The sequence below is a fragment of the Onychostruthus taczanowskii genome, unplaced genomic scaffold (genome assembly GCF_017590055.1).
Source record: "Onychostruthus taczanowskii isolate IOZ18803 unplaced genomic scaffold, ASM1759005v1 scaffold34, whole genome shotgun sequence".
Classification (NCBI taxonomy): Eukaryota; Metazoa; Chordata; class Aves; order Passeriformes; family Passeridae; genus Onychostruthus; species Onychostruthus taczanowskii.
The window spans coordinates 276400-344680 of record NW_024500794.1 but is presented as its reverse complement, the minus strand read 5'-3'; the positions used below and the strand labels follow the sequence as shown (position 1 = coordinate 344680).

Genomic DNA, 68281 nt, shown 5'->3' with positions numbered 1-68281 from the left:
CCTAGATACTCAAGAGTTCCTAGAAAATCTTTTGCATCATTGCCGGGCCTCATTTTAGCAAGGATGCTTGTGTTTTCCAGGAACTCTCTCAGCACCACGGTCACCTGGGGCTTCGTTTCCTCCAGCCTTGCAGGCAGAGTGAGCATCTGTCGCAGAAGCCTTGGCTCTGTCTGGGGAGCAGCTGCCACCTGAGAAATCACTCTTTGCTCGTTCCCTGTCTCCTTTTTCTGGACTGGAGCCCTCCAGGCCTGCCAGCTGACAGCCCTTCGCTTCCCCCAGATCAGCTCCCATCCTCTGCACATCCTTGCTGTGGCAAGTATGGCCAGCTGCCCTTTTGGGTCAGCAAGAAGGCAGGTACTGCACACACACTACACGTACAAAAAACTTCAGGAAGTAGAGAATAAATTTGAGAAATGCTACTTGCCCCCCCAAAACTTCTGGAGATAGGAGCCCAGCACAAAGCCTGGCTGCACAGAAGGCTGAGCAGCCTGTCTAGAGCAGGATTTGTGGCTGTCCTTCATATTGAACTTCCTATAAGTCACTCTTTAGAAAATACGTACCCAGCAGCAAACACTGTAAGAAAATTTGTTTTAAAAATTAGCAGTTTCTAAAGCACTAATGTTTTAATGCAGTGAGAAAGGTGAGCTGGAAATGGCAGCAGTGTGGATAACAGGGCAGTGGTGTACAGAGGGAGCCCCTCTGGCCATTCTTTGCTTCTGTGCTTGAAACTTATGCAATCACCATGTATTAAAATTTCCAAAATTTTCAGCCCTGGCACTTGTGCACTGTACATCTCTGTAGCCACGCTGGCAATCCTGGTCTGAATTCCCTTAATATGGAGCCTGGGATGGGGCTGAAGCTCATGGCAGCCTCCTAGCATCCTTCACCTTAGACACAGAAGCCTGTATGGTAGAAACAGGATGACTGCAACTGCACAAAAGGGCAAACAGCCTGATGCTGCCAAAAATCACAGGAGCCCTCCCCAGATGTGGTTGTGCCAAACCTGCTGGGCTAGCTGAACGTGCTGCTGGAGATGGCTTTCCCCCGCTGCAGGGACTCTGCAGTGGGTCAGGACCTGCTCTCTCAGTGAGCACTGGTGTGCTCTTCCCAAAGCACTGGCGTGCTCTTCCCAAAGCACTGATGCCCCACGGCTGCATTTTTATGAGCTGACATTTGTCAGAAAGTTGCTGCCTGGGGTGTTGTTGCAGAGTAGAGTGCCTGGTGAAATCTTTACCCCAGAACGTCCTAATCACATGTAATCTCCTTCTGTCCTTGAAAGAGGTGCACTGAAAGAAGCCGGTATCCCATGGGCAGAAACACTTTGCCTTTCATCCCAGAGCTGGCAGCCAAAATCCCCAGCCTGCCTGGCCCTGAGGGACTGGCTCACCCTCCGTGCTCACCCCCTCTGGTCCCAGGTAACGCTCCCACTGATCATCACAGAACACTTTCTGCTTGATGCAGTGAATGCAGACAGAGAGCTGACAGTCCCTCTGGCAGCTGCCAGCTCAGAAGGTGCACAAGTAAGGTTGCCTGGGCATGTACTTTAGCTCTAAATGCCCTGTTTTTCCACAAGTTTGCGTTTTGATGAACATAATGTTCTGGGAATGAATGAGCTATCACCAAGCAACATTAACTCTGTGTTAACAAAGGGTTTTGACATTGAATTGAAGCCTGAGGACAGTGCTGGCACAAGAATGAGTTATCACAGTCTGGGCCATGGGTACAGAGGATGGAAATTAGAAGGAGCTTCCCACCTGCCAGTGCAAGGATCTGGAACAGCCTTTCAACAGCAGCAGCGAGGCCAGGAGACAACTTGTTGTGGGACTGGAAGTCTCTGAGCAAGAGGATGCAATGGAGCTGCCTGCCACAGGCCAGGAGATCTCTGCCAGTCCTCTCTTATGCAATTGCAGGACTTTTTCGTCATGACTCTGCCCTCAAAGCAGCTCAAGCCAAGCTGGGTGCCTGGGGCTCGCCTGGAAGTGGGGCTGTACGGGGCTGTGGGATGGTGTCCTGGGGATACTGCAGAGTGCTGTAGGGCTGTAATTACCCAGGGAGTGAGGATGTGCATCCTCCTGCCTCCAGCGTGCAGAGAGCTAAGCACAGAAATTGGAGGGAACAGTATGTGACAGGCAGGCCCAAGACCAATTGCTTCAGGTGATGGCTGGGTGTCTTGCAGATCTGAGGGGATTTCTGATGAGCAGCAGAGGACTCCTCCACACTGCAGCACAGGGGAGAGGGAGCCAGGCACTCAGGGGCTTAGTGCCCAGCCAGGTACTGATTATGGGCCAGGGTCCATCCATCACCCTTCTCCCAGAGTGTGCAGTCAACTCAATGAGACCACCTGGGCACAGGATGGGAAAAGGGGACAAGAGAAGGGGATGCCCCAGGAGCATCTGTCAGGGGGAAAGATGACAGCAGCTCTGCCAGGGCTGGGTGCTGCAGTGAACCAGCTGCACCTGCCTGGGAGCACCGCCTGCCTCGCTCCTCTCTGCTGCCAGCCCTGGACACCAGCAGCCCTGGGACGTGGCCCACAGCTCCAGCCACCCCTGCCTCCCGGCACCCACCTGCACTCAAGGGCCCAGCACAGAAATCCTTGCATGAAACACTTCACTGCCAGATTACAGCGGCTTGTATGAGCCAGGGATAAAACGGGAGTTATGGGAAACTCAGTGGTTGACTGTCTCTTTTCTCTTCTTTAACAGATGATTAAGGCCTTGCCAGAGTGAGGTCTACATCATTCCTCAGCGAGGAAGGTTAGGGGTTTCAAGCCTAGCTGCTGACTCATAACCAAGAAGAGGAGAAAAGGGAAAATTAGCATGAAGAATGTTGCTGAAATGGCTTGAATGTTGTTCAGAGATTAGCGTAGAAAATATATTGCTGCCTGTGTTACGGCTGGTGTGTTTAGTAGATGTTCTTAATGGAATCTGATCTTTTTAAAAACATGGAACACCTGTGTGTAGAGCATTTGCCTTATATCTGCAGATCCACTGCCAGAAGGGGCAGATTGTTAACAGTCGTCTCCAGAAAGCATCTTTAATTCCTGACGTTGTAACACCAGTGCTTTGTTCTAAGCCTAGATGCCTTTGGATACCTTGGTGAGTTGTTGAACCACTGGATGGCATGTCCTTGTCCAGAGTCTAGCCTGGCTCTGCAGGGATTAAAATTTGGTCCCCATGAGTGCATGTCTGCAGACCCTTCTGGGACATGAGTTTGGTGCTCCAGCTTCCCCATTAAATATTCAGTTTCTGGCTGCACTAACTGGCAAACTCAGCAGAGGCCTGGAACATGACCTTCATCTAAGCTGTGTCACCTCCAGTGCACGTCGCTTCTGGATCAAGGCTGAGGCAGGCGGGGGAGGCTCAGGCTGCTGCTCCTGAGATAACTGGAAGGATCAGGGGAGCTGGGTGAGTGCTCAGTCTAAACAATGGCTTCAGAGTCAGGGCTGTGATCATACTCAAATTAATTTCAAATATGCACAGTAACACAAGAAGCAATTTGCATAAGACGTCACATGGAGTTGCATACAATTTCGCATATTTAAACAAAGTACAATAAAGCACAGCTCGGGCGGGTGTGTGAAATCATTTGTGCAGTGAACCGTGCACACAAACGACGTACAATTATCACCAAAGAAGAAAACAAATGGCAGCAACCACCCAGGAGGCAAAGTGAGCTCAGAAGTTGTGAAACACCAGCTTCTTCCTTTATCCACCATCCCGATGGATGCTTGGAGTTAGGTTATCATGCACTTCTTTTCTAGCAGGCCCTTCTGGTGCAGAGGATGGTGCTCCCTGGTTCACACCACTATTCACCCCTTCCTTCCCATTTGCATCCTTGGCTTCAGCTTTGCTAAGCACTTTCTTCATGCACCATTCTTTCTGGCCTTTCCAGTGCATAGATTTCCAGGTGTGAGGGACTCTTCCCCTCACCAGGCACTGCTCCAGGACCTGCTCCAGGTGGTACTGACCTTGCCCTTTAGTGGCCAAAAGACTGGCTCTGGGAGCACAAGGGCAGACTCTGACAGCCTCATTTTTGGTGGTCTCAGTGCTCTGGTTGTTCAGAGCATAATCCCTGTGGCTTAGTTCTTGGTACCTCTGTAGGTCACATGGAGTGGACTCCATCTCAGCTCCTGGAAAATGATGGCCAGACAATTAACATAGATAAGGAAGCAAGAAAAGGGAACAGCATTCCTTAGGTGGGAATGTATCGTCCTTTGGAGCAAACATCAGAGGGCTGAGACCTTTAAACCTGCAAAAGGGACTTTCAGCCCCAACCTACATTTTGTGACAGTCCTGCATCTCTCACACATGGGTTTGGTCAGCACTGTAGCAGTGAGGCTGAGCTCTGAGGGCTGACCCATGAGCATGTGCTTTCCCTTCCCTTCCCTCCCCAGGAGGCAGGGGAGGATTCAACTGCTGCTCCTGAAACAGCTGGAAGGATCAGGAGAGCTGGATAAGTGCTCAGGCTAAATTGGGACTTCAGTGTTGGCAGCACCCTGGTCCCCATGAGATCCCAGAGCCCTGCTTCACCCACATTGTCTTCATTTACCCAGCGCTTCCAATGCCCCCAGCTCTCAATTTCTATTCTGATCCTTGCCTTTGACCCTACTTCTCCTTCCAGCCCCATCATTAAATCCTAGCCACAATTTCCGTTTCTGCCCACTCTCTCCTCACCCTGCCTTTTCCTGTCCTCCTTCATATCCCTGCTCCCTCATACCTCTCTTTAGGCCTTTGCTTGACAGCCTCAGCTCCCTATATTTTAGTTAGGCAATTGTTCCTCTCTGCAGGACTGCCTGAGTATGAACAAAGAACTGTCACCAAAACCCTGGAAGAGGCAGTGTTATGCTTAGTCACCCTTTTGTCCCAGCTCTCCTCTAACTTGCAGGTACCAGGGGAAAATCTGTCTCTTCCCCATATCCTGCACTCAGAATTACTGCACTGCATAGGGAGCTACAAGTAAGCTGGCCAATGTGGGTAGATACAAGAAACCCACATTTATCCAGGACAGTATTTTTGGTCTTCAGTTTTGTCATGGAGACCCTGATGCTGGATATAAGAGAAATCTCATTATAAAGGAACCTGCTAGGGTTCCTGCTGTGTATCCAGCCAACGCAGGCTCCACAGAGTGTTGGATCTCATCTGTGTGATGTTTGTGTGATTTCTGTAATATGTCACATAAGAAAAGAATTGGCAAAGCCGAAAAGTGGCATGGGAGAGAAACCACTTTGGGCTTAGATAACTCATCCTGGTATTGCCAAATGTGTCTGAATCCACATAATAAGACTGGCACAAACATCCACTGTAGGTGTATCATTCATGTTTTGGTTAATGAACTCATTCAGGCAAAACTGTGTCCTAACCTGGCTAGATTGCCTCCCCTGACACTAGCAGAGGACACCCACCACTGACAGCCCCTTGGTTTGGGAAGAGCTCTGAAAGCTTCTGCAGTCTGTGTCACTTTACCAAGGCTTAGGGAGCACCTGAGAGAATCACGATGCCTGTGATTCTGGTGCATCCTTTCATAGGCAAACTAACAAGGAAACCAACTGGCTCCCTAGCCAGGCCAGGCTGTAACTCAGATTTGACCAGTGCATGCTGTAGGCATCACACCATGCTCCTCTGGTAGAAAACAAGTCACCCCAGGCTTGTTTACTTGCTTGTTTGTTGAACCCTTGTGGTATGTCCAGCTGTCGACAAAGTCTGAGCTTCAAACTAGACTGGCTGCCCTAGAGCATCTGCTCTCCTGCCACTGGAGCGCTAACTAGGAGCGCAGAGAAGCAGGACAGGGCCCTGGAGCAGGAACTGGCATTTGCTTCCCTGCCAGATCCCTCGTGAGGATTGATCTGAGGCTGAAGATGGTTTTGCTTGCATTCTGGTCACTCCCAGAGAAAGCTGGGCTTTGGATCAATGTGGAATGCGTCACTGAATGGCCTATTATTCACTGAGTGCAATGTGCACTCGGAGACACAGCAGCCCTCAATAAAGATTCAATTCTGCCTCTAAGGATCAAAGCAGGAATGAACCAAGGGAACTACTCAACTCTTTTACATGATGCTGAAATGAGAGCTTGCTTGTTTCAGGGCGACTCTTTATGGCAGTTTCAAGTTGTGCATTTCTCCTAATTAAATGGCCATCCACACAGCCAGGTCCCTTTAGTAGATGCAGAGCTACCTGTGATTGAAGCTCTCCATTCCCCCTGCCCAAAGGCTTACACTTGAGTTAGCACAGCTTGTCCACGCTGCCATGCCCACTCCACACCCTCCTGGAGGAGCACAAGGATGCCCACAGCCCCACAGGTGTTTTCCCACCACTCCCCTCATGCCCACACAATGTTGGGATGGCTCTCTCACAAGGTGCATTGCAAAGGAACACTAAGGAATGACATCCAGCAGCACAGGCCTGGAGAGGAGGGCAGAGCCAGAGCACATGGGGTCCTAACTTCCAGCCACAACTCTGGGGAAGGTCCTCGAGCAGGGGAGGTAAGCAAGTGTTGTTGGTTGCTGCCACATCCCTGCAATACAGACTCTTCCAGCTGACAGTTGTCTGATTTTTTTTTCCCATAATGGGATAATTTATAGCAGGTTATAGAAGGCATTCAGCTGGAGGGAATCCCAGACTTTGGAGATGGTTTCAAAATGTTTTTCTGAACTACTCTCTTTCCCAGGAAATCATAGCAGTCAGCAACACCTCATGCTTGGTTTTTGGCAACTCATTAGGGTGATTTTTATGTGTCTTGAAGTCATTGTACAGGTTTTGTATGTTCTTTGATTAAAATACTGCATTCATTCCTCCCATCTCTGCTGTCCTCATTCAGCATGTAACTCCCAGTGCTAGCTCCCTGCTGGAGAACAGGATGTGGGGGAGATGCTAGGGAAGGAGGTAAGGCTGCAGAGAGGAAAGGAATGGAAATACTGGAAAGGGAGTCAGAGCTGGGACCAAACTGGAAGGGTGGGAAGTCATGGTGGAGGAGTCCATGGACAGGTGGATAGGAGTGATGTAGTGGGGAGAGGTGATGGGAGGGGACCAGACCAGGGAGTCAGTGTTTCAGGAAGCCAGAAGAATATGGGGCAGCTTGAGTCAGAGAGTGAGTCCTGGTGAAAAAGGGAATGTTTGGCTGAGTGCCTGCAGCCCCAGCCTGTGCAGAGAGGGCACCAGAGGAAAAGCATCTGATGACAGAGAGAAGTCAGCAGGAAGGACTGAAGCTCCGGCTGGAAGCAGATGAGGTTTGTGCAAAACATCTCACTGCACCAATGAGTACATGAGTGCAATTTCAGCACGATCAGAACCTATCCCCACCTCTGTCGAGTCTCTCCAGCTTGCCCAGCCCCAAAGCTGTTGACTGGAGAGGATCTTTCACCAGAAGCAACAGGGTGAAAAGCTCTGCCCTCCCACACTCAGCACAGGGGCAGAAGAGGGGCTGTGTGTGCCTGCACCCCAGGACAGCCACCGCAGGAGTGTGTCTGCTCTCTGATGGGCCTGGGGCCACCACCAACCCATAGAGATCCCGTCCAGGGCACAGGGTGCCATATGGAGGGGCCTGGCCGTGCAGCAGGAAGGGTCTTTCCAGTGGGTAGAAACCCCAGAGTCCGAGGCCAGTTCTCATCTGCGAAGCCTGCTCCTTCCTCCAACAGTAAAGCAGAGGATCAAGGACACCTCCAGTGCCCAAAGGACTCAGAGAGGACCGAGGGAGCAGGGGCTGGGAACCATCCCCATCCTCAGCAGTCTTCAGCCATTGCCAGGGAGCAGCCCTTTGGAGTGGCCGTCAAGCCTGGTGTGCCCCAGCCCCGATTGCCGCTGGGCTTGCGGAGTGGAGGAGTTGCAGGAGACAAGGATGCTTAATTACAGAGCAGCCCTGGAAACCAGCAACAGCAGCAGCACAGTGGCCAGGAGGGGAGGCAGCAGGGCTGTAAATAGAAATTGCGGAGGCAGCCGCGGGGAACAGAGTGAGGGAGGCTTCTGCGCCTGCAGCGCTGCATGTCCCTCCCTTCCCCTCGGCTTCTGTCACCTCTCCCGGACACCCTGGCTCCCAGCGGGACAAGCAGCCCTGGGCATGCCTGGGAGGCAGCAGCTCCAGAGGCAGGACAGCTGCTTTGGGTGGAGATGTGCGTGAAGAAGGGCTCCTCCTCCGCCAGGCACCACCTCCCATGGAAGTGCATGAGAGCGGTCAAAGCGCCCCTTCAGTCGGCAAATAGACCGAGGCAAGATGGACACGGGACATCTACACCCTCTACACCCAAGAAGAGAATGTGGGATGCCAGCAGTCTGAGCCCCCATCCCGATGGGGTCTGCCCGGGGTGCACCACTCGTCCCACCCTGACTTTTCCAGTGTGGCACCTTCCACGGATGCAAGGGGTCTGCTTTCAATATTTTGCAAAGTTTTATTTAAAAATGTTGAAACTAACATCCCACAAGATTCGAATATTTCACCACAAGGAGAAGAGAAATCCTACAAAAATATATATCACAGCGCACAAGGGCAGGGGAAGGGGAAGAGCGAGACTGAGCAGGGGAGCAGGGAGGATGGAAGGATGGAAGCCATGGCAGAACGAGACCGAGTGGCAAAGGGAGAACAAGAGAGGAGTAGGGAAAGAGAAACAGTAGGATGGGAGAGAGAACCAGGAGGGAGACTGTGGTACAGGACAAGAGTGGGAAGAGGGAAAACAGTGGGAGAGGGAAAACAACAGGAAAAGAGGAGTAGAGAGCCAGCAGGTGGTGAAGGAAGGGGACCTCTCTCTATGGTCCTGCCAGGTAGGGCCAGGACAACAGTGGGACATTAGCAGGGATGCAGCTGGGGAGCTGGAGTTTGACCCAGGACTTTTGTGCTGCAGGTCTCAGCTCTAAGGTTGTGCCACAGATGTGGTTTGTCAGAGTGAAAAACAAAACAGTTTAATTCAGAACAGTCTCAAGGTGGTCCTGTTTGAGAACTTGCAGGGAATGAACAAACCACTCCTTTCCAAGCATTTTTCTTCATCAGGAAGTGGAGTGGGAAATGAAGGGACCAGATTTGCAAGGGCACTTGGGTGCCATTGAGGAAGAGGTAGATAGCCCTCTCTGAATTTTGGGATATTTGGCTGGATGTTAGCCCCGGGAAACTGGACTGGAGGAGAGGTGTGGAAACACACACCGGAGGTCTGCTCCCTGCCTACCAATTGCAACCAAGCAGATGGGAAAGCCCAAGCAGGATTTGGCCTGTGGTCATGCCACTCTCTTGGGTAAAGAGAAGGAGACTCCAGTTCCTGCTTTGAAGCAGGAACTTCCCTCCTTTCCACCGTACTCACAGAGAGACCACCCTTGTGTTCAAAAAGTCAGGGTTCTCTAGGAGCTCAGCAGAGACACAGTCACTTCATCTCACCTTGACCCATTTAATAGCATAGAAATGTTGGGCAAAATTATCCCAAGGTTATGAACACTTCCAGTTGGTTTCCCTGCACACTTTTCTCTCTAATGGAAAGAAAAAATTTTCTGTTTCTAATGGAAAGAAAAAAAATAAATCTTTCTCCTCCATTCATCTAGAAGACAGGGGAACCTGATGGGCTGTAACTAAGAAGGTGCTGTCCTCTGCCCTGGCTTAATGCTGTCAGCCCTTCCATGTGCACATCCTACAAAATATTACCCTGGGCCAGGGTAAAGACCTCAGGCATGCTCTGGCTCCAGTCTGTGTAGGGGAAGATGGTTTATAAGGCTCCAGTCATGGAGAAAACAGATCCAGTGAGATTTTTTATTAACTGGAAGAAGCTTGTGTGTCCACATGTGTTCTGAGTGTTTTGTTCCAGGGACAAAGCATAGCAATGAATGTTTGGGCAGAACAATGAAGTTGTTTCCCTGTATCTAACCTGTTTTGTGTGAGAAATTGAATGACTATCATAAAAATGTATTTGGCTAGGAAAATTGTTCTTAGAAAAGATGTTCATTATACCCAAGCCTCTGTTGTAAGAGTTTTCTCTACACAGCTTCACCAGCTTTCCCCTTACCACAGTATCCATGAAAGGTTTCTCTCCTTGGAGATACTTTTACCAAAACCAGAGACATAATAGGGGGAGGAAAAAACCCCAAACCGCCGAAATCTGTTCTGTTTGCAGAATTTACAAAAGCCTTCCCAGGAGAGTGCAGGGCTTCCCCACATCAGGTGTTGGAAAATATTTTCACCGTGCCTCCTGTGGTCCCCTGCCACTTTCTTACAAACCTTCTCTCCATGCAGCATGTGGAAAGAGAAACTCCAAGGACAGCCATTGAAGTGGAAGAGTCTAAACTCTGGCCTTGTTTCAACAAATGCTGTTGATCAAAGAACAATCTAATTAATCCGGTCTGGAAAGTTACTCCAACCAGTCCAAGGTATTGCAAATTGCCAGCAATCAGCAGTGCAGCCTCCTGCAGATGTCCTTCCCCAGCAGGGACGTGCCAGGGAGAGGGGGAACAGGGGCAGCAATGAATGGGGCAGCAAGCAGGAACTGCCACCTGGTCCTTCCATGTTCGTCTGCAGCTTAAAAGTCCACCAAGGCCTTGCATGGATCCCGAATAAGAACAGGCTCAGTAACAGATCGATCTACGGTAAAGCACTAATATCCCCTGCTGTAAGCACAGAATCAGCCTGTGCTTAGACTAGAGATCTCCAGAGTCCTTTTCCACCTACATCTTTCAGCCACTCTGTGCTTTTAATAAGCCAGTAATTTTATTTGACCTGTCATTTTCTCCAAATCTCTACTGTTTTTGGGAAGCTTATTGTAATTTACACTCTGATTTAAATGCCCTTCACAGTGAGTCAGATGGGACCCGAGAACACCTAATGGTTCAGCTGGGTAAACGGGCAGACCAGGCCTCTTATGAAATTCCCTGTGCTTTGTCCTCTAAAGAACAGGCTTTTTATGCAGAGATAAAGGATGAAAGGCCGCTTCCCTCTCTCCAAGATTACTTTTGTCAGAGACCTTGTACGGTGCATTAGGGCCTTCAGACTGTGGGGGATTTTTCTGCCTCTGGCCACATCAGTCCAGCAGCTAAAGGTGTTTGTACACTGCAGGGGCAACCTTATCTAAATGTGCATCATTTCACCTCAGTGGTTGTCAGTGTGGGGTAATTTAATTAATTTGAAGTTGTCCATAAAAGCTATTGTCAGTAAGCTGAAATTTGCCATCTCGCATGTCCTCAAAGTGACACCCAAACTTCCATGCCTAGGAAGAGGTGGAGGTGGAGATGCATGGATCTTGCTCACGGAGGTGACAGTGTGGCTGCCAGACCCACAGGCCACCACAGCCCTGAAGGACATGCGCAGGCAACCAATTTGGACAGATTACTTGTGCCATTGCTTTCAGTTTCTAACCAGCTGGGGAACTGAATGAAGCTTCATCTGGGAGCCCAGATACCCCTCTCTCATGCCCTTGGTGAGCACTGCCTTGTGGGTTTCCAGTCACCTTGCACTCCAGGAAAGACCTACCAGCGGTACATGGCAACCCTTCCAGTGTTCCCAAGATCAACTCTAAACTGCTCTTGGTCATCCCACATGCAGAGTCTGGTGCCTTGTTGCAAGTTCCTCATGCCCAGCAATGTCTGCATTCCAGGCTTTAGCTGTGTGCAGGACACTTGCTAAGAAACATGGTGAGCAGAGTGCTTCACCTCGGATTTTCTGGAAAGCATCATCACAGACTGGTGTTACTCAGAAAAGCCTTGCTGAAGGAGGCTGAAGGGGTGGAGAGGGACAGCAAGGAGGTTTCCAAAGATCAAAACATTTGGAAAGCTAAAGGAATAATTTCCAACTTTAACTGGCAAGAGAAGTGGCATGGGGGTGGGAACTGAGGGGAAAAAACTGTGGACGGAGAGAGGAAGAAAGATACAAGCTGAAGAGAAAAAACCCCAAAGGACTGTTAGGCAGAAAGAAACTGGAAAAATGTGAATATCTTCCATCTAAGGGGAAGATAACGTTTTCTTCAAGGAAATGGATTGTTGAGAGGGCCCAGGTGCTCTGTGAGCCTCTTCTGCCCAAACTTCACCCACCATTGGGACTCTCAGGAGGGCCAAGGTCTCAGGAACAGACGAAGTTGCCACCATCTGAGTCACCTGGCGGGCAATCCTGCAGCCACTGAACTCCAGACGTTCACTGCAAAGCACACGACATGGGAAGGGACACACGGAGGGTGAGGGCCCACGGGGACAGGGGTACGCCTTTCCACCTTGCCTACCCCCGATGTCAGGCATGCACTGGTGAGAGAGTCATGGAGATCCAAGTGTGTCTGTGCACATATGCTAGAAGAGGGGCTGGGGAGGTCAAGATTTCACACCACCACCAGCTGTCTTCCCTCCCACCATTCTGCTCTCTCGTCACCCTGTCCTGCGTGGGCAGGGCGGGTCCCCAGCCTTCCCCCAGCAGGAGGCTAAGGAGGCCCAGCTCGTCCATTTGCCCAGGCACATCCCAGTGGGGTTAGTTAATAAAGGTGGTGGTGGTGGGCCGTGGCACAAGGAGGTTGCTTTTTTTCCTGGGGTAGCAGAGGCGGGGAGAGTCCGCGCTCGCCAGTGGTGACAGGAGGGTGGGGGAGCCAGCTCAGCCTCTCCTGCGAGTGTCACAGATTCACCAGTGGGATTCTGGGGAAAGAGGGAATTGGAAATTAGCCAGCGTTTAAACTGCCCAAGCCCTCCACTCCCACTCACCAACACCACCTTTGCCCTGCCTCGGTGTGCCTGTCCCCCAGTCCCCTGCCAGCCCCTCTTGCCCTAGCTCACTGGCCACTCACCGGTTGAGCTGGAATGCTGCGTTCTTCCCGTGGCCACCCAGTTTCTCTGCACCCTCCTGGCCCTGCCTGGACTCCTCCGCCTCAGGTGTGGGGGTCAGGGGGTCGCCGTAGGGCCCCAGGATGCTGACGGTGGTGGGGGAGAGGTCTGTGAGGGGCTGCTGGCTCTCTTGCTGCCTCCCACTGCTCTGCTGCCCCGAGTGACGCCGGCGTTTCTGATTTCGGTCCCAGCTTTGGAGAGAGCAAGGGGTGAGGTAAAGAGACAAGCCCAGCCCTTGATGACAGAGAGGTTTGGGAGATGGAACCCACTACACTCAGCATTAGAACCCAGCGTGGCCGAGTGCCAAACCTTGCAAGGAATTGCAGCACAAGATCTGCAACCCTGGGACAAATGGGTCCCAAGCCCACAGTCTTCCTGTAGACACCGGCCCAGAGAGCCTTCACTGGCCCAAACCCCACTCACCAGAACTTGAATATGATTCCAGTGGCAACCAGGACAATGATTATGGAGATGGTGATGGTGACGTACAGCTGGGGGTCCACACCTGCGAGACAGAGGAGTGCGGCTTGTGATGGCCACTCCCTCCGGTCCCCAGAGAGCACAGGGCAAGGGGAGATCCCTGAACTCCCAGAGTTCTGCAGAAGGAGCTGCTCCTGCAGGGGATGGGGGGTGAAAGAAGCAGAGTGCAGATTTACCTTCTCCCCGGGGCCCGAACAAGAAGGGCCGCAGGGTGGCTGGGGTCTCACGCAGGTTGAGCCCCGCGTTGTGCAGCAGCGAGTGGGAGTTGGGCTGCGCCGTCGCCATCCCGTGCGGCGAGACAAAGGTGTATCCCAGCGGCGGGAAGCCCGGGTTGGCTGAGTTTGTGTCCCCTCCATCCTCATCCGACACCGTGGGACCCCACACGATGGCCCAGGGGTACTGGGAGGAGGGCATGCCATCCTCGAAGCCCGAGGGCGTGGCGGGCCGGGCCCCCGCGGCCTGGCGCCTCAGCCGCACCACGTGCCGCAGCTCTGCTCCCCGCACGGGCAGGGCACGCTGGCGCGGCGCGGCCGAGCGGGAATCCGAGCGGGAATCCCGCTCCGGCTGTGAGGTCCTTTCCCAGATGCAAATGGACCGTGGGGCCGAGGGGCTCCGGCGGGTGCAAAGAGGCCGAGGAGCTGCAGGGCCCCGCGAGCGAAGAGACCATGTGCCAGGAGGAGGGACGGCCAAGACGACGAGCAGGAGATGCCACAGCTGCAGGGAGTGGATGCGGGAGAGGAGTGGAGGCATCCTGCTGTGGGGTGGGGGGAACAAGAAGAGAGCCTGATCTAAATGTTCCTCCTTTGAAAGGCCAAGCAGCCGGGAGCAGCCCACCACCCACACTCCTGTTTTCTTTGCGCCTCACCTGCCAGTGTGGGAAGCTGTGAACCTACCAGGCACTGGGCTCCATCTCAGATGCAACAGTGTCTTTGCTCAGTCAGGATCTTGTCTCATCTTCTTCACTGGGAACCAAAAGGGAGGGGTGTCAGTGCCCCCTCACGCAGTGGTGACGGCTCTCTCCTTGCAGGCAGCGTGTGCCACCCCAGGTGAGCTCCCGGCCCCGGCTGGCAGGATAAGGGGAGCCCATGCACACACGTGCACCCTCTCCTGCTCCCATGCCCCCCATGCACGGAGGTGCATCGTCCCCACCCCCATGCCAAGTCCCCCCAGAAACACATGCCTTAGCATATGCTCACAAAAGCAAGGAGCGATCTCTGGAGCACACGTGCCCAGGCACATGTGCAGCTTCCTCAGGGACTCTCCCGTCTTAGGGCCGAGAGGGGGATTCAGCATCTTTGTTTGCTTATCGCTGGAACAAGTTGGAATCTTAATTCCTGTGTTTATTTATAGTGTGGAGTGTGTAATCCATTTATTAAAAAAGAGCCTCTTCATTGTGTGCCAGAGCGAGGGAGCGAAAGGGGAAACATGAGAGTGGTAAAGCAAGACGACTGAGAAAGAGTGAATCAGCGAGAAAAAGTCCAGCCTCACTAAAGAATTTAAGAGAAAAAATATGCCTATCAAATATTTAGTATTTACTTTCCTCTTAGCTAACATGAAATTACCTTCCCACACTCTTAATGTCCTCTGCACTGTCCCATCCCTCCATTTCTCCTCTATTCCTCCCTTTTCTCTCCCACCTCCCATGGCTGAGCAACAAAAGCACACAGTGAGGTCAGGTCCTCTCAGCGGGATTTCTGCCCTGGATGCTCAGCACCCTCCAGCATCAGCCCGGTGGCAGCGTGCCTGCCCTTCCTGCTGCCTGCCCCTTCCCTTGGCCGGCCCTTCCCGGGGAGCTCTTATGTGCCTGACCCCAGATTCTCTCCGCAATCGCATGCACAGGACAAAGAAAAAAAAAAAATCATGCGAGATGTTCAGCCTGCTCCTTCATCGTGAAGAGGAAGGCATGAATGCCGACAGCCCACGGTCATGCCCTCCTGTGGCTGCCGGGATGGAGAAACAGGCATGCTTGGCTGAGGGAGTCAATGCGGAGGCCAACCCTGTCCCTCCAGCCCTGAGCCAGCCGTGCTGCACCTCCCGGCTTCCAGGGGGTTACTGCCATCCGCCCCTGCTCACCCCATGCCCTGAACAAAAACTGCAGCCCCTCCTGCATGGGAGGCTTCGTCTTCCTGAGGGGAGAACCCAGGGCTTGCTGTGATGTGCACCTGAGAAGAGGGGCCAGGAGGAAGGGCACCCAAGACTAAGTAGCTGTCTAGCTCCTGCTGCATTAACCGGGGATATTTTTAGTTTCCTTCTGTTAAATATTTAAACAAAGTTCACAGAAAAAAAAAAAAAGAATTGTTGGCTAATATGCCCTGCCCCTCCCTCTGGGGCAAGATCAGTCTCTGGAGGGATCCTGAGATGAAGATGAGGAGAAAAGAGCAGCTATTCTCAGCATTTCTTTGTTCTTTGCTCCTGAACCTCTAAGCCTTGGAGAGGACTCAGTATTAAAATGCAGCTCTGCAGAGAGGCAGCAGAATGGAGCAAGTTTCTTCTGAACCCAGATACTGGCGAGATCTTGGCCATCTGGATTATGATCACGATGCCGTGGAAGATCATGTCTGGCAACAGAAATCCATGACAGAATTTATTTTGGACCTTGAAAGGGAGGGAATTCCAAGCATGGAGGACCTCCTTGTGTGAATCCCCAGGCTGGAAGGCACACAAGTTGCACGAGAGGTTTGAAGGTGGCTTGGAATGCCTGGGGCCATGCCTGGGACTCACCACAGGACAGCAGTTCCCTGGGATGAAGAGCCTGCTCTGCTTGTGGCCCAGCTCAAGTCTTTGGGGGCAGGGGCTGTTTTGCATCGGGAAGCAGGAGATGTGGGGCTGGACAGTGCCATCCCAGCAGGGATGACCTTCTCCAGGTGCAGGCAGACCTCAGTGCCAGTCCCGCAGGGAAGTGTGGCACAGTAGTGGTGCACATGTAACCTCTGGCACTCCTCCTGACAGCGACGGCTCTACCCTCAGAAATGTGCCTGGGGGTAGGAATTCTGGGGTCCCTGTGCTCTCCTCGCTTGTTGGGAGATCTCATAATGGAGACATCGCCATTCTTCTAAGCTGAGATTGAGAGCTCCAGCAATGACACCCAGTCTATGGACTTCCAGGGTTGAAAACTTGGGAATAAGACACCCTACAGAGCCAAATCCTGGACGGCTTTCACACACGGTTGTCTAAATGTCAGGCCTATGGAGCAGATAACGTATGGAATGAGCTGAGGAGGGGTGAGCCCCAGCACTGACCGCCTCATGTGCACGTGATGCCGAGTAGGGGACAGCCCACACATGGGGGTGCAAGCCTCAGACTGGAGACACTGCTGTGCATGGGTTCTGCTGCCTGGAGTGAAGAGCTGGTGATTCCCGATGCCCCCACCCCAAAGGTGTCTCCAGATGAGTGCAGGAATGCTGCAAAGTTGGTTGGTCTTCGTCCACACATTCTGATTTGCTGATGAGATCGTGGCCAAAGACTAGGAGTGTGTCCTGCACTGGCACACCCAGGACTGATTGTGGAGGAGCTGGGAGCAGGACAGAGGTGTCTCCCATGGCATGGAGGGTGTGGGAGCAAAGGAATGTTTCAGGTGAAAACACCAAGCAATTCAGGCTGTATTCCAGCGTGCTTGGAGCATTTATGTTTGAAATGGAGCATGGATGTCCCCGTGGATTATTGACTAAACAGCAGACAAAGCATGTCTGGGGCATTCTGCGGTCAGCCACCGGCAGCAGGATTGTGTCCTGGGCACCGACCCTGCTGTGTTGGAGGGCAAGAGTAGCACATGCCCTTTGTTCAGCTCTGGATGCAGCTCCCAGTGTGGATCCTGAATAAACTGCTAGACCTTCAGAGCAGAGGACGGGATGCCAATGCTCTCACTACCTGTGAGTGTAAATCCCACCTTATACCATTCAAGAAGCCTTTGTGTGCCGGAGCAGAGATTTCTGCACGCTACCTCATGGCAAGGCTCTTGCTTTCATATGTGTTTCCCAGGTCTAATGGCAATAAAACTGGACAGGGCTGCTCCCAGAGTCTGAACAGGAAACCTGTATACTTTCACTCTAGGTACAGAGCCTTCATCTCAGCGTTCTGGCCCTGTGATGCACAGATGACAGAGTGTGAATGACAAAGCTATTTCCCCGGGGCACTTCACTGAGCTCAGTTTGTGAATCTTGGTGCTTGAAAGCAGTGAGTAAGAATTACACTGTTCTTTGCTGCTGCATATGGACCCCACCATCACTCCAGACTGGGGCTAATCTGTTAGGAGCTGCTCTCATGCATTTGCAGGATGGAAGCATGAATCCTGCTGCTGTTCCCCACACCCATCTGTGCTTCCTCCCTCTTTGTAAGTCTCCTGCAGCATGGACCTGCCGCTGCTGGGACATGAGAGAGCAGATCACAATAGCCATGCCCCAAAGCATACATAGCAGTTCAGTAAATTCCCAGAGGGGCTGGGAATTTACATCCTACCTAATGGCTAGGAGCAGAGCCTGCTGCACTCCTGCTCAAACCAGGGAGCTCGGAATAAACCCTGAATGTGACACCCTGGGCTCTGGAGTTCAGATACTACTGTGCCCCAGGAAAGCCCTAGGATTCGCTTACTCCTTCTCTGTGTTCAGGATTCTCGTGTACCTTAGTGCCATAGATAAATCCTATCCAAATAAAAAAGGCATCACAGGAATAAAAGAACCAAGGTGCCAGCCGTGTGCTGTAGCTCCCTCACATCAAGTGCAATCTGTAACCTTCTGTTACAAAATGCTGAAGTTTGACAAATTCAAATGAGGAACAATACTATTAATAAAGAGGGTCACACTCCAGCACAATTCACCTAGGCAGGTGGTGTGTTCCCTACTGCCTGCAGCCTTTGCCTGGCTGTATTCCTAAAAGAGATGCTACAGTTCAATCAGAAGTTATGGGCTTGGCGCAGGAAATTAAATTGGTGAAATTCTCTGGCCTGTGCTCTGCTGTAGGTCAGTCTCGATGATCAAAATGGTCCCTCTGGCCTTAAAATCTGAGAATCTCACAGCTTTCTCAATGCCTAGCCGAGATCAGCTCTGACTGGAGAGCAGTTGGATGAAGCCAAGCGCACACAAGCCGCGTTAGTGAGGAGCGGGTAGAGGCTCTTTCCATCCGGGGATGGGAAAAGAGTTGCACCCGATTCTGTCTGGCTCAACTGGCAGATGATGATCTATCTGTATTTTTGTAACATCTAGAGCTTGACTGCTGTGATACTGTGCCTCTAGGAATGAAGCTGTCTGCTCTCAGAGTGCTCCAGCTAGTTCAGAATGCAGCAGTCTGTTTGCTCGGCAACTCAAGCTGCTGGGAATGCATCACCGTGCCCCTCTGCACCCCACATCGCCTCGCCTTTGAGCACAGAGTCCGGTTCAAGGTCTCCAAACCAGCATTCAAAGCCCAGCATGGGACAGGCCCCAGTGACCTAAGCAATCAATCACCTCTCCTTATGCAGCGATGACCTCACATGACGGATATATTCCACTGGAACAATGAAATTGCCAACCAGTTTGGGGAGAGGGGGAAGGGATGGAAGAAGGGTAAAGAGGCTCATGACCCTGAAAAATGGAACATTCACAAGAGCTGGGCCAAGATTATGAAACTTACTGCTGGCTGAAATAACGCTCACCATTAGCAACCCCGCAGCACCGAGAGCTTCATGCAAATCCTTGCTTCGCCCAGCTCCCCCACTGCAACGATTCCACTCAAAATAGTGATGAAAAAATCAAAACAAACCTGAGGAGGACCCAGCCCTCCTTACAGAGAAGGAATGCTAGGTTGGCTGTCATTTTTTAATCTCCCGGCCAGCACTAAGGGCTGTGGTGACAGCTACTGATACGAGATTGTGATCTGGGACCACGGAACCTAGCAGCTCTCTCCAAGCACTGAGCAGAGCGAGTTCAGGCACTGGCAGCAAGACCCCCCAACACTGCGTGATGCCCTGGGCATCACCACACCTGTATTTTTCTCAGTGGCCACGAACACCTCGGAGTTCATGGTCCAAGAGGCAGAGATGCAGTCATTACTGGTGTGGCAGCAGGAGGCACGAACCCCGGTGTTGGTGAAAAGAGGTTATGTATATGCTCTGCTGTATTTGGCTGGGTGGGGACAGGGAAGGGGAGGAATCCCAGAGCAGATGACCCAGGGAGACAATTCTGCTGCACTCAGAGGAGTTTTGGCAGCTGGGACTGTGAATCCGAATGCTGGTACCCTGGTGTGGAGATGCCAAGCCCATCCAGGGAAAGAGTTCCCGCTATGCGTGGGGCTGGGGGCAGCACCTCCCAGAGCTGGCTGAATTTGGGGGCTGGCAGCTGGAATGCAGTGGCTACGTCAGGCTGCTCTACCTGGTGCCTGAGGCTGAGAGGGTTGGTGGCAGCACCCAGAAGGATCCAGCAGGATCCCAGAGGGGCTGACACTGCTCGCCCTGAGTCAGTGCAGGTCCTGCAGCGTTCAGTGACTTGCCGATAGGAATTCCCGTGCCAGGCTGCCAGGGTGAGCACTTAGGGGCTGGGTATGACGATCCTAGGCTGGGGCAGAATGCAGGGCTGGAAGGGTGATGCTGCATTTGGATGTTTGCATAGCAAGGGAATGGGCGTGTGAAGCCCATCAATGGTCCTCTGAGCTTAAGTCTCCCTGCATTTGGGAACTGTGAGTGTGGCCCCATTCCAAGCAGCACTCTAGGATGCCGGTCCCCTGCCATCTAGTGCCTGCCTGCAATACATGTCATGAGTCTGACAATCTTCTGCCTCCCAGTTTCCTACTGTTCCCGGGCATCCAAGTGCTCCAAGTGCTGAGTCTCCACATCTGAATTGCTCTCTCTTGCGTGGTGCACCCTTGGCCAGGCAGGAGGTGGGATTGACCCCTCTGTTTCCTTTCTCCAGCTGCGCCAATTTGGCTGAAGTCGCCTTCCTCAGCGCAGGCTCCAGTGCTCCAGCACAACAGGTCTGTGATGGAGCCCAGAGCTGGAGGGTAAGAGGCAGCGATCCCTCGGCTGTGCCCCCTCCCTCCCGGCACCGCAGGCATCCCCTGCCCCCGACTAAAAGAGGAGGAAAAGGAAGGGGGAGGAAGGAGACAGCAGGCTGGAAGGAGACAGAGCACCTAGATCGGGAAAGGGAAAAGAAAAAGGGGGAGAAAGGACACAGGGAAGGAGACGGGGAGAGATGACTTGGAGACGGGCATGCAGCCCCCCTCCCCCGCGCCCCTGCAGCCCCGTCCCCACTCTGTCCCCCAAGCCCGGGCCGAGAGGATGAACTTACCTTGCGGGGAGACGAGTGGGGCGCAGCCGGGGCGGCGGAGCACAGGGCTGGGGGAGCACAGCTGCTGCTGCCCGTGCTTCTCATGGCCAGGACGAAGGAAGGAGAGGAGGAGGAGGAGGAGGAGGAAGAGGAGGAGGAAGGTTTGCTGAGGCTGAGCCTTGGCTGAGGGAGAGGGAGCGAGAGATGCCTTGAAATAAACAGCTGCCGAGGACTGGTCCAGCCCCTCTTTCTCTCTCTCTGTCTCTGTCTCTCTCGCTCGCTGCCTCCCGTTAACCCCATGGCTGCTGGCACGGGCGCGCCCGGCACCGTGGCCCCGCTGCAGCCCGCGGGGGGCGCCGGGGCGGCCNGGCTCCTCCCGCTCCCTGCCCGCCCCGCCGCGCTCCCGCAGCCCCGCGCCCGCCGGACCTGCCCCCCGCCGCCTCCCGCCGCTGACCGCACGGCTCGGCTCGGCTCGGCTCGGCTCCGCTCCGCTCCCCCGTCTCGTCGGTTATTTCGGGATCTTCACAGGAAGCGATTAGGTTGCCATGGAGAGAGGTGTCTCCAAGGGACCCGTCGCTCCAGCTCGCTCCGGCGAATGCCACCCCCGGACCGGTCCGTCCTTGGGGGCGGAGGCCCCCCGGGATCCCCCTCCCCCGGGCCGCCCCCCGGGGCTCATCCCCGCCGCCCCTCGCCTTTCCGCCCCGCAGCAGTGCCCTCGGGGAGATGCCACCCCTCGGTCCCGCCCCCCGTCCCCCGTCCCCGCATCCATCATCCCCGGGCTTCGGGCCCCCGGGCCCCGTGGCAGCTGCGGGACCGGGCGGGGGAGGGCAGACGGACGGGTGGCCCCGGCGAGGCGCATCCCCGGCGGGGCAGGCGGCGGGGTTCGGTCGAGCCTCACTGGCAGAGCCCCTGGGACACATGGGGGAGGTAGGAGCGATGGGGAAGGGAGGGAGGAGGGGGATCCTTCCAAGGTGTGTTTTACCCGTTGAGGGATCGCCCAGCTCTTTTGAGCGCGTCCTCAAGCGCGTTTCTGTCAGGGATCGATGGGATGCGTCTGGAAATGGTAGGGATGTGACAGCAAAATTAAAGAAAGAAGCTGATGTGCCTTTGAGGGGCCGAGTGTTTCACAGGGAACATCTCCCTCCACCATCAAGAACCAAACAGAAAGCACAGACCAAATCAGAAGGGAGCAGCTGAGCAACCAACGGGCGAGAGAAGAAAGTCAATGACAGAGAGACAGTTTCCACTCCAGGGCCTGAAATATGAGGAAGCAAGACAGTAATTTCCTCAGATCCTCAAAAACAATCAAACTTTTCATCATAAAGCGATGAGGAAAGACTGTGGCTGACCCTGGGAAAAAAAAAAAAATACCAGAAAGATATAATAGAGACAGCACTGAGCTGTAAAGCAACCTGCCACTGCATGAGGGATGGAAGCAGGTGACAAATGGACACAAAGTACCAAGCCTGAGCACGGCAGGATGGCTAGAACAGGTTGTGCCAACTTTGGACAGATATCTGAAGGGTCTGAGTCTGTTCTTCACTAAGCTTCCTGTGACCTCCTGTGCCAATGAACCAGGCTGCTCCGAGCTTTCCCATGCCAGGATATTTGAGTCTTGTGTGTGAATTTGTGAGCATGCTTAGGAGAGTCAACAGGTTTTTCACATGTTTGGGAGTGATGTCGGTGTGTGTTTGGAGGATCAGCATGGGGATGGGGTTGTGTTAAGGCTCTACTGTCACCAGGAGGTCGTGGTGTGGGAGGAGGGCACTGCGGGCAGCGGTGTCACAGCCGAGGTTTGTGTCAGATGCTGCAGCCCTGTGTGCCACCAGGCAGGCACACGCCAAACCCCCCGGCTTTTGTCCCTTTCATGTACATGGGGCTTTCTGTCAGAGATTATCCAGGCTCCTGTCACACTCCAGCCTTCTCATCTGCAGCTCTCACAGGACTTGTTCAAATCATCTGCGCAAACCCTGCTCAGCGATCCCTCACTCTCTCATGCCAAGAAACCCCCTGTGCAGACATGGTGGAGCAGCACAAGCCAGCCTTCAGCTTGTCTTGTCTTCTGTGCTTCCTTCCCTGCTTTCTCACCTGGAAGTAGCAGAGGGTAGAAAGCTCTGGAAGGGGCTACATCAGGCACACAGGCTCTCTCTGACCTTTTCAAATCCTGACGAATGTGTTTAGTATAATTGGGAAGCACAAAACAGACGAGAAATTTCAACCAGGGAAAGGTCAGCTAAAGGGTGAAAATCCAAATGACGCAAACACTGAAAATCCCCCTGAAGAGTAAAACTACAGAAGGCAGCAAAAGGAGTCAGAAATATGAGAGAGGAGAAAGAGCAGGATTTTGCAGGGACCAAGGAAACCTTGGTAGATGTGGTGGGGGGAATCAGGAAAGCTGTCGAGATGATGGGAACAGAGAGCTCAAGGGCTGATGTCACTTGTACCTCACTCTTACGTGATATAAATTGAATGGCTTGTTTGGTTTCCTTTTCAAAGGAAAGCTAATGTAAAATTACATGGAAATTTGAGGGGAGAGATGGAATCAGGTGTTACTGGCTGTTATTTCTGTTTGGCAGTGATCACGTACAGATCATTTACACCCAGCAGTCCTGAGCCCAGGCAGGCCACTGCTGCTGGTTTTACTGTTGTTTCCTACGGGAAGAGAGACCCATGTTGTTGCCTTGCTACCTGCAGAATCCTGTCTGTCTGTCTTTCTGTTAGTTGCCATGGATTTGACAAAATGACCAGATTCTAAAAGGTAAATAAGCTCCAACAAATTGTATGAAAAACAGCAGCCTGACAGAGGAATGAGATGCTTCCAATGCTTGTGCTGGAACAGAGCCTGTAGCCATGCTGCTGGGCAAAGCCCCACAGGTCAGAGCAGTCCATCCAGCAGGCCAAAAGATTAAGCAGAAAATGTTGGGAAAGCTGTGTTATTTTAGAAATGTAACAAAGAGCTCTGATCTATGTAAAAAAAGTGGTGTAATGTTAGAGAGTGGTGGGGAAGCCCACTGATGTAGACAGTAGAAGAAATTACCCCTCACAGACGTGGCAAGCTGTGGAAGGGGTGCCATCAAGAGACCCCAGCTGAAGGTATGGTAGTGGAAAGTACAAAACATACAGGAAAAAAAGTCCACAGAGAACCCAGTTTCCTCTGCCCTACTGCTCACCAAACAAATGGTTAATAAGCTTTGGAATATCAGAGACATCCCAGAAGACTGGAAGAGAACTGTGCCCTGTGAATATTTGTAAAGAGCAAACAGAAGACCTGAAAAATTCTAGGCAAAGCAACAAAGAGCTGATATGAGATTCTCCAGTTAATGCCAATCAGCCTGGTTTGGAGGAAACTAATCTTGCTGCATAAACTTGTTTTGTTCTTGTCAGTCTTTGATGTGACTACAGGTTTGTTTGGGAAAGGTGATGGCTTAGATCTATCCAGGCTTCTGGAAGTGTTAATTTCCCAAAGCATGCTGATAAGAAAAAAAAGTGTTATGCAACATTAACAGAGCAGGAGGTTAAGTGAGCTGGTTAACTCCATTTAACGCCCTGTAAACACAAAGGAGGTCATCCCTGGAAGCCCACCATTGAGTGGCAGTGTTTGTCATGTGGATGCCCAGGAAGGAGTCCCGGGTCAGGTATGACTCACCATTTTATTCAGTGCTTGGTGGGCAGATATAGTTCATTCTGGCACAATTTACTGAGGGCACAAATATTGTTAGAGTGTTAAAAATAATGAGGATAGGACCAGGACAGAGTGACCTGCCCCTTTCAGTAACATGGTCATTCTTATAAAATTTCTTATAAGAGTGTTGAGAGCAAATTTTACAGCCACGAAAAGGAAAAAAAAAGCCCACAGGTCTACAGGGAACAACTTCCAGTCCTGAAAAGAGGTGCTCCAAAAAAGATGTGGGGGTTGTAACAGGCAGAAAACTGAACACAGAATCAGCGGTCCAGGCTGCAGCAATGAGTCTGAAGTGATTCCTGTCTTTGTAAGGACAGAAGTAAGGATGGCAAGCAAGGAGACGATTAAACCTCTCTGTGTGTCTGAGTAAGTCTCATGCTGGAAAACTGTACAGTGCTTTATGCTCCATATTTTAAAAATAACTTTGAATCAAAGGTGATCTGAAGGCTGGAGATCTCAGTAATTTAAAGAGGTCAACCTGTTTAATATATCAAAAAGCAGAACGAGACATGACTTGCTTGCAGTATCACTCCTTTCCTGGAGCAAACTCTACCAAATATTCTGGCAGAGAATAACAAGAGCCAGTCACTGGAGAGTGATTAATCATAGAAACAAACTACCTAGTGAAGTGCAAGATCCTCTCTCTTCTGGAGTCTTTGAATCACAACCAGAGGCCTGTCTGGAAGACAGTTCCTGGTCTGCAGAATCCTGAGGGCTGTGAGAGCAGATCAGAGGAAGAATTACCATGCAGCTACCCTCAAGCAGCTGATACTGGGCTGATTTGAAGTGTAACCCCCATGTGCATCAGCCCTGTACAAACTAAAGGGTTAAAAGCCTTCTGTATAATGTTGGTATCCAGGAGAGTCATGGCAGCCTCCCTTGTCCTTACAGTGTTTTTGTCTCAGAGCCCGTGTTACACACAGTTGTGAAAAATCGTCTCATGAGATGTGACTCTGCTATGTTTGGAGAGGGACTGGTGAAAAAAATGTCTTCAGTGTTTTGACAAGTTATTTGGATTCTGTGGTGGTGAAGAAAGGAACAACCTAGAAGGAGCCCGTACAGCTCTACAGCTTTAAAGTGGGACAGTGAGCAGAGAGCAAAGAAAGTGGATCTATAGCACAAACAGAATGGAGGTTTCTTTCTGTAAAGATCAGAGCGAGATCAGAAGAGAGGGATGATGTTAGGGGGTGGTTACAGCTAGGATCAGAAATCCCAAACATTCAGAAATAACAACGCAGAACGTCTCCGTGTCACAAGATTTATCTTAAAATTATGAAATGTCGTACAGACTTGCTTTCATCTGCACTCTTCGCCTCCTACTTTCGGCTCTTTTGGTTACATGAAAATCACATTTCACAGTTTCCCTGTGACCATAAAGATAGGTGTTTGCTTTGTGAGGAAAGCAAAAGCACAGAAGTTACTGACTCCAGGAGGCTAGGATTTAATTTCAACACCCAGCACTCCAATCTAGGGATGAGGCCAAAGTTTTGCTAAGTTGTGGAGATGTTACCCATGACTTTTGCACCCGTGAAGACAATGACCTTCTCATTTGGAGAGCACAGGATCTGAGTCATGGAAAGGACCTTCTGGTTTTTGCCCTTGATGCAGGATAAAAAAGGAGCAGACAAAAACATGGGGACCCAGCACACAGGACATAGGAGCTGGGGCCAAAGTGGAGAAGGAGCTAGAGAGAGCATCATGTAGCTAGGATGCTCAGGCTGCCAGGCTTTATCTGACTAATAATGAAAGGCAGCAAGCGTGTCAGAGAGTGTGAGAGAAACAGATCGATAGAGAGATAAAACTGAGATGGAAGGAGCCGGCAAGGGGGTGGGGAAGAGAGTAATAAAACACTACAAATCAGCAGGGTTACGTTTGAACCTGATTTGAATGCACCCTGCACTGGTGTAAGCGAAGACAGCAGGTGTGAGGCTACGGTGAATCAGGCCTAAAGACAGAAACAGGGAGGGAAGAGCAGGGAGGAGATGGTGCCCTTGTCAATATTGCCCTGTAACCTGCCTTCACAGCTCTCAGCCAACATTACCTGCCCTGCCTCTCCTTTCATCCTGCTGTATGGAGAAGCCTAAATATTGCTGGCTCTGAGAATACACACAGATAGACTTTCCTGCTTCCCTGGGTCATCATGATGTTCCTGAAGAAATGCCTGTTGGATGAAATGTGTCTTGGTCCCATTTTACCTGACTTGAGCATAGGAAATGCTCCTCCCTGCTTCATTCATTGAGGACCCAGGGTAGCTTCCAGCAATGCCCTGCGCCACCGGTGTGAGGCACTTTCCTAGGAGAGCTCACTGACTGTGGCCTTGCTCAGTTACCAATGGAGGATAAACAGAGAAGTTTCTTTGCTCAGCTTCAGATTTTTGAGACAAAGGAGACTGTGACATCTCAAAGCTAAGATGGTCAGAGCACATAAATGAAAATGTGCCCTACAAGAGCAGGACTGAGGGTTTGGGTGCCCTCTCCTCTCAGGGCACGTGTTTGTTTCTCTGGCCCAGCACTCAGACCTGTTTTGCTCCTTATGCCTGGAATTAGTTTTAAGTGACGTCCACCTAATCTTCGTGGCACAATCATTAGCGTTAGAAGTTCAGTTTTTCACACTGACCATCACTGTCCACACTGTTCCCTCCTTCAGCAGCCTCAATGAGGAGACCAAACACTAAAGGAGCCTTAGGGACTGAAGAGGATGACCCTGAGCTGTACAAATGAGCTTGGGAGACAACGACCCAACTCCCCAAGGCAGCCACGGGTTATGTTTTCTAGCTCTGAAATTGTGTTTGGAGCAGAACTGTACCCCAAAGGAGCCTTCTCCATGACTCAGCCACAGCAGCTGTGTGACAAGAACCGGAGTCAAAGCAAGAGAAGAGAGTTGTTGATACTGGCAAGTAAAACCTTAACAAAAGTAGACTTTACCCAGATGAAGATTTCAAGATGTTACACTTATTTCAAGATGTTACACTTACAGAAGTCTGGCAAAGCACAAGTCAACTGCCTTTAATATGTGGTAAACTGATCCATCTGAAGACCAAATCTCTTGCTGGCAATCACGTGCTGGAGTGCAAACTTGCCCTGATGGCTCTACGATTTTAACATCCTAAAACCATGCTGCATAGATTGTATCGGGCTCCCATCAGTTTGTCGCCTCTTTTTCTTTCACGGAAAATCATTGTGGGTTTCCGAAGGAGCCAGCCATGAGGAAATTGGTGATGCACTGGAAACTCCTGGCCAAACAGCTTAATATTGCTTTTTGAAATGCGAGCTGACTGCACTCCTCCCAGTCCCCTCACAACTCACCTCTGCCTACCATGTGATTTATACAAGATGAGGAGAGCTCTGAAGGTGTGGGTGGTTTTTTCCCCAAATGACCCCCAAATGAGTTTCTATTCTCTCTCACCTGGCACAGGGAACTGTGCCCTCAACAATGACCGCATTGCTGTAACTCATACACCCACGAAGAGGTACTTAAGGTGCACTATAAACATTTCTATCCTTGTGGAGCGTTTAAACTATCTTTTTATGGCCATACCCTGCCTGCATCAGGGATGCATTTCTTGACAAGTGCGATGGTTAATGATTCAGCAGATAGTAAAGTAATTTTTTTGTAAAAATTAATGCAGTAGAGGAGGGGAGGCATGCAGGGATTTAAGAAACGCACAGCTTAAATACATAAGTATGATGCTTTGCAACATAAGATTTTTTTACATTTACATATCCCCAAAACACTACCCAAAATAGTGAGATCTTAATGGTGTGAAAGCAAAAATGAGAGCGATGTGTGGGCACACACAAGGTATTCCATGCACCTCTTTTAATTCTGGTGTGGTACTTATAGATCATTGAGATGTGAAAACCACCATGCCATATAGTAGTGCATCTGTTTTCTCACCAGTTATTTCAACATTAATCATAGAATCACAGAATGGTTTGGGTTGGAAGGAACCTTAAAAATCATCTTGTTCCAACACCCCTGCGGGAGGCAGGGAGGTGTGCTATTAGACCACGCTGCTCAGAGCACCATCAGTCCTGGCCCGGAACATTTCCAGGTGTAGGGATGAAGAGCAGATATTCACCAGACTGGCAAGACCCATAAACACGTGGATATTCACCTGGCAGCGATTGCCTTGTTGGGACACATCTCACTGTGGCTGAGCATCCAGAGGACGGGTCATGAAAAATAAGAGAAGAGTGAGCAGCCGCTGCGGGTGAGCAGGGCAGGCCCTGAAAACAGCGCAGAATGGAGCTGGGCGCTGGCTGGGGCCTCTGACCGGCAGCGCCAAGGCTGCCTGGGGACAGCACGGCCCCAGGAGCCTGCGCCCCAGGACACCGTGCTGGCCCGGGGACGTGAACGCTGCCATGGCAGGGTGACAAGGGCGGCCGGGAGTGGCGGGAATAGCCCGGCATGGCCGGGAATAGCCCGGGAATAGCCCGGGATGGCCGGAGGAGGCGGTGCAGGGACGAGGCGGCCGCAGCCGGCAGCGCTCAGCCCCGTCAGCGGGGGGCGCCCTGGCGCCGGGACTGCGCCGCCGCGCGGCGCCCGGCCCGACCAATGGGGAAGCGGCGAGGGCGGGACAAGCCGCCGGTTCCGCCAATGGGCGGCGGGTGCGCGTCACACGCGGAAGCGGCCGCTGTGCGCCGGCGGTGTCGGGCGGGCGCGCGGGGCCGGCCGGGAGCGGCCGGGCCGGGGCTGCGGGGGGCGAGCGAGCGGCCGCGCCGCGCCGGGCCGGGCCCCGCCATGGCGGCCGAGGGGAAGGTGACGGGGCAGAGCCAGGAGCAGTTCCTGCTGCTGGCCAAGGCGGCCCGCGGCGCCGCGCTCGCCAGCCTGATCCACCAGGTGCTGGAGGCCCCGGGCATCTACGTGTTCGGGGAGCTGCTGGACATGCCCGCCGTCCGCGAGGTGAGACCCGCCCGGCCCCGCGGCCCCGCCGGGCCCTGCCCGCGGCCCGGCGGCGCCGCCTGACCCTGTGTCCCCGCAGCTGGCCGACAGCGAGTTCTCCCCCGTGTTCCGCCTCCTCACCATCTTCGCCTACGGCACCTACGCGGACTACCTGGGTGAGCCAGCCCCGAGCCCCCCGGCCCGGTGCCGGGGATCCCGCGGGGCGGGAAACGCGCCCAGGGCCTCCCCGGTCCGGCAGCACCCCGCGCAGCCAGGGCTGAGCCCCCGGCCCGAAACACGCCCGGCTGGGCTTTGGGCCCCAGACCAGCGGGGTGCCTGGCTGAGATTAACGCTGCCATTTGCCACCTGCCAAGGAGCATCCTGACAGAGACGTTTCTGAGGGGCCGGGGGGGAGAATTGGATATCCATTGGGATGTGCAGACCCGCATAAATAACCATGGGACAGCTAGAAAGGCTGAGTTGAGAGTGGCAGGGAGAAAGGCTGCTCAGAAAAGGTCTTTTGAGCTGAGAATTGATGGGGATGGCTTGGCAAGACGAAGCACCACTTGGGGGATTGGTGTGCAGACGTTTTAAGAGACGGGTGTGGTACAGATGCTTCTGTGCAGAACTGGGAAACGAGGCATAAATTCTAATACCCCATTCTTTCCCCTGGTGACAGCTGAAGCAGCAAACCTCCCTCCCTTGACAGAGGCCCAGAAGAACAAACTGAGGCACCTGTCAGTCGTCACTCTGGCTGCCAAGATCAAGGTAGTGGCCCTGTTTTTCCTGAGTTCTCCTCCCACCGGGATGCTCTCTTGCTAGTTACCGTCGTGTTTCCGCAGTGCATCCCCTACTCAGTGCTGCTGGAGCAGTTGCAGCTGAAGAATGTCCGGCAGCTGGAGGACCTGGTGATTGAGGCTGTGTACGCAGATGTGCTGCGAGGGAGCTTGGATCAACGGAACCAGCGCCTGGAGGTGGATTACAGCATTGGGAGGGACATCCGCAGGGAGGAGCTTAGCACCATCACCCGCACATTGCAGGAGTGGTGAGGAGGAAGCCCCCAGTACTAACACCCCAAAAAAGGTTGCAGGAGTGGCCTGTGGCTTCCCTGGATCCTTTGTGTGTCTCTAAGGCTGGGTGGTGTTGGGAGGTGACCTACTCGATCCCCTTTCCCATACTCCAACGGAAAGTAATTTTCCAGAAATAATTCCCCTGTTTGTGTCTAGAGGGGTGATGGGGGTGCAGCAGCCTTTGCACGGCGCTGGCTGCTGGCAGGAGGTTTCCTGAGTGTTTATCTGTAGTTCTTAACCCAGCATGGTTTGTTACCTGTCCCCCTCCCACATAATAGCATAATTCCTTGCGTTATTACATCAGTCTCCTGCCCCTGTATCTTCCCTGTCTGGCACAGCTGTCACCTTGCAGTGTTTTTGGAGTTGAAATCTGCTGTCTGTGCCATTTGTCTCTGCGCTGTGCCCAATCCCTGGCCCGTTCAGCTGTGGGTCTCCTCTCCAGGTGCCAGGGCTGCGAGGTTGTGCTGTCGGGCATCGAGGAGCAGGTCAGCCGGGCCAACCAGCACAAAGAGCAGCAGCTGGCCCTGAAGCAGCAGATAGAGAGCGAGGTGAGTGGGTGCAGCAGGGAGCAGCCAAAGCCCCTCGCCTTAAAACAGCTAGAGTCAGTGTCCTGTGGTTGTTACAGTCTTTGCTGAAGCGAGGCATTCCTTAGTTCCTTAGGCCAGACCCCCCAGGGACTTCTGCCTGAAGAACAGTCCTAAATCAGCTTAATGCTTCTCTGCAGTGCAGGGGCCTTGGCAGATGTTGGCTCTTTTGCTTGATGTGAGCCTGCAGCTCTTAGCTCCAGGGCTTCCTTTAGAAACACATTTTTTTAAAACTCAAAGTGCAGCTAAAAAACCCATGGCCAAAAAATCCCAGTTTTGGGAAACCCATTATCTGTTGCTGTGCTGCCTTTGCAGGTGGCAAACCTGAAGAAGACCATTAAAGTGACAACAGCAGCTGCTGCAGCAGCCACATCCCAGGACCCAGAGCAGCACCTCACGGAGCTCAGGGAGCCGGCCCCTGGCACCAACCAGCGCCAGGCGAGCAAGAAAACCTCCAAAGCCAAAGGGTGAGCAGTGCAGGCAGAGTGTGTGTGTGTGGGAACATCAGTGCACTTTCTCTGTGCACTTAGGAAGGGAGATATGAACCTGAGTGTCCACTTTGAACTTTTCTTTTTCTTTTTTTTTCCCACTGTGCCCGCAGGCTCCGGGGTAGCACGAAGATTTGGTCTAAATCAAACTAGTTGGATCTCCCTTCACAACTGGGAGGGTGAGAGGAAGAGATTCGGGGGATGGAGGGGTAGCAGGGGTCCCAAGTGTGATGCTTCTGAGCTCTTCTCTGAAATTCATCTTTGCAGCTAACTCTCCTGCATGTTTGTTCTCTTTCCTTTCTCCTTTACCCACCTTCCAGGCAGCATTTCCCTCCTTTTCATCGCAGCATTTCACACTCTGAGCTTCAGGTTGTACGCGTTGCTGTTTCCCCAACCGCTAAGCCCCCGTCGCCACGGCCACGTGTTTCTCTCTTTCCCTGTCTTTTGACAGGTCAATTTCAGGAGCCATAAAGGTGTGACAGTCACCTTGGCACCCCCAGGGCATCACAAAAGCTTGGAAAGAGGGTGCTGGTGCGCAGCAGTCGTTTTGGCTCTATGAGACGCCCCTGGGATACTTTGCTCCAGGACACCGTCTTTGATTGTTTAATCTTTGTTTTGCTAGGTGGGAGGGTAGTTTTTGAAGGGATTCTTTTAAAAATATAAAAATATATTATAAATATATATAAAACAATAAAAATATAGATCTATGGACATATCTATACAAACCTGTGCTCCTGTGGGCGGCATCTCTTTGCCTTGTACGCCAGTTCTGGAGGTTCCAAAATAAGCTGTGATATTAAGAGCCTTTGTCCCATTTTGGGGTGGAATATCCTCAGAATACTAGGTTCCCTTTTCAAAGGTAGTGCCACAGTATCTCTGTTGGGATGAGAATCCATAAAACAGAAATTAATCATGAATCTTATTTAAAGTGTTTCTTGTGTGGTTGATTTTCCTCTAGACTCTTCAAAAGGTGATTTTCAGGTAGTCTCAGAGGAAGGTGCAGTGCCTGAGGAAAAAGTCCTTATTTGTGTCAATACTGTGTGTCTTGTGATCCTGGGCAGAATGGAAAGTGATGTGGGGACTTGCCTGACAGGTGAAGGTAACAGAGTCAGTGCCCACATGTGTGAGTTCTCACAGGATAGATGCTGCACAAGCTGTTCTCGGGTGGGAAAAAAAATCCAAATCGGTCAAAGTGACTCCTGTGAGATGCCCAGGAAAAAAACTAACTTGGGTTCTTCAAAGGATGCCTCCTGGAGGCTGGCTTGGAGCCGAGTCAGACGGGTGTCAGTGTCACACTGCCTCTCCACGACATGTAGCTGATGTAAATGTAAATTGACACCATGACTCCCACCCCCGCTTGGTTCTGCGCCTTGTGCCAAGACTAAAATTTGATTCCCTGAACCTGTGTTTCTGTGTGTGAGCAAACCACAAAAAAAAATAATTCAGTGAGGGAAAGCTGGGAGCTCTGTCTCTATGGGGCCTTGTTGGGGTCGCTGGCTGGGGTGGGTTTGCTCCTGGGTCAGCTCCCTGTGCAGACAGGTGAGAGCTGGAGCCGAGGCAATGTAGGTGTGAGCAAGTCTTGTGAAGGGGAGGGGGGTGTGTCTGAGCCTGTTTCGGCGGTAGCAAGGTGCCATCTGAGATCTCAAACCCCACAAAATGCAGGTTTAATGCAATATCCCTGCTTTGCTAATTCCAGGCTGCTGTAATACAGTGCTGACTGTCAGCAGGAAAGCCCTGTCACCCGAACCCATGAACTCCTAAAACTTCCCAGCAGCTTTGTGTGCTCCTCTGTGTGCGGTCACAGGGCTGGGCGTACCGGCTGGCTCTGCTGGGGACAGGGATATGCCAGCTCTCCTGGGATGTTGGCTCTCACTGGCTGGGGTCTTCCAAGAGCTCAGGCAGCCTCACACCTTCCCCCTTCTGTTGCGCTTGGCACAGAAGTGCCAAGTAGGAGAGTTTTGGTATGGAGTTGTCCAGATGGGAGACACAAATCTGGCTGCTGGAACACGAGTGGATAGCTGGGCCAGGATTGTGTACGCCCACCTAGAGAGACCTAACGAATTTGGGAGTCTCCCTGATGAATCCTGTTCTCCATAAGTTGTTGGGAGGGATTGTGACAAAGCTTCCAGCTTTTGTTTAAATCACCTGAGCCTTCTTCCTTCTGCGTCACATCACCTTCATCTGTCTCTGTCAGGGAGCAGCGGCGCTGCGCTCGCTGCATTTGCGATTGTCTGCAGAAACAATAACGCCCGTATGTATCCGATCTTCAGCTCCCTGGGAAGGGCTAGTCTGGAGCCGAGGTGCCAGCAGGGGAGGAGATACCTGTCAAGCACCTGCCAGATGTCTGACGCCTCACACCCTTTGGAAAGATTTGCTGCTTGCTAAGCCATTGGGGTGTGATGAGAAAGACTGAGGAGAATGGGCTTGGGATGGAGCTGAGCAGCCGGACACAGCACGTGTCCTAACAGCCACTGGCTGACGTCCAGCGGGAGCTGGGCTGGAGCAGTGTCACCTCCAGGGAGAGCTGAAGTTACCAGTACTGCAGGAGGATATTTGTGTCCCACAAGAAGCTGCTGCTGTAACAGCTCTTTGCCCCAGTGTCTCATCTCCTCTCTGGTCTGTTGGGCTTTGCTATCTTTAACCAAACTGTGGCTATTAGACACAAAGGGTCTGTTTCAATGCCCTGAATCCACAGTTTAAATCCAGGCTGCAGATCCCAGGAGTGGAGTGGAAGCCAGCAGTGGGAGTTCCAGGCTGGCTGTGTGTGATAGTGCTCGTGTGATGCCCTGTGCAGCCAAGGCCGGGCAGAGCAGTGCCTGAGCTCTGTGCCACGCACTGCCATCGGCCTTGGGAGCACAAATTCCCCACGTGGGCGACAGCAGCCAGCATGTGGACCGGCATGGGACTGCCTGGGCTCACCACTCCAGCCCCAGGCTGTGCTGAAGCCCCAGACTTGGATCCAGCTCAGTCACAGCTGGCACAAGTCCAGCTGTGTCCTTGTGCCATACCTTTTGTTACGTGACAGCCAGCTCCTCTTCGTGTCCCAGGGTCAGCTCATCCCTCTGGGAGCAGTGCTTGCCATAGATTGGCTTTGCTCCCCCTTCCCATTTGCCTCTGTGTACCTCTCAAGGCTGGCTGTGTTATGGATTTTAGGAGAGTTTGGGATTAAACACAGCTCTGAAAGTCTTCCATTTTGTTTACTTTTCAAAGGGAGCACCTTTTAAGACCTCCATTAAGAAAAGGAAAGCTGGAGGTAGCACATAAAATTACTTCAGACCTTTGGTAGGACTGAAAAATAAATGAGAGGGTTGCAGTGCAGAATGAAAGTATTGCTGCAAATTGCCTTGCTGGATGGCAAACAGAGGGCAGGAGCATAGGTTTGCCTTTGCCCTTCACCTGAAAACCGTGGTTTTTATTTTTCTGCTTGCTTCAGCCGTGACTCTGAATTTCAGTTGGAGAAGATGTGAAGATTAATTAATTAGTTAACATTTATAAATCACTTTGAAGATGGCAAGAGTGAGGTAAGTACTGAGCATTATAAGTTTTCATTTTAAAATGTCTTTATGTCTTAACCCATTTTTTTCCAAAGAAAAGACCTGAGTACAGGAGAACAGAAATACCTGGACACGTTAAACCCTGCAAAGGAATCAGGTTTAGGGGGCTGTAGAAAATGGTACAGAGAAATGTCCATCCCAAAACGAGGAGCAGGAGATCTGCCATCCCCAGCACAGAAAGCCTGACAGCTCTTGCACAGTGATTCATTGCAAACCCCTCTTTGGGTACTTACATGGGGCTTTCACATGGGTTCAGAAAAGGGAGAAGGTAGGAGAGGACCTGAACTGCTCTGTCACTGATGTCCAACTTCTGCCAGCCACCTCCAGCTGCCCTGTGGCTAGAGGAAACCAGGGATTTGGGTTAATGATGGTAATTATTGCATTCTTGGGACGCAATTTCTTCTGGGGAGCTTGCTGCTCCCCTTCTTGAAGGCTGTGAAGGTGCTGGACAGCTGCTGCCAGCAGCTTGGCTTCTGCAGCAGTGCCCATCCGTACCTGGAGGGTGGGGAGAAATGTCACAGCTGGACAGACACTGCAGGACTTCTCTAAGGTACTCCCCATCCTCCACTTCTCTGTGCCGAGGTGCCTCTGGAGTCAAAGATGGTCTTTGTGTGCTCAAAGGGATTCAATATTTTATTTACCAGGGTTGCTGAGGCTGCCCTTGGCTCTGTTCTCCAAAGGAGACCTTTGGCAGGGTGGTTTTCCTGAAGAATGATGGGCTGGTGTGTACCTCAGTGCTGTTACACATTACCAAGCCTCCTTTGTGCCAGTGACACTGGCTGGGGGGCACATCTCTGGACAGCAGGTTTCCTCAGGCCTGCCAGGGGGAGCAGGGAGGATGGCAGCCCTGCCCCTGCCCAGCAGCAGGACATGTGCCACCACCTGCATCCTCCTGTGAGCTCCCGGTGCCAGCTGAGGAGTGGTGCTGCGGAGGCCGTGGCCATGGCAGCCAGATTGCCTCTGCTGGTCTGCAGGGTGACCGTGCATCTGTGTGGTCCCCAGAGCTCCGTGCAGGGATGCCTTGCCTCTCCTCCTCCACCAGGGCAGTGGCTAAGTGCTCCTCTGTGCCAGGTGGGTGCCGCAGTCTGCTCTGTTGGGAGAGCAGGCACAGATGGTGTGTGTGTCCCTCTGCTGCCCGTGGGGCTGCAAAGACGCCCCTAACAGCAGCCACTGAGGGCTGTGCCTGCTGCTTGCCACAGCTGGATCATCCTTCCTGGATGAGGCCCTGCCTCTGCAGGATTCTGATGCAGAGCAAGGTAGAGTAGTCAGAAGAATCTCACAGTTCATGCTGGCTGCTGCAAATGTGTCTCTCAGATCTCTGACATCCTTCATGTCTCCTTTGTATGCCCTGGAATAGTTGCTCATTTTCCTTCTGTGACCCCTTTCCCTTTTTGCCATCCTCTCCATGGGAGTCTGTCTGTGTTCCCACCTGCAGGGCTCTTCTTTCCTCATCCCTTTTCCCAGTACTAGTCACTGCTTAGCTGAAATACTCATAAAAACCACCTGTTTTCTCTGCTGGTTCCACAGACACCCCATCTTTTGGGTGCTTTTCTCTCATCTTCTGCAGTTTTCCAGGAGCATCCCTCTTGATCCAGTGTGGAACTAGGCTGTACTATTGTCTGCCTCCTCTGCTGGTGGCAGGCTCTTCTCCTGCCAAGGAAAGGAGTTCATTTGCAAAAATTCTTTGTGCAGTGTGCAATTATATTCCTGTTGTGATGAATTCAATAGGCAGCAAAATGTCAGCTGGATTCGAGAGCTGTGACCCTTTTACAGTAGCAAGAATGTTCGGAATTCCTGTAGCACTTGTGCACATGTTAAAAACTGCCCTGCACCCTCCTGTTCTGAGGACAAGTAAAGGCCCAGCCCCTTCAGATCAGGAGAAAATGTTTCTGGGGAGGCTTTGCCTGTATCTGCCTCTGAAGCATTTAGCACTTGTTTCAGGATGTGGGAATATGGATGATCTCTTTGTTGGGAGCAAAAGCAAGGAGGCTCCTGGTGACCAAGTGTGATCTCTCACCACTGTGGATGGTCTCACAATCCCTTGCAAAAGCTTCTCAGGTGCCAGCCCCAAAGTGGTTCATTTTATTGTCCCCACTAGTCCCCTTGGCAGGCTGCCCCAGAACCCAACTGCTGTAGTGGTTAAAGTTTTTTAATTTCCAGCTTAAATGAATTCACAGCTAGTTGATATTCTCTTGTGCCTGTGCCAGCCTGGCTCTAGCTGAAGCTGTTCTTCCTCCCTGGTGTTTATTTCCCTTGAGTACAGACTTCACTTTGCTTAACTAACCAAATCAGCCCCCTCGTGCACCGTGAGCTCTCCTTGCTCTCTTACTTGCTCTTCAAATAGAGTGCAAAAGTGCTTTCCTTCCTGCACTTCAAATTAGGCTTTCTTGGCTAGAAATGAGCACAGTTCTCCTGCACAGGTGAAGTCTGATCAGCATCTCTCACAGGCACAGCAACACACACCTATAGCTACCAGAAATGCCTGCTGGACTGCATCTTCTCCTCTGGTGACCCAGAGCATTTTTTTTTTTTTTCTGATAGTTATAATCAAAGAAGCTCCAGTTTATAGCCAAAATCTTGATTTTACGCCCTATGCAACTTTTCCCTTTCACTTGGTGCTACAAACTTTAGCCCTTTTGCTCTTACTGATGCATTCAAGGCCACCTACGTCCTCCTGTGTGATACCCTCATCCAGTTTGGCAATGTTGCTGGGTTTTATTTATTTTCCCAAGCATTTATTCTTTTACAATCTTTGTTCTCCTTTTCTGTCATTAGTAAGGGATGGAGATGGTGAGGCTAGTGTCTAATCTTCCAGCTTACCTCTGGACATTACATCACCAGCAGTTGGAGATAGGTAGTGTCTGTTCTATTTCCCTTCCTTTTATTACCTTTTCCCCCCACGCTAAGTTTGTATTAAGTGCCCTCAGGATTTAAAAAGCCATCCAGATGTGAGGAGATGGTGAAAGTAATAATAACCAAAGTGAAATTTCCCCATGGAAACAGTTTTTGAAGTGTTATCTTTAAAAAGGAATATTCCCAGGAGGGAAAAAAAAAATCCCAGTTACATTTAAGACAGGGCTGAAATATAAAATCAAGTCCATTTTTTAAAGTGTTATGGAAAGTAAAAAAATACTGCAAATCAAACAAATCAGTTTTAAGTTATACACTGGGTTGAGGTCTATTTTAAATCCTTTTGTTCTCCAGCACTGGAGCCTGTAGGATTTTACATTCCAGCCCCATGGCAGTGCCTGTTTGTATCCTGAGCAAACCATTGTGCCCAGAGGGAGCTCTGTTTCCTGCAGCTCTTTGTGGTCCCACCTGCTTTGAAGCCCTTGTCAAGTCAAAAGGTCTCTTCTTGCCCTTCCCACCTTTCCCTTCAGTCTAGCCCTGTGCCAGTCTGTTTCCCTCTCCTACTCACAGATTTTTGAAGCCCAAAGGGACTGGTATAATCACATTACTTGGCTTCTCAAGTGGCCAAGAACTCCCTTGTGTGCACTTCCTGTGCCCACTCCCCAAATTCTTTTTGGGCCACTCCATGGGGTTTGGCGTAGGGGGAGCTGGGAGACGGAGGTGTGTGCTCTACTGCTCTCCCAAGGTCTGCATTCACTCCCAGTCCCATGGTGAGGTCGCGGCAGGTTTTCTGCTGGGCTGAAGAGCCCTCTGCTGTCAGAGGCCTCGTTCCCGTTCAGGTATTCCAGCCTGTGCTCCAGTGGAGTGAACTCAGACACAGGAGTTCAGTCCACGTTAACCTGGGCAGTGTTTCCAGGCTTCAAGCCATCCTTGTTTCACCCTTCTTGAATCTTCTTTGGTTTCCTTTCTATTGTCCAATATCCAGATTTCCCACAACTGTTCACTACTGTGATATACCAAATTGATCAGAGGGATGGAGCACCTCTCCTACAAAGAAAAGCTGAGAAAATCAAAGAGAATTTGGATTGTTCAGTCTGGAGAAGAGAAGGTTTTGGGGGGACCTAATTGCAGCCTTCCAGTACCTAAAGGGAGCCTACAAGAAAGATGGAGAAAGACTATTTACAAGAGCATGTAGTGACAGGAGAAGGGGGATGGCTTCAAACTGAAAGAGAGCATGTTTGTGCTGGGCATGAGGATGAAATCCTTCACTGTAACAATGGTGAGGCACTGGCACAGGTTGCCCAGAGAAGCTGTGGGTGCCCCATCCCTGGCAGTGTTCAAGGCCAGGTTGGATGGAGACCTGAGCCACCTGGTCTAGAGGAAGGTGTCCCTGCCCATGGCAGGGGGCTGGAACTGGATGATGTTCAAGGTCCCCTCCAACCCAAACCATTCTGTGATTCTTCAAAGGGGAGAATTTTTACCTCTGTTCTTGGTGAACACAGGCTAATGCATCCCAGTGTAACCCATCTGCACAGAGGAAGAATTATGCAAGTACCATTAATTTCCTTGGTTGTCTTCCAATCCTGATTCCTTTTGGAGCTCCCCATCTTGAAAGAGCACAGACTATGTTTATGTCCCTGGGTGAATGTCTTTTCTGCATTCAGTGCAGCCAAAAATACCTACTGTTTATAAATAAACACACCAATAGTTACTGACTGTTCAGTACATCTCATCTTTTTCCAACATTTATTACTTTCATTCTTCTTTGGATCCTCTGAAAGCTTCACCAGCACTGCTTTAATACCTTCTTTCAGATCATTAATCAAGTTACTAATGAGCATTAGTTTCAAACAACATCCTACTGGAAATAATTTCATATTCTATAGTCTCTTTTCCCCCTCATTACTTGAAATCTATCAGTGAACTAAAATTTATAATATTGGCCTTTTTGTTGTTTTAATAATTACTTACTTGTTTTACTTCAGAACACAGTCTTGTGTGGCCAGATAAAATGTGTCGTGCTGTTGCAACCTCTGACTCTGGGTTGACCCAACCCATAATTTAATCAGAAATTATCACAGTTGTTGGACAGGAACAATTTTGAGACGTGAGATCACATATTATAAACACGGAGACATAAATGCTTATTTTTAAATTTAATGCATTTTTCATCTCTTATCTTGATTTAATGTCAGTTTGCCTGGTTTACAGGTGTGGATATAATCTATTTTTTTATTTACAAGTATTGACACCAGGTTAACTTTCCCAGACTTCTTTCTCCCCAGTATTCTACAATTCCCCCAGTATTTTACAATACCTCTAAGAGTACAGCGAAAGATGCACAGACCTTCAGGGCTACCCACAAAAACCTGTAGGGACAAAGTTCCTTCTAGCTCTCATGGGTTTTATTTTCAAGATATATTTTCAATTATGGAAAACTGAATATACAACAAACAAAACCACCAAAGTTTCTGGTTTATTTGTGTGTAGCTAGTGCATTCTCATCCAAGGTTGTACTATCCATTTTCCTACTAGTGTTTCCAGCCTATCTTCACCTCATTCTACCACCTCCCCTTCCCTCTGTCTCTTTAAAGCATGTCAAGCCCCTCTGTCTCACTTCAGGTGTCCTACTTGCTCCTTAGGAACATCCAGTAGTACCACTGAACTGCCCTGATCTGGTGCTTCAATTCCTCCAATTTGAAGGTGACAGCTATGGGAGAAGGAGCAAGAAGGGATTTTGTCTCCCTTGGATAGATAAGGATGAGCTGGAACCACATCCTGTCCATCTGAAATAAATACTGTTTGATTTTCATGTTGAGAACATCCAGCCTTCTCTTTCTCCGTCTTGCTGGCACAGCTGTCAGAGACATTTCAGAAGTGGAAGGGTCTCATCCCAGCCTTTCCTGAGCCCGGATACAGGAGATAGATTGCTTTTAAGGGCAAAACATTTCACTTGAAACTGTAACTCATAGGAAAAAATGAACCCCAGGTAGGCATGTTCCCTTCTTTGGAGAAAACTCTCCTGCTTTCTGAAGCCAGAAGTGCGTGTACCACTGGGACAGGCAAAGGGCTCACCCTCTCAAAAAACTTCCCCTGCTTCCTGGCTAGGGATCTCTAAAACTCTCCCCTGGGCTCCTGCCTTAACACAAAGTTCTCCTCTCACTGAAGCTCTTTCCCATATTCCTAGACCACCAGTGCTTTGCTGCCCCTGGAGAAGGCTGAAACCTTGGCTTGCACGGAGTGGGCAGCAGTTAGCAAGGCTCAGGCAGCCAGGTAAATCACCCTCCCACTGCCGAGTGGAAGAGCACTCAAGGGTTCTACCTAAATCTGTAATCAGGACAGCACCCAACAGGGAGCAAAGGCTGAATCCAGATAAAAGGATTTGGGATTAGATCAAGATTAGGAAATCCATGCCCAAAGAGGAATGGATCCTCATGATCAAAGGTCAATGTTAATCCCCACCACCACCACGGTCACCTTCCTGTTTGTTGTAGACAGGTAGAAGAATTATAAAAGAAAGACCTCATAAAATCAGGCCTGCTCTGTTAAATTAAATAGCTAGCCTGTCATTTTTTCTAAGTGCAGCTAAGTAATTTGCAAGTTCCCATGTGAAAACAATCTTGGTATGAGAGCTCGTTAACACAACAACTTATTCTGGAGTGAAAAACAACTAGCACCTACATAAACAATAAGATCTGTCTCATGAGAATCAGTAGGAAAAAAATGTAAACTAACTATAAATACAGAAGTTTGACAGACATGCAAAATACCATGTACTGACCAATGAACTAAGCGTGAATGTATTGTCCACCAGTAAGACCTGACACAGTGCCTTCTGATAATCCTATAAAATATGACCTATACAATGAAGATTTGGCTTTTCTGCATGAAGAAACAGAGTCCTGTCTGCTTGTTAATGCACCACCTGCTCTCCATCTCAGGCATGGCCTCAAAACCTGGCCAGGACCTGGCAGCTGTTACTGCCACCATCTCCCTGCTGTGAGCACCTTTCCGAGCTCAGCTGGTTCTCCACTGGATCAAAGCACCAGGTGCCACATCTCACACTGGCTCAAGGCTGCCAGAGATGAGGGCTGCTGTTGTTGCAGTCCCTTCTTTCAGTCTGGAAACCCCGAGATGACTTCCACGAAACCTCTCCCAAGCCCTGCTTTTTTCTGTGTAGCTCCTCCTTCAGCCTTGCTCTCTTCAGGGCTTGCCTTGGCTATGACACCTCAGAAAGTCACTCCACTGCCAGGGACAGCAGGCTGCTGCCTTTGAAGTCCCTTCCAAACCAAACTATTCTATGACTCCTACTGGGATTTGCCATGGGACAAAACGGCACAGGGAAGTGGGCTCCAGCCACAGCTCTGCTCTGCACTTCCTTGAAGGGTGGAACACTGCAAACTCTGCCCTGAGCTTCCAGAGGGTGGATGCTGCATCCTTGTCTCAGGGCAGGACGGTCAGTCCCCAGCAAGGTGTGTCTCTTTTAGTGCCCACATGTACAACAGAGGGATACACCACAACATCCCAGCACACCACTTCCAAGTGTTACGTCATGAATTGATTTCCTGCCTTCTGTTCCAAATAAACTGATGAAAAGGTTTGTGTAAGAGTGTGTGCCAGAGCACAAAACTGGCCAGGAACCCAGGAGATCTTCCCTGGTCCTATATTCCTAATGCCTCTCAATTTTCACCTAATCCCAAAGATGTTAAGGAAAGGTCATTCATAACGTCAGCCACGGTTGCAGTGATATGATAGGAAAATAATGGAAATATTCCCTGTCTGTGCAGGAACCCCAGAGGCCCAATTCAGGGCTGCACAGCTGACCAGGCAGCAAGAAGGATCAACCGACTTCCCCTGAGTGCGCAGCAAAACTACGGCAATTAGAGGGCATTTTTTGCAAATGGTGAGCTCTTGGGTCTTCTTTCACAATCTCCATGTTGAGCATAATCTCACCCTGTGACTACATGGGAAGGCTGTTAGGCTATCTCCTGTAAGAAAACAAAGCCTGACAATTTCACACCAAGTTTCTCTTCAGCAATTTTCCAAGGATGTGAAAGAGGTAATTGTGCCACAGCAGGCACAATTAGGTCAGCTGAAGGCAAAGACTGATCCACCAATTCTTTACAGTTTCTTTCTTTATTCAGTAAACATCTAGTTACAAGTTTCACAAATTAAAAAAGTGGGGGAGCTGACTGAAGAGGGGTCAGGGGGCCCACAGGCTGATCCAGCTTTTGTTCTGCTCCTCCTTTCTCCAACGCACACATCCTTCTGCTTCTCCACAGATGCACCAAGGAGCAGCAGGGGAATCAAAGCCTCTGTCCCAGTGAGGGGACTGACAGGGGGTTCTAACAGAATTCCCTCATATTCCTTTCACAGGGGACTAAACACAAACTTCAGAACCAGCCCAACCCAGCACAGAAAGAGTGGAAAGGATGGAAGAGGCAAGGTGGCAGCTCCTCATGCCCAGCACTACTGGCAGAAAGAACAGAGCCAAAAGAACAGCAGAGGGAATGGGCAATTAATGTGTTCCTTGCACATCAGTGAGATTCCCCATGTCCCACTGCAGCACCCAAATGGGGTGAAATAGAGCAATGCAGAAGATTAGTTGCTTTGTTTCAATTCTTAAGTGGGAGGGAGGTTAATACTAAATTTGAGGAGGGTCCAAGTGGTGCTTTGAAGGGACTTCAGAGTTTCACTGTCTGTACCTGGGAGGAAAGGAAACAGAAGACATAAAAAGAATAAGCGGTGCTTAGGAAGCAGAAGACAGCTAAAGACATGTTTAAACCCAATGTCTAGACATCAAAAAAAGGGGAAAATGTCCCTTTTCAAGCACTAGATCACATCCTGGTGAGCCCTATCCAAAGCACAGGAGAGCAGACACCAGCACTTACTTATATTTCAAACTGGATGGACAGTAAATGGTCTCTAAGTTCCACACAATGACAATATAAACACTCCACAGGTTGCAATCACATCATACTATTTCAGCCATCAGTTAAGGCCGACACCACAAGTCTTTTGTTCATGACAAAGCCAGCTTAAACAGCTTCCATCTTCCCGTTCAGCACAGCATCTTCTCCAAATTCACACCTTCCCCTGCCCCCTCAAAGCGGGAAAATCCCTTTGCAAACAAAACTTCAAAATAACATAAGATTAGTGCAAAGAACAAAAATAACCCTGCGGCTAAGAGGCAACCACACAGCGGAAGACAAGGAAGGAACTTGTTAAGACTTACAAGAGCGTGTAGGTAGCTTTGGGGGTGGCCACGCTGCACCCCCCACAAGGTCTGCTCCGAGTTCACCAGTCGTACCGGCGGGACTGTCTGGAGGGAGAATCCTCAGGGCCCTGGATGGCGAGGCGAGTCCCTTCGGCCCGCCGGCCTCCGCTGCCCTCGTGGCGCCGGTACTCCAGGCCCCGCTGCGGCCGGAACCGGGACGTCTCTCGCCGCCACTCGTCGTCGAACGCGGCTGCGTCGCCTGCGCAGGGAGACAACCAGCTCACGTGGGGAAGCAGCGCCTGGCTTGGCTGGGAGGAGGACACGGGCGCTACTCACTTTCGTCCATGTTGATGTAGTCCTGCCTCTCCTCCTGGTCACCTGTGCGATGGTTCCGGGAGCGCTGCATGATGTGGGCCCTCTCCCTGATGTGGTGCCCGATCGACATCTGTTCCAAGCCGCTGTCCGAGTCCCTGACAGTTCGTCTTGTCTCGCGGATCTGGGGGCAGATTCCCACGTGGAATCAACATTTTCATCCCTTCTCCCAGCCCCCTAAGGCACCCCGATTCCTGCCTCCAGTATTTCGGCCGATTTGCGCTGCCACCACTCCCAGGATGTCAGACACAACGTTAGGAAGAGGGAAGAATGGATTCCCCACTGCCAGCTCTTCCCATTTCCTCCCAGGGGCCCTTGGCACGGTTCAGTGAGTCACAAGAGCACAATGTGCTCCTCGAAGTGCTGTAGATGGCCACCCACAAAGCCACCAAACGAAGCCCACCCCGTCACAGCAAAGCCAGCAGCCTCCTCCTTACCCCGCCAGGTGCTGAACGCATCTCCGAGGTCTCCTGATAGACTTTGGGCCCATCACCCAGGTTGGAGTAAGAGATGACGGTTGAGGAGGTGAATGTCTGGCAGTTAGCACCACTTGTCATATGCTCCTGCAAGAAGGGATGGGGAATGGTGGAAAGAAGGGATGGGAGGGAAGAAGAGATGGCATTTAATTCCCTCTCTACAATGAAGTAAGAAGTTACAATAGGATGAATATAATCCCCATGGGTCCCTTTTTCTGGAGAACACACCTTCCTGTTAAATTAATACTTATTTCTTGCTAAACATGTCCACCCACACACTTCCTCACCCCTCTCCTCTCCCTGCACTCAGGAACAAGCTCTGTCACTGACTCCCAGTGATGAAGCAAAGCTTACAGCTCTGCCACCTTGGCAGGTGTGGCTCAGTCCATCCCAGGCAGCACAGTAAGGTAAGAGACATCAGAGGGATGGCAGAAGCACCCTCAGCACTCCCCTCCATACAGAACGGTTCACGGAGGGTTCTTACCATGTTTCCAATCATGTCGTTCATCATCCCAAACATATCCATAAAGCCACCTGCCTGATAAAAAGGAAAAGAGAACACAAGAGTAGTCAGTCTGGGAAGAGACATGAGGAAAGAACAACAAACTATCTGCAAAAAACCTGCTGACTAAGAAGAACAACCTTGAATTTTTTTTCACATTCTTTCAGTAGCTCAGAAAAACAAAACAAAACAAAACCACCAAAACAGAATTTGGGGTTGCTGTTCTCTCCATTCTCTCAGGTTGCATTGCCTAATGTTCTGGCAAAGGTTGTTCTTTTACTTTGGATCCAACTGCTGATGCACTGGGGTTTGTAAGCCTGGGGACTCAGCAAAGTTAGAAGAAATCTCAGCATGCGCACTAAGAGTGGTCTTAAGAAAATTTCCACTGATTGTCTTCTTTCTAGCATAACAAATTTGCTTATTTTCCCCTACAAACACCTGCCTTTTCCATCCTGTAAACTTGAATGCTGCAGTAACACCCTGGGCCAGCAGGTCTCACAGGTTAATTGTGCAATATGTAAACAAAATTACAATGTCAGTTCAAACTTGCTGATTTCTTTTTTTTTTGTTTCCTCGAGTAGCCTCTTGTTCTCGTTTCCAGCAGAGCAGTACTCACACACAATGTTATTATGCTTTGAAGTCTATGTGTTTGTAGTCTTATTAATCCTCCTCTGAGCTACAAAAATTCCGGGACGCTGGAGTCTCTTTCATTGAGGCAATTCTGCAGAGCAAGACAGCTAAAGCTGCTGGATCTGGAATAACCTATTTCCACCGTGTCACTTCGGTGGAAGACGGAGATCAGCACGCTCCGAGCGCAGTGTTCTCACGTACACACAGCCATTCTCATTCCAGCCCTGTTTAGCTGAATATTCTGCTGGCTTTCCAGCTGCCACCGCCGGCAAAGGAGGTGCAATAATCCCCTCTGCCTACTGATGGCCAAGTCCTTTCCTGGCGTCCTCACAGCTCCTCCATTACCTCCACATCTGCAGCTTCTTCTCAGACATATGAGGTTATTAAGGGACTACCTGCTCTTCCCAGATATTAACTGTCCCAATTCCCATGAAATATTGTGCTATAACAGCTTTATGACTTTTCTCTGGTCAAGGTGCAAATACAACTTCCCCATATACAGAGAGTTAGACTCCCTCTTCAAAAACAGCTCACGGACAGCTTTAAAACATTAGAGGGGAAACAAGGTAAAGGCCTGAAGTCATAAAACAACTCAATGAGAGGTCCAGGAGAAACCAGATGCTTCCAGTTTCAGTTCAATACCTTCTTCCCTATTCCATTTACTATAAATCTCAAGCTCATCCTGGTCTCTGCAGACATTCCCATCCTCCCTACCTGGTAGGATAGCTGGTCAGGCTCACAGATGGCTTCATTTTAGCACTGGTTGCACACAGTGCTGATGAATCTCAGTATGGAGCCACTACTTGGAAAGCCTCTAATCTGACCCAGAAAAACAGAAAACTTACCATGCCGAGCATCCCAAAGGGTGAAACAGCTCCTGCCTGCCAGGAGAACAGAAAAACAGAACAGAGAATGACTTTGCAACAGCGGAACACTAGACCCTCACAGAACACACTAATCCTTCTCAGAAACAGAACTGGGAACACTCAGGCTTTACAAACAGATCAAGAAAGTGCCCCACAGATTGCCCTAGGGGTTCAAACCATTAGCACCCCTAACAAACCAGACATGAGGCAATGCTCCTAAATTTCTCCCCATTATATGAACTCACATCCTTGAACTTTGAGACACAACACGTATTTAGTATTTATTCCCTTCCTCCCGTCCAACCCAGAGCACAGTTGCATTCAGCACCTTAATCCAGGTGGAATAAAGTGAAGGACCAGAACACCACTGCCTAAGAGATTTACTCTGCACCCACCACCTGCGTGGAGGGGAGGGGGGAGCCCAGCCCAGGAAGGGCGGGAGACACAAACTGCCAGATCAGTTTGAGGAATTCTGGCCCGTGCTCAGCCCCTGTGTTACCTGCATCCTGCGGCCAGCCTGGCGAGCCCCAGGGGTGGTCCCATCCGTGATGCCAAGGAGCGGCCCGAACCCGAAACTCCCAGACAGCATGCGGTTCATGTGCTGCCGGTGGATGGCAAAAGGATCCCTTTGGAGAGGTGCAGAGAACAATGGTGAGGACAAAGCCCCATTTAATCCGCTCCTCCCAGCTCTGTGTTATTCTTGCACAACTGTACACTCCTTCCCAAGCTGAAAATTCAGAATCCTGAGATGTCTGTGCTGTCCATGGTGACTCCTGGTGCTGGAAGGGATCTCTGGATCTCATCACATTTCTTGTGGTAGAAGGTTTCATACCACAGAAGCCCTCTCAGGTACTAATTTCTGTCTGCTCAGAAGCAGCTTGGTGTTCTGCTTCAGTACTGCTCTGGAGACTAGTAGGGCCAAGGCCACTCCAGAACCTCACTGCTCTGACATCTTTTGTAGGGAGGTGCCAGATCTTCCCTGCTGCAAAGCGAAGGCTAATACACTTAATGGCACCAGGGAGCAGGAGATCCTACATATCGTCCTCTCACCCCTCCATGTACACGGACACAAACAGTGAAATGCAAGAGTGGAACCTCCAGAAGGGACTGCATGGCCTGACACCCCTCTGCCCCCAGGGGTTGAGACCACATACAGCTTTTCCAGATTTGAGGGAGAAAGGGGATCCCCAACTGGTATTCCCTTCTTTTGCAGCCTCCACTTTGAGGGCTGCATGCATTCACACAGGTTGGTGAAGCAAGAGGAGGAAAAGGAGGGTAAGGATAAAGAGTCAGAATAGGATGGCCACAATTAGAAACTTCTGGGAAATACCATAGCTTTTTTCCTGCACATCTTGTAGCCTGCAATTATCCCTCTTGAGCTTTAATGACCTCCACAGCACAGATTATTCCTGAGATGACAGTAGTACCCACTACTTAAATACTTAAAACCAATACTTTTCTGTCTCTACTGGAAATGCCTCCCATAATAAAAGCTAGACTCATACCTGCCATGTAAATGAGAACACACAGTCATTCAGTGACTAACTGGGACATCAAGGTCTCCTCTCCTGCTAATTTGCTCACAGCTGATAAAATTCTGGCTTACTATTGATTTCCTAAGCAAAAGATTGACTATTCTTCTACATACATAAATTTCACCAAATTTCTAGTAGTGTCTTGTTTAACATAATCAAATTCTTCCTGTATTACAGTCTATTCCTTATCCACTTTGGCAAGGGCTGCCAACTTAGTGTCACTGCCAAAATTTATCAATAGCATCCAATTTCTGTACTGAGGACGGAAACAAAAACATTTAGTGAAAGGAATCCCAGGAAGAGTTCTTGGGACCTTTGTTAGATTTCAATACTCGTGTTTCAAAACTACTCGTTGTTTTCTCTTTACTTTGTTCCTCACAACTTGACAACTGCTTCAGCAGCCTTCTCCAGCTCCATTAATGACTTCCTGTGCAGAACAGCAACAAACACTGGACAGAGCAGCAGATTTTATCTATCTCAACTGCAACCCTACTTTGCATAACGAAAAAAAAAAAAAATCCTCGCGCAAAGAAAAAGATTAGTTATTATTCCAGCCCTCTCTTCCTCTCAAGACAGCTGCGATGCCTTTTGGCCTACTTTATTACGCTTTCCTCCAAGACCACGCTCCAATATCGCGGAAACGAGACCGACGCGAGCCCTGTTACTGCGGGCCCGTGTTTGCCCCGGCACCGCGCTGCCCCTCCGGAGGTGTCCGTGTTTGCCCCCGGCAGCCGCGGCGCTCCCGGGCCCGCCCGGCTCTGCCCGCCCGGCGGGACGCGGGGCCAGCGCACACTTCCCTGGGGACGCTCCGTGCCGCAGCCCTCCCTCCTTCCCTGGCTGCCCGCCGCCGATCGCCCCGCAGAATGCCCACCCCGACTCACATGGCAAACATGGGGTCCTCCGGCTCGCCATCCCTCATCAGCCGGAACATGCTTCCCTCGCTCGGGGGCGGCCTCTGCGGAGGGGAGAGGGCGGTCAGCGCAGCCGGGGCTGAGGGCGGGGAGGGCGGAGCGGCGGAACCNNNNGCCCCGGGGGAGGACGCGGGCGAGGCGGGGCCGCGCGGCACAGCGCCCCCTGGCGTCCCCCGCGGGCGGTGCCCCCGGGCCGCAGCTCCCGCCGGGCAGCCCGGGAATGGGAATGGCAATGGGAATGGGAAAGGAAATGGGAATGGGAAGTGGAAGGGCAATGGGAATGGGAATGGGAATGGGAATGGGAATGGGAATGGAAATGGGAATAGGAATGGGAAGGGGAATGGGAATGGGAAGATGCGGTGGTAACAGAGGGACCGGGCAGGCTCCATCGCTCCGCACAGCTTCCCCACCAGGGGCAGCGCGGGGGCAGGCACTGATCCCTTCTCTCTGCGGACCAGTGACAGGTCCCGTGGGAATGGCCTGAAGCTGGGTAAGGGGAGGTCTAGGCTGGATATCAGGCAAAGGTTTTTCACCCAGGGGGTAGCCGGGCACTGCAACGGGCTCCCCAGGAACGTAGCCACAGCACCAAGCCTGACAGAGTTCAAGATGTGTTTGGACAACACTCTCAGGCACACGGTGTGACCCTTGGAAATGGTCCTGTGCAGGACCAGGAGCTGGACTCGACAATCCTGATGGGTCCTTTCCAACTCAGAATGTTCTGTGATGCTGTAGTAACCCCTGTGGCTCGTGGCCAGTTGGTTCCCGGCCAGAGTCCACAGCGTTGCCTGGCTGCTGCAGAGGCAGCACTTATCCCAGGCTTCCTGCACGGCACGGGCATGTGGGAGGCACCCACAGAGCTGCCTGGCTGTGCCGAGCGCATGCACAGCGAGCGCACGCAGTGCTCTGCTGGCGGAAGCAGGGAGGATCACTTTGTGAGCCAGCTGTGGGCCATCAGGGACCGATCCTGGACAGCCACTGGAATCACAGGCGAAGCCTAGGTACTTGTGTGCACCTACAGCAGTGGTGGGGAATCTCTAGAAAGCAGGTGGATGACACCTCTGTCACCATCTCTGGGGAATGCTGGTTGCCTTCAGCTACCGCCAGCCCCACTGGATTACAGGGAAGAGAGCAGACTGACTCATCCCAGCTCCAGCCCAGGGCACGCTTCCTCAGTGGTGCTGCTGTTGACTGTTGCATCCGGCCCACCATGTGCAGGAGCCAGACTGGACCCGCGCCAGAGGACTGGAAATAGCAGGTTGCAAGAAGTGGTTGAAAAATTGAACTCCTGAGTTGTGGCAGGAGCCATGTCCTTGGATTTCGGAGTCTGACAGAGGAAAATGACCCAGTAGCATGGCTCACGCGTGGAATGCATAGAGGACTTGGCAATACTTCTTGCTCCAGCAGGTCTCAGAACTGCTTGGTATTGAGAAAGAAGACCTCTCACGGGAGGCCCGTGCCTGTGTGCATGCAGAAGGCTCTCCAGAAGTCCCTTCTGCACACAGTAATTGCATTCTGCAATTACTGAAACCAAAACATCCACAATAGGGGAACTGTCGACAGCACAATGGTGCAGGATCATGAGGTGGACACAAGTCCTATGGGCAGAGCACGGGTTAAGCCTCTCGGAGGGAGGCTGTTCACAAGTGAGCTACTGAAACAGCTCCTGTCACCACTCAGAGCTCATCTCTGAGTGCTGAAGTTCACACAAAGCCCTTGCTGGCGCTGCCTCAACCTCTCTGATGCTGCTTCTGCAAACCTGAATCATCCTTCAGAGACCTCCAGCCTGGAAAGCCTTTCCTGTCTGGTGTGTTTTCCTTTTGCTCTGAGGCACTCTTGGTGTTTGATTGGAGTGTGGAGCTGACCTCAAGTGTCAGGCTGCAAAGGGAGGTAAAGATCTTCTAGGGCAGAAATGTAAACATCTTTCGGTTTTCTTCTTTTTTTTTTTCTTTCTTTCTTCTTTTCCCCAGATCTGGGATAAAATAAATTGCTGTCCCCTGGATACTAGTGATCCTCCCACTCCTGCAAAGTCCCAGAGATGGTAGGGCTCTATCAGTTTTTCCAAATTATAAGCCAGGCATTAATGCCTTCAAACACAGAGGAGAAAGGAACAGAAAAGAGTCAGGAACAAACACTGCTCTGCAGATCCTTTTTCTGTCCCTAATGCTGCTCCTCTGCAAGTGCAAGCCAAGGGCTGAGTTTGTGAGACTGGGGGCTGAGGCTGTGCCTCTCCCTGGGTATTTCTGCAGCTTTCCAGGCAGTCCTTACAGCTGATGGACACCTTACCAAAGGCTGCATTTCCGGGGCCATTGCCAGTTCAGCAAACCTCGAGGGAGCCTTGCTTGCAGAGAGTCACGCTGGCGGCAAACGCTGCGTGAAACCCTGGAAGGAGGAATTAGAACGGCAACCTTTTTGTGGAATGCGGACAAGGCCATAGGTCTGAGGAATGCAGGATCTGTTCGCTGCAGCGTTGGCAGGAGAGGTTTCTGCACAGCACTCACCAGTTATTCCCGAGGTGCTCCAAGGGCATGGCCAGTGAAAAAGGAGCGACGAGGGGGTGTGAGTGAGAAGCAAGGCTCCCATCTTGCTCCTCTCACACTCTCTGTTCTCTTTTCACAATGAACAAAAACCATTATGTCTCTCCATTTCCTTTCTTTCTCTTTTCCCCTCGGAGCTGCCCAGGTTGTGCCGGGGAAGGCGGGAGCGGGGGAAGGGCGGGCAGCGGGCGCTCGGCGGGCAGCGATGAGCGGCGCCGCTGCCCTGGGCTCCGCCCCGCCGCTGCTCCGGTGCTGCCCGCCGCCCCCGGCATCCCCGGAAAGCCAACTGAGCATCACGCGGGGAAGGCACGTAAAGGGCAGGGTGAGAAACCTGCCTGGTTACCTGCTGCCGGCACGGAGCGAGCATTTGGGGCAGGAGGGCAGAGAGAGCGCGGCCGAACGCTGCAGGGGCCCCGCGCACGCCTGGAAGACAAAGAAATCCTCGTTAGCAGAAGTCAGAGCTACCCACAGCCATTTCCTCATTGGCGCCCTTCATCTGCGCCTCTTACGTAATCCTCACCCAACAACTAACTCCGACCTCAGATGAAGGGCACCCTGAGTGAAGGACAGCTCTGATTTGATCCTCAAATGTGGAAATTCGTATTTGGGATGCTACAGCCAGGTTGTGGTGGCTGCAGCCTGCGTTGTGTGGCAGCGATTACTTTCAGAATATTTTGCTCGTGTTAAGAGTGTGTCTGTCACACTGAGTGAGAGCCACGACCTCCATCTGTGCTGCGTTAGCAAAGAGAGGCTCACAAAAAAATCACGATTGAAAACATCCCTCCTCTTTCCAGTCTTCTGACAGGCTGTGTCACCCCTCGTCATTCCCTTCTACTCCTCTTGCTTCTTCTCCTTGTGTTACCTACCCTGCTTCCAGCCCTCCTGCAGGGCTTATTTAAATATGCTGCCTCTCAGGAAGCCATTTCCCAATGCAAAGGTGGCCGGTGGTTGAATTCTTGGGTATTTCATCTTAAATTCGGTATACAGCATTGTGAAAGAAGAACAAAGCGGTTTATCTGCTGGGATTTTTAATGGACACAGTACAGAAAGATGAACAGTGTGGATTAAATACATAAATGCATCCAAACACATTCCCTCTGCACACTGAGATTTTGCTACTTTTGCTGTAAGTGAAAGGACAGATATTTCATATTTATGTAAATCTAAGAAAATTTAATGCAAATACACATGCTTCTGCTCTTTTGTTATTCAGCAAACTGTTTGGAAGAGGTTTGGAACCACTTAGGAATTAGCTCAGTAAATATAATTCTTAAAATACCCAGTTATTGTGTTTTGCTTCTGCTCAGAAAAATGGCTCACAGTTAGTTAGTTCAGCCTTCAAAATAAACACAAAAGTCACCGTCCCTCCTGCCCCCATCAGAACACAGTGACATGACTAGCAAGGTGATAGACCAAAATGCATAAATAATTGCTTCTAGGTGCATTCACCCCGCATTTGCTGGGAGCAGAAAAACAGATACCACGCATGAAAGCCCAAACACATCTCAACCACGTGCTCACGTATGATGGCACACGCCAGCAAGCTCAACGCACGCCTCAGTAGAAAAGTACCATACTTTCTACACTCACCAAAGTAAGAGAATGCATCAGAGGGAAAATATCCCCCCCGTGCACATGCAGGTATGTACCCACCTACATAAACACCAAGCACAAACACGGTACAGCACCAAAATTGTGACACTGGATGGAGAAAATGACATTCCCATTGTTGTCTGGGCTGCAGGCACGGCCAGCATCTGTTCCACACAACGATCTGTCACGTAACTTCTGCAGCTCCCTCATTTTGTCGAAGGACATAAGTCCCCAAAAAGGATGGAATATATTCTGCTGAGTTGGCACAGCGACTACAAAGACGACAGAACACTCTGAGCAGGGACTGGCATCTGCAGAGCGCACAATGAGTGTACTGGCGTTTGCAACAAAGGGGAAAGCACAGATGGGAGAGAGGAGCGGAGAAAAGCTGCACATCGATCTGGCAGGCGAAATGCAGCGTGGCACAGATCAGGTGGAGGAGCAGAAGTCACAGGGAAGAGCGAGGTGAGACAGTCAGTGGATAGCCTCAGGGCTTGAGGGAAGCAGCTGCACACTAGAAGCCCAGGGAATCTCACCACCGGGATCCAAAGGGCAAGAAGAGTCAGAATGCAGAAACAGGCAGGTCACAAGGAATGAAGAAGAATTTCATGTTGGATTTAAGAGGAAAAGCAGAGTTGACACAATCATGCACAATCCCACAAAATGGGACACAATCCCACAAAATGGGACGTGAAAAACAAACGAGGGGATGTGAGATGAATTTTGTAGTAAGATACAGGATGTCACGAAGAGAAGCCAGGGAGAGGGCCATGGGAAGAGTGCTGCCAAGAACACAGGTAGGAGACAAATGCAAAGAAGCAGCAGATGAGGGAAAAATTGCAAAGGGGATGGGGTGGGGAGCATGGAAGGGACAATGTGAGGTTGCAGACTGCAGGTGCTGGGGAGCAAAGGAGAGCTCGCTGCTGCCATGCCAGCTTGTAGTGCTGACCCCACAGCTCCATCCCACAGGTTGCTGGAAACGAGCTCCCCTTGCACAAACAGGTGTTTGTGTGTTTGCATCCGTGGGTGCGCAGTCTGTGTCAACACAGAGCTTTGGGCACGGGAACATCTCTGAACATAATCCTTTGCTTTCTCCCCTCTAGGATGTTGTGTCAAGGCCTGTTTGTGCGTTAATGTGAAGATGTCTTTGCCAAGGGATACGTGTCAATGTAATTTCATGTTTTCAGTGGTTGAGTGTGTAAAGGAAAAGGATCCTGGAAAAAAAATTCTGGATTGGTGAGGAGAACAGCAGAGCAATGAGCCATGCACCTTCTGACAAGCAGAAGCAGAGGGGAACAACATCTGGCCCCTATATAGGTTATTTTGGGTCCCATTTTTAAGTGTATATCTAGAAATCAATATTTTCTTCATGCAAAAGAGAAGGATGAAAGAAGGCTACTTGAACCAAACCAGGGCTGGAATGCTGACAGCAGCTAGACCTGAGAAATTGGCCAGATGGGTTTTGTGAAACAGTGGGGGAAAAAAACATTAGTGCATGCATTTTCATAATTTGGTTTATTTTGGTACCAGTCTAGATGTGTGTGTCTGAGTTACAGGACTGTTTTTGGGGCAGGCACTCTGCACTGTGTGCAGCTGGGAAGAACGTCAATTAGTCAGATCATGAGAGAAGCAGCTGTTGCCGTGGAGGAGACGACATGACAAGGTGGGGACCTTCTACCTCCTGTCACACAGATCATAATTTATCCAATCTCCTTCATGCTTTCCTTCAGGAGATACATACTCAGTGCCCTGTGCCCCAGGAATACCAATGGCTTTGCTGTTAAATGCTCGAACCGAGACACATTCGATTAAACTCAAGAGCAGCAGCTCCAAATCTGGCTTTGCACAGAGGCTGGGTTTGTATCTGGAGGACAAGAAGGGCTTGTGCACCTCAATACATTTTCCAACCAGATGGATTAACATCCTTGCCTTGCACCTGCCAGAAGGACTGCGTACACCTGTACGTCCCTACGCGCTCACGTGCACGCTCACGTCTGTATGCAGGTAGGCCTGCAAATGCGTGCGGATTTATTTTCTTTTTTCTGCTGGATGAGCCTGTGACTAAGAGCGGGACGATATAAACCTTCTGGGAAAGGTGAAGGGAATTTTGTCATCCCAGTCTGCTCAAGCTGGTAACCAAAGGGCTGAGGAGCGGCTACAGGAACATCTGTTTCATTACCAACAAATCCCTGCAGTTCCAAGTCACCACCTGCGGTTCTGCAGGAAGGACATTAGGCTAAAGGGAGACCCGGTGCTGGGCGACGATCCTTCCCAGCCCGGAGGGAAGCACCGGCACAATGTCTGCCAGAGCCCGGGCCTGAGGCGGGCGGGCGGGCAGCAGGGGTCAGTGTCGCAGGCCGTGCACTGCGGGCCGGTGGCCGGGAGCGGGAGGCCGGGAGCGGGCACTCGGAGCGGAGCCCAGCGGGACGATGCCCGCGCCCTCGCGCGCCTTCCCGCCGCCCCACGTGCCCGCGGCCCCTCCCGCCTCGCACTGCGCCAAAGGGCCCCGCGCCCCCGCCCCGCGGCACACCGGCCGCCGCCAACCAATGGCAAACCTGTTGCCAGGCAGAGAGCTCATTTGAATGGCCCAATCAGGCGCCCCAGCCTCAGCCCCTCCTTATATGGGGACGGGGGATGCGCTCGCTAATCCGCCCCCCCGCCACCGCCGGCTGCCCCGCCCACCCCCTCCGCGAAGCACCGCCCACCCCCTGCCCGAGGCCCCGCCCAGCCCCTCCGCCGCGCGCGGAGCGCGGGAAAAGCGCCCGGCGCTGGGCGGGCGGGGGGAGAAGGTGGGGAGGGCAGAAGGGGAGGGGCGGGAGGAGCCCCGCCGCCGGGAGCGCTTCCAGCGGGAGGAAGGGCGGGCAGCTGGAGTGGAAAATTCCAGGCAGGAGGCCGCGTGTCGCCAGCGCTGCCCTCCCACACGGCCCCGCAGCGCCGCTTCTCGCCTCCCCCGGATTCCTCCTGGAGAGCCAGGCAGCCTGTACGGGCGGCTCCCCGGGCGTGCTGCGGGCAGAGGGCTCGGCTCCCCTCCCTTTCCCGGACGCTTCCCGTCGGAGCCGCAGCACCTCGGCGCGGAGCGGGGCTTTCGGCTGGCCTCGACGGGGCCGTGCGGCGCCTCGCGGGGACCCGCGGTGCGCCCCCGCTGCCGGGCGGCCGCGGCCGAGCGCACTTTGTTCTGGCGGCCCGTCCCTCTCCCCTCCCTCCTCCGCCTCCCGTCCCTCTCTCCTCCCTCCCCAGGTCCCTCCTTCCCTCGTCACCGGCGCTGTATAAATCCCCTGCCCCGGCGGATCCCCCCACCGCGGGAGACCCTGGTACTTTGGCCCCCGGGGCGGGATCCTGCCGCCGCCTGCGGACCGCTGGGACTTTGCGCTCCCGCCGCTGACCCCTTCTCGCCCGCTCCCTCCCTCCCTCGCACGGTTCCCACCGGCCTCTTCCCTTCGCAACCGGGGGGCCAGGATGTCGGAAAAACGCGTTGAGGAGGCACCGGCGGAGCTGAGCGCTAAGGTGAGACACCTCCCTCCCCTCCCGCTCCCCTCTTCCCATCCTCGCCACCGGCCGCGCTCCCGGCGGGAGGGGAGGGAACGGGCTCGGCGGGGGGGCGAGGGCTCCGTGAGGCGCCCTGGCGGCGGGGCCCCGCCCCCGCCCCCCATTGGCCGGGCGGCGCGAGCGCGCGCGGGGTTCGGCTCCGCTCGGAGCCGGGTCGGAGGGCGGGGGGGGGGCGGGGAGCGGTGTCACGGCGGAGCGGGGGGAAAGTTGTGCGGACACAAAGCGCGGGCCCTCGCATGGCCGGGGAAGGAGGAGGGAGGGGTAGAACGGAGAGGGAGAAAGAGAGGTCCTTTTTTTTTTTTTTTTTTTTGATAAATCGTTAAAACTCTTCCGTGCCACTTCTGGCCTCCACACGCGTGTGCGGGCTAAAAGCAGCTCTGACGCGCGTTCGCTGCTGTTTTCCTTTGTCGGGCGGGCGGATTTAACGCCTAATATGTCTCCTCGCCCGCTATTCCGCCTCTCCTGCGAGCCTTCTTTGTTTAGGCATCCCCGTCTTTTATTGCCGCTGACCGCCGGAATGTTGTTGGTTTTCCCCCCCCTCCCCCCGCACCTCATTTCATATATAGGAAAGGAAAGAAAAGAAGGAAAAACTCGAAGAGAAAGCAGTCCACAAAGAAAAGAAGAAGGAGGTAGTAGAGGTGAGGTTCTTCTGAGGGACAGATTTGGTGACATCGGGGAGGTTTTTGTGCTCGCTGTGGGTAGCAGATGTGAAGGGAATATGGGAGATTAAGAAAGGGAGCAGGCCAAGCATAGAGATGAAGAGAAGAGCGAGCTCTTGGATAATTGTGGAGAATGAGCCTTGAAGGACTTAGTGTAGTCACCACAGCCCACCAGGGAGAAGAAAGGTCACAGCAGGGAATGGAGCCGAGAACAAGTGGGAGAATGTGGCACGGGAGATGTGGTCCTGCGCCCACTGGGGTATCCTGAGGTGCACAAGGAGCATGTGTTGGAGAAGGTGGGGGGAGGAACAGTGAGGAAACGCACAGATTGATGGAGCTCGGGAGGGATCTGGAAGCAGATGTACCGTGAGCCTCGGCTAAGTCATTAGCCTGTAATCAGAGAGATGCTTTGGTTGTTGGGAGGGATGGCAGCAGCTCATCGGGATGTAAGCTCGTGGGAGACAAGGAGCTTCATGTTGGGGATGGACTGGAAGGATTGGCTTGGTGAAGGAGGGCTGGTTGGGAGGAGTGTACAGCAGGGGTGGTGGGAATAACGGTGTCGGAGTAGCAATGCGCTCAAATGCATTCCTGGAGCGGCTGGAGCTCTGGAAGTTGTGCTCGTAGCAAAGAGCACGTGGACATGTCATCCTGGCACCAGTTTCTGACCGGTTTGTTTCATTCAGGATGAGGAGAACGGAGCTGACGAGGATGATGAAGAGAATCCTGATGATGTGGATGAAGAAGAAGGTGGTGATGAGGATGAAGGTAGGGGAAATTGAAGGAATTTGAGGCTGCAGAGGAATAGAGGATTGTGGAGGGAAATTCCCTCTCTGATCCCTCTTGACTCTGAGATTACATTCCCTTAAATGCTGCTTGAGTTTAACCCGTGATTTTCCTTTCTTGCTTGTGCTTAGAAGCAGATGAGAATGGGCAGGAGCAGGATGGCCATGCAGAGAAACGATCTGCAGAGGAGGAGGAGGTGAGTAGTAGTGTAAGAACAATGGTGGGGAGAGGGAATGAGGCTACTTGCTGTTTGTTGATCAAATCCATGTGGATGCTGCTGCTGATAATCCCAAATAGGCCTCGGGTCTCGCTGCTTCAGGAGCAGACTGATAAACAAATCTGATGTGGCAAGGGGATAGTAAACACTTGATGGATGCTCCTTGTAGGATCCAGGTCCCTCCACCAGCAGTTGTGGTGCTCAGTGAGAGAGAGTCGAGGTGCTGGGTTGTGCTTGGCCATGACCTCTGAGCTGCCTGTGTCTCCTGGGCTTCAGGCCACGAGGTGCACTTGTAAGGGTGTGGTGATGGAAGGGTCTGATCTTCCTTTTGAGGGGAGTGGAGTGGTGTGAGCCTCAGCTTCTTACACCTGCTGGAAGTACCAGCGTGGGTGTGGCGTCCCTCTGGATGGAACTGTCCACATCTTAAGCACGACCAACAGAACAGCTGTGTCAGGCACTCCAGAGTGCTTTAGAGGAGAGTGGATTTAGGCCTAGCAGAGATTTCCATACGGAGGAAAGAGCTAAGAATTTTGTGGAGAAATCATGTACCTTGGGGTGGTGACTGTTTGGTGGTAACTCCTTCTTTTTCCTCCCCGTGGCTGATGCAGGATGAAGTGGATCCAAAGAGACAGAAGACAGAGAACGGCTCTTCAGCTTGAGTCCTCCCCTCCCATCTCCCCTGTTCCGTCCATCTCTCCTCCTCCATTCCAGCCTGTGCTTGCACTGCCCGTTAGCCTCTGGCTTCACACAATCTCAGATGAGGAAAGATTAGAAATGCTCTCAGACGGGGAAGACGGCAGTTCCCTTCTCACCCAAAGACCTAGCCCGTCCATGACATTATTCCCCAGCTGAAATTGCCCCCTTCCCCTGCATCCCTTCACTGTGCCCCACTTCCCAGCGCTCCTGTTCCCTCAAGGATCTCATGGTTTCCTGGGCACACGACCTCGCCGGGCGCTTCACGTGGCAAAGCACCTCCCCTTGTCCCCTTGTCACCTGCCCGCCTGTTTTTGTCACTGGTGTGAGATTCTTGAGAGCTCCCGCTGCCCAGCCCTGCTGCCAGAGCTCCTCCCAGAGCCAGGAGGCGCGGGCACAGACCTCATGGTGCGTTCCCCAGTCCTAGGCCTCTTCTCATCCGCTTTCCCCCTGAGCCCCGAGAGGCAAAGAATATTACAAGCAAATAATGGTTCTATTAAGCGACACACGGAGACAGGATTTATTTTAAGCTTTTTTTTTTTTTTTTCCAAGTTTACATGACAGCAAGCTGGCCCTCGTGAATTTTTTCGGAAGATAAGGGTTGCTTTTATATATGAATTTCATCTGAGCTGTGTATTTTTTTAATTTGGAGGCTTTTTTAAAACAAATCAAGAGAGACACAATTGGGGACCAAACTTTGATTTCCATTTTTTCCCTTCAGATTTTCTTGTGACCATTTTTTGTAAATTAAAGGCAATATAGCCACAGCGTTTTCTATGGCACAGACATCACGAGGATGATAGATATAAATATATATATTGTTTTCAACAAGCACTGTAAATAAAAGCGTTTAAAAATGTTTCAAACCGCTGTGGATGGCCGTGTCTTCACATCCTGCAGGGTCGGTGGGAGCTGGCTTGTGGGAAGAGGGGGTGGAGAGGGGAGCCAGAGGTTGATCAGAGGGCGTGTGTTGGTTGTTTAAGGGCTCGTATTTGGGTCCTGCTCGCCCTGTCCCGCTGGGGGGCATGCCACAAACACAGGACCAAGCTCCAGGGCTGTCCTGGATCTCTTGGAAGGGGTGTGGGAAGGGAAAGCCAGCCGTGGCCGCTGGCTGCAGCCCGGCGCTGCTGTCGCCGTGCGCTGTCCCTGGCCCTGCCCGGCCGCCTGCAGGCGACACCCGCACGGCAGCCGCGACAGCGACCAGGGAGCGCTGTGAGAGGCGACAGCCTCAGTCCTTTGTCCCGCCAGCTGCCTCGGGGAGAGCTGTCAAGCGTCTGTCTTTTTATCTGTGCAGACCTTTAAAGCTGCCGTTCGTGTTTCTCCTTTTTGAGCCCGTGCTTTGGCAGCGCGCAAGGAGCCGCCGGGAGCTGTAAATAATACCAACTTTTGTAAATAATACCAACTTTTGTAAATAATGCCAACTTTTGTGTGAGCGTCAGCGGCTTTGTGCTGCTCCGGGTCAGGCTCTGGAAGCGCCAGCACTTGTCTCCAGAGGGGCGAAGCGTCCGCTGGCATTTTCTCCCAGTGCTGCAGGGACAGAGCTGCTGCCGAGCCCCGCTGCCCGCGGGTGCCTCCCGGCTCGGGTCACGCTGCTCGAGCCCGGCTCCCGATCCTGGTGGAGCCGCCGGAGCCGCAGCCAGCGTGGGCTCCGTGCCCCGAGAGCCGCGGTGCCAGAGGCGGTGCCGGCTGCCCGCGGTGCCTCCAGCTCCCTGCTGCTCCCGCCGGGATCCTGGGCTGCTCCGGCCCGCGCGCACCTCCGAGCGCGCTGCTGCAGCTCGGCATGCCCAGCATTCCTCCATTAAAAAAATACAGATTCTAGTCTCTGCTCCAGACTCGGGCAAGTCCTCGGGACTTCCCCAAACTTTCTGCTTGGCAGCCAGCTATTACTGTTCAGTACTGAAGACGAATTATCGGCGGATGATAGCATCTCTGCAGGGGCAGATTAGAGCTCTCAAACTTCCTCCCCACCACCCGTGCAGTGCCCGGCTGGGGGTAGTGAAGAATGTGCTTGTCAATGAGAAGTTATGGAAGCGTAATTCCATCTCTGCTTCCTATGTGGATGCAACAGCAGTACCACTGGCTCTATCCAGGCAGTCATCCAGAAGGAAGTGGGGCAGCAGCCGATTGTTAGGCCAGCGCTAGCAATGAGAGCAGCCACCCTTCCTCTCCTCTGAGGGAAATAGTGCAGGACAGAGGGAAGTGACAAAGGACTGCCAGGCAGCTTCTCCATATCTCTATGGGCCCCTTGATTCCCCAGTTTCTACTATTTCTTCCACCTAACTCGTTTTTATTGAACAACATTGTCACTGTCTGTGGATAGTTAGAAGATATAGCTAGAGATACAGAAATAAAAAAATATCTGCTTTGGGTTTTTTTCCATGTTAGTGACCTGCAGGGCATCATCCCTGACTTGAGGTGAGGGCTACAGATAACACAATAGAAAATCACACAGTTTATTCCTTTCCTGTGGGTCTGCAAAGATCCATGCTGAATCCAGTGGTATTTTGGCTGACAGAGTGAGCTCAGCAAGCAGTGCCATAGGCTTCCAGAAAAAGTTGAGGATGCAGGGCTTTGCACTGCGCCTCATTTCGAGCCTGCCTGTGTGCTTGGTTTGTGTCCGAGCCTGCAGGTTTATTAATCTTTCAGCCTAATTCTTCTCCCACAATGAGATCAGTGGTGTCGTGCTGGTGTCATCAAGGTAAGAACAAAGCCTGTCTTCACCAGTGATTCCTCAGAAATGATGACGCCTTTTCAGGGCCTTATTCGCCTTCCTCGTCTCTGCGCTAATTCTCTGCTCATTTAATTTAATTCCTGCGGCCATCTGTTAACCTCATCAGCTGGGGGCAGAACTCCCTCAGCTGTCCCTTTCTCGCTTCCGACGGAACCTGCTGCAAGCTTACAGCAGATCTGCTCCTGCCAGCCAAGCAGCACCGGAGATTTCCTTCTTTCTCCTCCTCCTCCTCCAGGTCTGCTTGCTTTGAGGGAATTGTGGAGGTGTCGCAGTCGTGCTCTTGCAGGCTCTGCTAAACTTCCCTCTAGACTGACAATTTCTGCTTCTGGTGGCCCTTTTGTGTGGTCTGGAAAAGCAAAGGCTGACTCCAGTGCAGAGAGCAGGTAGAGCCACCTGTGGGCTCTTAGCTGGGTCCCTGTCCTCGCTTGGATGAGCGAGTGACCCCTTGCTCCTTGGCAGGGATCACTGGGCACGTGGGACCTGGGCTGTGGTTGTGAAAGGGGTGCCACACCTATAGGACAGCTCTGGCTGCTGCAGGTGACCAACAACAGTGCCTTGTTGGGTGAATAAAACCAGACGTAGCTCTGGAATCAGCTCTGATGTGACCAAGAGAGATGGGCTAGGGATCTTGAGATGTCCCTGTCCATCTACCAACTTCAGCGATATGTGAAGCAATAGAGGCCTGCCATCGAAAATGTGAGCTGAGTCTGAAGATATTTTGAAGTGCTGAGCCCAGAAATGAATGCTCTTTGTATCTTATAGCTGTCACCTTCTCATTTCCCCTTAGGCAAATGATCCCCTCTGCCCAGCTTCTTTTGTCTTTCACACCAGTTTTATCTCAATAGATGATACAAGATGGGAATAATCAAAACCATCACATGGGCAGAGTTGTGAACCCTCCTTCAGACCTGGAAAAAGTGAGCCCTCCAGCCACTGCTGGTCTGGGAGGAAAACCCTTCTTGCTTCAGGAAAGTCCATAATCACCTTGTTGCTCTAGCTTTATAAAAACAGTGAAGAGCAATTATTCCTTCTCTTCCCCTGGGATCAGGGGCTTCTTTAGTCCCTCTGGTTAGGAGACACATTGCTCCACCACGTCCCATATGCCATATGGGAAACAAACCACTCGCCTTCCCAGATCCTTAAGAAGGCCGTGTACTTTTCCCTCCCACCTCTCTCCCTGGTTTCAAACACGGAGTCAGAGACAGCCCTGCTCGTGGCTGCTCCAGTCTGTTGGCTCAGGGAAGGAGCCTGTGTTTACATGTGTGGGCTCAGGCTCAGGACATGTTGCAGATGGATGGGACATCTCATCAGTGGGTGAATTTGGGGTTTCCTTCTGTGCTGAGCTGACCCCAGCTGGACCCCAGAAATCCACCAAAGCTGCTCTAATGCTCCCCTTCTCAACAGGATGGGGGGCAGAAAATACAGTAAAGGCTCACGCCAAGGAATGTTCATGGGTCAAGATAAGGACAAGGAGAGATCATTCACCAATTACTGTCACAGGCAAACCAGACCTGACTTGGGGAAAATTTAATTTAATTTATTAATAATCAGATCAAAGCAAGAAAATCAGAAAATAAAACCAAATCTTAAATCACCATCCTCTCACCCCTTCTTTCTTCCTGGGCTCAATTTCACTCCCAGTTTTCTCTATCTCCTCCCCTCCAGCAGTGCAGGGATTTGCAGCCAGTTCATCACACACAATTTCTCACAGAAACCACTCCTGGAGCCCCTCCATGACTAAGACCTTGCCATGCAAACCCAGTACTATTTCCTGGTGAGCTTTTATGGTTTTAGCAAAGCCTGGACAGTCACAGGGGTGAGGAAAGACCTAAGGTCTCCAAGTGTTCAAGGATCCCAGCCACACAACCTGGCTCACGGGCCCAGCGTGGTGCCACCAAGCGCAGCTTTGCTCTTGTGGGAGGCATTTCTTATTAGGCACAGAAGAAGATGCTTTTCTGTCTGAGAAGAGCACACAACTCCTGTGTGTGCTGTGGGTGACATCTGGCTGGTGCTGCTTGTCACCAGGGGGCTGCAGGAGCTGCACATTCTATAGACCTCCGGTGGGTTTTGAAATGACGTTTATTGGTCCCCTTCTCTACTCTGTATCTTAAACTCTGCATCTCAAAGGTCCAGGTCAGCTTCTGCAGCGTCCTGTGCTTCGTTCTCAGCTCAGTCCCTTCAGTCACGCACTGGTGTCACGTCAGCAGGGTGTTTGGCTACATGTCCTGCAATGAAGGACCTTGTCCCTAAGTAAAAAATGTTACCAGGGCTCTCTGCATCCAGGATAGAAGATCCTGCAACACGTAAAAGATGTGAGATACAGCAAAACCAGCCAGTTTCCAGAGGCCTGTGATTACCTGTGTCTGCCAATACCTCGCTGGCAGCTCAGGTAGAGTCATGGCTTAGACTTTCCCTGCTCTTACAACAATTCAAGCATTGTTTTAGGATGCATTTACTAGGATGCACAATTTGTAATGAAAACTTTCAAAGCCCCCTGCCTGAAGCATCCTTCAGCAGCTTTTGTGTTGCTGCATATCCAAATGCCTTGGCGAAAAGGTCTTTGCTGGACAGCACTTCCCAGCAAAAGCCCAGCACAACTCCAGGTAGGCTTGTCCATAAGCACACCAGAAAACTTACAGCTGGTTGCTGTTTTCTTTTGGGAAGTTTCTTGGTACTTATAAATATTTTCCTGTGTCAGATCCAGTTTTGAAAAGAGCTGAAGCTGTTGAATATGGCTCTAACAAACCTCCTGAGCTTCCAGGACAGCAGCATGGTAAATATGGACCCAGATTTGAGCTGGGAATTTGATGTTTCTTCACAAGGTAAATTTCACAGAAGATTCAGTAGGGATGTTTGGAAAAGCCAGCCTTGTAATTCAAATGAGTCAGGAGGTTTTGCTCATAACTAAAGAAAATACAGACTGCTTCAGGGTCTGTGAATCCCTTTCCATAGCTGTGGAAATAAGCGTTCTGGTGTGGCATTGCTAATGGTGTGCCACGCTGGCTCTAGTTCCTTGTTGGGAGAGGATCCTTTCTGCCTCAGTTTCTCTGTGCTTTAAATGCTTTCAGATCATATCCTGACTCCAGATCAAATCTCCCATGTGTGGCAGGATCCCTATAGGTGTTCCCAGCATCCCCAGGGCCGTTTATGCTTTTACTTCCAAGTGTGAAAAGCCTACAGATGGGATTCCAGACTGCAGACAGAAAGGAATACGGGGTGTCATGGAGTTGGGATGGAGTGGTGACACCTGTGGTGTCCCACTGCTGTACAGCAGAACACCTTCGTGCTGCCTGTGTTCTTATCACTGAGGACTCCGGGGTCACCTCCAGCAGGACCAAGTCCTTCTGCCTGAATTCGGGACACAAAGGCTGAGCCCAGTCTCTTTTCCCAAGACCTCTGCCTGTGCTGGAACAGAGCAGCACCCTGGCAGAGCAACCCAACACGGCTCAGACTGCTGCCTCTCAACCTTACGTTGCTTTCCTCGCTCCTCTGGGACAGGCTGATCCCAGGGAGAGGCATGGCCGGAGTGCTTGAAGCGCAGCTTTCCTCCCCGAGGGGCCCCTGGTGGCACCCAGCCCGACGTGTCCCCGAGCACACGGCTGCAAAGCTGCCGGCAGGCTTCGTCCCAGCCAGTGTTTGTGTACCCAAAATGCCGGGCACAGGGCGGGCTGGAGCTGCCTCTCATCGCGGAGCCATCGGGAATGGCTCTGGGCACCCAGCAGCGGTGAAGCTGGAGAGCCGAGAGCTCCCTGAGTGGGCAGGCACGGTCAGGTTGGTCTTGGCTGCCTGTCCACAGGATGATTTGAATGCTCACACGTGTCTCTCTGGCTTCAGGAGACACAGTCCTCTGCCTAGACAGTCCTTGGCAAGCCCGAGGGACCTCCACTAGAAAGGCACATATGGATTTTGGACCCTTTCCCATAAGTGTTCCTTCCCTTATTGGATGCCCTGGGTAGAGCATTGGAGTTTGACTGTCCCACCCTCAGGAGGTAGGCCCTGTTTTTCCCACTGTCTACACCTTCAGTTCTACATGGCAGCAATAGAATTTTTAAAGTTTTCTGTCCTTTCCACCCTCAGTCATGCTCAGGCATGTAGGAACATGCCATTGGAGTAATTTTAGTTATTCCCTATTCTAGTCACACAGTCACATTATTTTCTTTTTTCTCCTCCTCCTTTTAAACCAAAATTTTACATTGGTCTGTCTTAGAACCCCATGAAGGACTATATTTTCAGAAATTGTGCCAGTGGCAGTGAGTACCTAGCCAGGGGCTGTCATTCCCTGTGGAACTGAGACAGGAAGGCAAGCTTGGAAGAGCATCTCTTGGATCTCTTTCCTCATGAGAACAGCTGTAAGGTGGAATCCCACCCTCAAGAACCTGGGAAGGTTTCCAGATCATCTTCTGACCCTTGAATGAGTATGCCACTTCACTCTGAGAACTTCTGGGTTTTTATATAGACCCCAAACATTTGTTTTTCACAGACCAGGAAATGTTGTTGCTCTTGGCTTGGTTTAATTTTTTCCCCCCTTTTTAATAACTACTCTTGGGCCCGTATGACTGTAGCCTCCTTTTCCATTATTAAGACTTCTGAACTTTACCTTGGCTCATGGCTGGATCATTTTGCCTGTATTTCCTCCTCTGTACAAGCTGATCCGGTTTTGCAGTTCAGACAGGGGGCACACAGAGCCCTTGGGGTCAGCAGTCCTTTAGAGTGACTTTTATTTTGACTTAATAAGCAGCACACAGAAGAAAATTATAGTAATTGAAAAAAAAAAAAAAAAAAAAAAACACAGAAACCCCTGTATCTCCTTCAGGGCTGGAACAAATGAGCCCTCTGAGCACCTGTAGCTAGGGAAAAAACAGGCAGTCCCTGCCAAACTTAGGGGAAAGTCCCCACACCCACATGCCACCACCACCTCACTTCATTTGAATCCAGGATCTTTTTCCTTCCTTTTCCCTGTGGCTCGTGCCTTGCCTCAGCTCAGCAGCCGTGCTCATCCATGGTTTCCCTCCACTGGAGTTTTCTCGCAGAGCAAGACAAGCTGGCTTTTACTTCTGAGTTTGAAAAGGGCACACACGAACTCTTTGGGAGGCCCTCCAGTCAGGGCTGTGAGTAAGGGAAAGGCCTGGAGAGGTCTGAGTAGATACTTGTTTACTCTTATGATGGTGATTGTCTGGCTCAGTTTCCTTAATCCTGCAGAGTCCCATATCCTGGGGCTGAGCAAGGGGATGCCATTGACCATTTTTGTGTTAACATTCTGCAGGTGGTGAAGAGGCCACGACAAGAGTTCTTCCCGTGTTAGTCCCTTTCCGTGAGAAACATGCACCTCCTTTCCAGACAGATTTTAGGGTTTAATTTACAGCCTCTGGTCATCTGTGTGTTCCTCTGATGGAGTGGAGAGCCTGCCTTTAGCTCACATCTTCTGCTCATGGGAAAAACCTATCAAAGATGGATTGTGCAAGAGTCAGGGACGTCCTCAGCTGCCACTCCTACCAGGTCAGCATATTTGAAAGCCAGAGAGGAACTGATCCTCCCCAAATAACCCAATCTGTATTTGAACTCACTTGTACTCCTGGTCTCCACATCGTCCTCTAACAAGAATTATACAGTCTTTGTGACACATAAAATGAATTTTCTTTTGCTTGCAGCAAAGTTGCTGCCTGAGTTCACTGCAGTTTTCTTCAGATTAGGCAGAAGAAATCAAACACCTCAAGTTCATTCATTTCAAAGCAAGATCCCCAGGCTCTCAAGTGAGATTTTTTTGGTACCAATCTTCTAAATCCTTTCCCATCTTTCCACATCCTTTTTCGAAATATGGACACATTCCAGTAACTTGTGCTGTAAACAGAGGTAACACAATCTGTTCACTCTTTGAGATCCCATTTTATACAGCATGTTATCATCCATCTCCCTCCCTGGAGTCTTGTCTTCCCAGGATACTGTATTCTGTTCTGGAAGTGTGATCCACATACTTTGTTCCTCAACACAGAACCTTATGTTTGAATTCTAAGTGTGACTTTAGGAGGCAGTGGCTTCCCGTGAACCTTGCCAAATATCTGCACCCTGCCAGGAGAGACAGTCACACCTGCAGAGCTCTGAAGCCTCCTAACCATGTCTTGGCAGTGTAAGACATCCATGGGCATTTGGATGTTGAACAAATCCTGTGGCAGCCTGGCACTGGAAGCTCACATAATCTGAATTTCCAGGACACTTTCATCTCATCAGCAAAGTATCTGAAGTATTTACACAGGCCACAAAAGCATTAGCTGTTTTATCTTCTACTCTCTCAGAAGCTGTGCAGCTACAGAGTCCTTGGGTCTTTTGTGGCTTTCAGAGGAAAACCTGGCAGAGAAACCTGTCACAGGGGAGAGAACTGCTGCTCAGAGTGCACTCCTCCTGGAGAATGCGATCTGATGTCTGCAAACAGAAACTTCTTA

The 68281-nt window shown here is 51.4% G+C and overlaps 4 protein-coding genes across 8 annotated transcripts; 2 read left to right on the top strand and 2 right to left on the bottom strand.

Annotated features, from left to right (window-relative positions):
• Nucleotides 1–12547: 12547 nt before the first annotated feature.
• LOC121339323 (PILR alpha associated neural protein) lies at nt 12548–14145 on the bottom strand. Its single transcript, XM_041411032.1, has 5 exons — nt 14129–14145; nt 13412–13989; nt 13179–13260; nt 12719–12946; nt 12548–12569 (listed from the first exon to the last, which is right to left on the bottom strand). The coding sequence occupies exons 1-5, from the start codon at nt 14143–14145 to the stop codon at nt 12548–12550; spliced, it is 927 nt and encodes a 308-aa protein (XP_041266966.1).
• A 14656-nt stretch (nt 14146–28801) lies between these two features.
• On the top strand, nt 28802–32097 carry COPS7A (COP9 signalosome subunit 7A). 3 transcript variants are annotated; one of them, XM_041411008.1, is made up of 8 exons: nt 28807–29054; nt 29134–29209; nt 29713–29801; nt 29876–30078; nt 30546–30651; nt 31003–31154; nt 31289–31354; nt 31627–32097. In XM_041411008.1, exons 1-7 carry the CDS (start codon nt 28893–28895, stop codon nt 31326–31328), a joined length of 828 nt encoding a protein of 275 aa, XP_041266942.1. In that variant the 5' UTR covers nt 28807–28892; the 3' UTR covers nt 31329–31354; nt 31627–32097. The 3 variants fall into 3 exon arrangements, with proteins under 3 accessions (XP_041266940.1, XP_041266942.1, XP_041266941.1); XM_041411007.1 differs by having other exon boundaries at nt 31496–32097; XM_041411006.1 differs by having other exon boundaries at nt 28802–29054; nt 31289–32097.
• Nucleotides 32098–42696: 10599 nt separating this feature from the next.
• Nucleotides 42697–49191, bottom strand: MLF2 (myeloid leukemia factor 2). 2 transcript variants are annotated; one of them, XM_041410978.1, is made up of 9 exons: nt 49059–49191; nt 47142–47268; nt 46622–46657; nt 45129–45182; nt 44606–44731; nt 44133–44292; nt 43815–44055; nt 43471–43714; nt 43181–43284 (listed from the first exon to the last, which is right to left on the bottom strand). In XM_041410978.1, exons 1-7 carry the CDS (start codon nt 49106–49108, stop codon nt 43877–43879), a joined length of 732 nt encoding a protein of 243 aa, XP_041266912.1. In that variant the 5' UTR covers nt 49109–49191; the 3' UTR covers nt 43181–43284; nt 43471–43714; nt 43815–43876. The 2 variants fall into 2 exon arrangements, with proteins under 2 accessions (XP_041266913.1, XP_041266912.1); XM_041410979.1 differs by lacking the exon at nt 43471–43714 and having other exon boundaries at nt 42697–43284; nt 43890–44055.
• Nucleotides 49192–56010: 6819 nt separating this feature from the next.
• PTMS (parathymosin) lies at nt 56011–59979 on the top strand. 2 transcript variants are annotated; one of them, XM_041411043.1, is made up of 5 exons: nt 56011–56719; nt 57328–57399; nt 58104–58185; nt 58335–58399; nt 59029–59979. In XM_041411043.1, exons 1-5 carry the CDS (start codon nt 56672–56674, stop codon nt 59077–59079), a joined length of 318 nt encoding a protein of 105 aa, XP_041266977.1. In that variant the 5' UTR covers nt 56011–56671; the 3' UTR covers nt 59080–59979. The 2 variants fall into 2 exon arrangements, with proteins under 2 accessions (XP_041266977.1, XP_041266978.1); XM_041411044.1 differs by lacking the exon at nt 57328–57399 and having other exon boundaries at nt 56014–56719.
• The last annotated feature ends 8302 nt before the right edge of the window (nt 59980–68281 follow it).

Excerpts from the sequence above, each read along its gene's own strand:
- PTMS (XM_041411043.1), top strand. The coding sequence starts at position 56,672 with ATGTCGGAAAAACGCGTTGAGGAGGCACCGGCGGAGCTGAGCGCTAAG. Across the intron at positions 57,400-58,103 it reads AGAAGAAGGAGGTAGTAGAG|GATGAGGAGAACGGAGCTGA; the intron begins GTGAGGTTCTTC and ends TGTTTCATTCAG. Across the intron at positions 58,400-59,028 it reads GATCTGCAGAGGAGGAGGAG|GATGAAGTGGATCCAAAGAG; the intron begins GTGAGTAGTAGT and ends TGGCTGATGCAG.
- LOC121339323 (XM_041411032.1), bottom strand. Across the intron at positions 13,261-13,411 it reads GTTCGGGCCCCGGGGAGAAG|GTGTGGACCCCCAGCTGTAC; the intron begins GTAAATCTGCAC and ends TCTGTCTCGCAG. Across the intron at positions 12,570-12,718 it reads GCAGCATTCCAGCTCAACCG|AATCCCACTGGTGAATCTGT; the intron begins GTGAGTGGCCAG and ends CTCTTTCCCCAG.
- COPS7A (XM_041411006.1), top strand. The coding sequence starts at position 28,893 with ATGGCGGCCGAGGGGAAGGTGACGGGGCAGAGCCAGGAGCAGTTCCTG. Across the intron at positions 29,210-29,712 it reads CACCTACGCGGACTACCTGG|CTGAAGCAGCAAACCTCCCT; the intron begins GTGAGCCAGCCC and ends CCCTGGTGACAG. Across the intron at positions 30,079-30,545 it reads ACCCGCACATTGCAGGAGTG|GTGCCAGGGCTGCGAGGTTG; the intron begins GTGAGGAGGAAG and ends TCTCCTCTCCAG.
- MLF2 (XM_041410979.1), bottom strand. The coding sequence starts at position 49,108 with ATGTTCCGGCTGATGAGGGATGGCGAGCCGGAGGACCCCATGTTTGCC. Across the intron at positions 45,183-46,621 it reads CCTTTGGGATGCTCGGCATG|GCAGGTGGCTTTATGGATAT; the intron begins GTAAGTTTTCTG and ends CCTTTTTATCAG. Across the intron at positions 44,293-44,605 it reads TGCGTTCAGCACCTGGCGGG|ATCCGCGAGACAAGACGAAC; the intron begins GTAAGGAGGAGG and ends ATCTGCCCCCAG.